We start from the raw sequence: 72,089 nt of genomic DNA on the forward strand, positions 1-72,089 counted from the left end.
TCGAGAACAAACTATTATCAAAATATTAACAAGCCAACTAGCTTAATGGCAAAATTAGCTAAACATAGACTATCAAAAAATAGACTCCCATTTCTAAACCCCACTGATCGCTCCTATAAAATATATCATCCGCAAAAATTAGCTGATAAAATTAGTGAATACTATAGCAACCTCTATAATCTAAATAACGATCATACTATACCCCAACCAGATGTAACACAGATACGCAACTATTTAAATTCCTGCAACTTAAAAACGATTTCCTCAGAGGATGCCAGCTTAATTTCTCAACCGATTACTATAGATGAAATTCGCAAAACCATAGACTCCCTTAAAAAGAATAAATCCCCCGGTCCTGACGGTTTCAATGCTGAATATTATAAACTCATGTCCCCAGTCCTCTTGCCCCATTTGGCATACACATTCAATGGTGTCCTTCAGGGTAAAGGTTTTCCTTCTGAAATGGTAAAAGCCACAATAGTTACTCTGCCTAAGGCAGGGAAGGTTCCCAATTGGCCCACTAATTTGAGGCCCATATCATTGTTGAAGGTGGACATCAAATTATATGCGAAGATTCTGGCCAATAGGCTTTCTCAGAATCTCCCGGAAGTCATCAACAAAGATCAGGTGGGCTTTGTGCGGGGGCGTCTGGCGGAGGATGGCATAAGAAGAGTGATAGATTTAATATCGGTTGCAGGTGGGAGTCGGATGCCTTCTCTGCTCCTCTCTTTAGATGCGGAGAAGGCGTTCGACCGGGTACACTGGCTTTTCGCCAGGGAGACTCTTCGCAGATTTAATATCCCCGAAACTTTCATTCATGCTGTGTGGGCTCTATATGGTGACCCTTCAGCTTCAGTATATGTTAATGATATAATGTCAGCTCCCTTTGAAATCACTAACGGAACAAGACAGGGGTGTCCACTATCCCCTCTGATTTTCATTATGGTAATCCCCAATTTAATGGCATATAGATCGGCTACTGTTATCAAACAATCCCTGAGATGGATTGAAGAGGCCTCCGCTAGGCCCATATGGGTAGATATAGAATCTTTATATTCTGGTATTACTGACTGGAGAGACCTTTGGCTTAATCCGGATAGGGTGGGTTCCTGGGTCAGACCCATATTGCCAGCTTCAAAGCACTCTTTACATGTTTGGTACGGTGCATTAAAGGTGAAAGACAAAAATCTAATATATGTCAAACAAAAGATTCCCTTCATATCTTTATGCTATTACATTAAAAATGTTTCTCTAGAAGAGTGGACTGGTCGGGGTGTGACATGCGTAGGAGATATCCTGGATGGTCCCTCTATTAGACCTTTTAAGCAATTACAGGACTGTTTCAACCTGCCTGAATCTGAAAGTAATACTCACGAAAAACTCACCTTACATTTAATATAAAACAGTAACTCCACATGTAAACTCCCACAATGTCTTTCAGATATAATCGGCTCACCATCCCTTGGTAATAAGCCGGGTCTGGGCTTGTTGTATCCATTCTTTAACAACGACCCATACCCAAAAAAAACTAAATATATGCTGAAATGGGAGGAGGAAATAGGTAGGATGTTCCCTATCTCAATGTGGTTGAAAACCCTTTCTGTAGGTAGACATTTTTCTAGATGTTCCAATCATGGCGAACAATTGGAGAAATTATATTATCGGTGGTACTTCACCCCGCAAAGGTTGGCCACTATATATTCTGACCAGGATCCTGTATGTTGGAGAGGATGCGGGATGATTGGATCCTTGTCTCATATATTCTGGAAATGCCCAAAATTGACCAAAATAAAAGATGACCTGTTATCTCTTTTACAAACCCTCTCCCCAACAATCCATATTATCCCTAATGAACTGTCATATTCTGCACAATTTCAGATTGCTAATTGCTAGAAAGTGGAGATCACCGGATATCCCCACCATTGCTGAGATTATACACATGGTAAATTATAACTTACTCTTTGAGGAGGTGATCGCTAGACAAGAACATAAATTGGATACTTTTAAGAAACATTGGGAATTATGGACTCGCCAATTTGATAATCCATAGGATTTCTCTTATCGTTGAGCTTCTATTTTTATTAACATATAAGTCTTTTAATGGGTCCCTTCTTGGTGCAATGTTTGACCACAATTGTTTATATTTGGAGTGTGGCGGGGTCCGAAGAGGTCCACGGCCTTAGACTGAGATGGGTAAGATTCCTTTTCATTTCATCTAATATTATCACATTGTGCCCGCTTCTGGGGCCGTTGTCGTCTCCACATTAATATTTCATTTAAGAGCGATAGGTTGATATAAGTGCTCCAAAGATGACTTGCTCCCTTTAGTTTTTAGTTTTATATAGTTGCTCTCTCCTGAGCTATTATAATTAATCCGTGTTTGAGTATTAACTGTCAATTACTTTATATTCAGATGTACATTTCACTCACATTTATGTACTGATGTATTTGCATGTTATTGCTTTTTGAAATTGGTTAATAAAAATCCATTGAAAAGAAAAAAGAAGGCTTAGGGGAGACCTAATAACTATGTATAAATATATCAGGGGGCAGTACAGAGATCTCTCCCATGATCTATTTATACCCAGGACTGTATCTATAACAAGGGGGCATCCTCTACGTCTAGAGGAAAGAAGGTTTCTACACCAGCACAGACGGGGTTCTTTACTGTAAGAGCAGTGAGACTGTGGAATTCTCTGCCAGAGGAGGTGGTCATGGGGAACTCGGTAAAAGAGTTCAAAAGAGGTCTGGATGCATTTTTGGAGAATAATAACATTACAGGTTATGGATTATAGATCTATATGGACAGAAGGTTGATCCAGGGATTTATTCTGATGCCATATTTGGGTCGGGAATTAATTTTTACCTCTAGAATGAGGGTTTTTTGTCTTCCTCTGCATCAACTCAGTAGGGACTCATTAGGGTTATTGGTTGAACTTGATGGACTCTGGTCTTTTTTCAACCTTATGAACTATGTTACTATGTTAATGAGGAATCCTAAATAAATGTGGACACAAGAGGATCAGCTCAGATGTTTCTGTCTGACGTATGTGATCTTACTTTCTTATGTTACCTTTCTTTCTGGAGTGAAGTTCTGGAAGAAATTATTATGACACTAAAGTATTTGCAAACAGTGGGATTCACTATTTGCAAATACTATTGCACTACATTCACTATTGCACTGTGAAGCTTCAAGCTCTGAAAATGTATTTTGCAGATCAATGCAATGAAATTGTGGAGCGGGCCATATATTATGCAAGTACCATTTGGGTCATTTCATTGTTAAATTGGATTTCTGCCAAACCTGTCACTGTGTTTAAGATTCTTTATGACTCTCTGTGTGGCCATTGCTTCATGTATAAGAAGTTTTTTCTAATTAAAATTGATAAAAGATCAACCATGTACATAGTAGGTCTTATAACTTTTTTGAACAGAAATGGCAGCCATTCAGACTTAATAATTAGGCAAACCACAAATATTATTTTACAGGTATATACATCATTAACATAAAAACATAACAATGATAGATAGATAGATAGATAGGCAGACATATGCTTTCTAATACACAAAAGTGAAAAAACAGTGCCACCTCATGGTGAGGGTAAGGAATAAGAGTAATCAGATGGGCCAAATCCAAACCTAGAAAGATCGCTGTTCAAATACAGAGGAATAGTCGAGTCCCTTAGCCAAGGATCTGTGGTGTCCTGGTACCGTATTGCATACCGTACCTTGTATGGTGGTCCCCAAAGTCAGAGTTACTACGTTCAGGTAGGGTCCCCCAGGTGAGACAACCCCTAGTCGCCTCCTCTTTTTCTAATTTCATAATGCTATTATGTATATATTTAATAATGTGTATATTTAATATAGTGTATATTAGTCTACTTACCTTGTTAGCGTCACAGGACCTTCGGTCATGTTACCATGTTGATTCCTCTATGGTATGTTGGAGGACCTTTGGAGGTCCTTGGGTCCCATGTTTACCCATAACTCTCTGTACAGAAGATTGACAGTTGTATGGACCAGTGATCTTAAGTCCAGCCCCTGCCCATATAAGGGAGCTGTAGCCAATTATCGCTCTCTTGGGTTGTTGCTCTCGTGGATGCCGGACTAGCAGGACGGATCTGCGCAACTTTCAAAGACAAGCTAGGCCAGAAAACCCGCCCGCCTCAGCCTAAACTTAACCGTGAGTTAAAGTCTCTATCCCCGCTAAAGCTAGCGTGATTACTGGACCGAATCTAAACCCCTAAATCCACGGATCACGGCAACAATCATCTTCCTAAGCTCAATAGACTCACGAGGTCCCAACCACTTGTCAAGCTCTAATAGACTCTGTTGTATGGACTGTTCCTGTTCATTATTGCCTAAAATCTTCAGTAAAAGTTCCGACAAGTTTCTGCAAATCTCCGGTTGTGGCCAATCAATTATTTCCTATCTCCCTATCGCTCTTGGGAAGGGTGGCGGTAGGACAAGCATACAGAGAATAGCCCTCACCCTGGCTTCACGAATAGAAAGGGTTAAGCAAGCACCCTTAGTAACCGCACAGCTACACTCCCCATATACCCTATTCCCCCAAGCTACCACAGATCAATATACACAGGATAGATCAAGCCCATTCTCTACGCCCCGATTGGCCTAGGCCAGTGGTCTCCAACCTGCGGACCTCCATATGTTGCAAAACTACAACTCCCAGCATGCTGGGAGTTGTAGTTTTGCAACATCTGGAGGTCCACAGGTTGGAGAGCACTGGCCTAGGCGTCACAGTAATGAAGGATGCATCAGGCAAACTCAAGAACCAGATCCAGGTAAAGTGTCACTAGTCCCTGTCCAGAAGAGATCTGCAGATATTTACTTTGGTTGTGTTAATACTTCTGTAGTTCTACTTTTCATTTGGATAAGTTCCTTCATTGCTGTATGCTTTAGTCTAAGAGGTAAGGTCTACCCCCGACATTATATAGTTCCTCAAGGAGTAGTCCGGCTTGTTCCTGCTCTATACCTGTAACTTGCTTGCTGAATTTTCACTTGGGCTTGTAAGTTGTACACTGCATTAGCTAAGTCCAATTTATTTAATTGAGCATGCCATCAGGGGTCTTCAAGAGGGCGGTCCATGGAAAATATTTGCAAATATTCCTTTCCACTTACTGTATTGGGCTTTACTGAGACACGCCGTCCTAAGCGTATCCAGAAGGCAATCCCCAAACAGTCGCTAACTAGACCAGGTCAGAAGGAATCAACGCACCTAGTTCTTCTTTGCAGTCAGGCCCATCAACTTTTTTTTCTCCTGAATGCTACCACTTCTTGTACCTCTGTAGCGGGACATGTTAGGGAGCATAACTTTGACTGGAAGAGTACTAGTGATGTAGGTAAACTCTCATAGGTGGTAAGAGAGCTGCAAAGCATCTCACACTTCTCTGGCCAAGGCTATTCTACTCTGACTGGAATCCTCCCCCTCTATGCTGGGAATATTGGTAAGGCATTCATTGGCAATGGAGTTGGACATGTGAGTGATATCCAATGCTCTTACATACTGCAACAGACTTATGGGTAGAAACAGTTAACCCCTTACACTCTGTATAAGACTCAATACATGCATGTAATACATAGAAACAGTGAATATACATTTATCTCTATAAACTCAGAGACATTGGCCTCAGCAGTTTAGAAACAGACTTTTGAGTGACCAGCGCACTTTATTAGACTACAGCCACCTGAACTAGGTTCAAAGTAGCAGCTGGTACTTCTGCTCTGGGCCACCACAATAGCAAGCAGAGATCTTGAAACAGTTGAAGAATTGACTTTGTGTGTGAACAGGATATTTTACTCCTTCCCTACAAAGGCATCTGTGATAGCCTGGGGGAGTAGGGTATGGGGAGTGTAGCTGTGCGGTGACTAAAGGGTGCTTGTTAACCCTTGCTATTCGTGACGCCAGGGTGAGGGCTCCTCAGTAATGCTTGTCCTACCGCCACCCTTCCCAAGAGCGATAGGCAGGTAGATAATTGGAATGTCCACAACCGGAGAGATTGCTGAAACAGGTGTAACTTTTACTGAAGATTTTATGCAAGCTTCATAACTGGAACAGTTGCTATACACGCAAGCTTTCTTTGGAGATTGACAAAGGTTGGGACTTTAGCAATTTAGGGGATTTAGTTGTGGTCCAGTAGTCACGCTAGCTTTAGTGGGGAGTAGTTTAGAACTCACGGTTTAGTTCCGCTGAGGCCGGTAGCTTTTCAGGCCTAGCGTGTCTTTGCAAGCAGAGGGTGGGACAGGGACTTGATGAGCAGAGGCTGCGGCTGACCGCCCCCGCCTGCAGCAGCTTTATGACCACCGGTGTCAACTAATCGGCTGATTATTCAATAAAGGGATTCGTCGACAACGGGATTCGTCAAATTTTATCGAATAATCGTTGCAGCCCTAAACATGACCTCGCATCTCAAATTGAGACCTGCTGGACACCTAGTGCCAAGGTGATATATCCAAAACACCTCCCTATCGAAGAGAAGACACAATATATATCCCTGACTATGGGAGGTTTTTTATCTTAACGAGTCCAATAACCTATCTTTTTTTTTTTCACAAAATGCCCTCTTGGTCGGGTTGCCTCTCAGCCTTTTGGCTAGGATTAATCGAGTATCTGTTCTTATCAGTGGCCTGGTTCAGCAATTGAAAAGTAATGGATCTACATGTTGGGGAATGGTGTACAGGGGCGTCTCTGGGCTGGAAATCAAACCAGCTCCACAGCTGCTCTAAGGACTTTGATCCCAAACCCTTGAAGGTTCATTTTGGCCCAGAGGGAAAGGGAATGGTTTGTTGGGGGCCTCTCTCCTTTCGCAGAAAAGCTGCCATTAGACTGCATCCTTGTGCACTTTTTGGATGAGATGTTTGCAGTTTTTTTGCACTTGAGTGATAGAGCACATTCCCTGGGCTCTATTTAAAATAAAAGAAAAAGCCCGGCTTTATGCCGTGTGACTGTGTCAGTCTACACACAGAGCAATGGGAACACCTCCTAGACCAGTGGTCGGCAACCCGTGGCTCCGGAGCCGCATGCTCCTTTGCCGCGGCTCTGCGAGTCTGTCCCGGTCACCCTCATTCCGGGACAATGCAGTGTCCCGGAATGATCTGAGCCCGTGAGCCGCCGTCACGGCATCGTCGGTTTACTTACCTGCCCTGGTGCCATCGGAGCGGAGTCTCTTCTTCCGGGGCCGCGCGGATCCTCACTGTCATGTGACAATGGAACGTCACATGACAGTGACGTCGCCGGCCTGCGCCTCAGTCGAGGAGCGCCGCCGGGAGAGGAAGATGCCACGCAAGGAGCTGGTGAGTATGTAAAGTACATTACTCACTTGACAGCGGGGCGTTAACCCCTCACCCCGCGGCAGTGTTAATGCTGCCGCGGGGTGAGAGGTTAACGCTGCCGCTGCCATGGGGTGAGGGGTAACTTAACTCCTCACCCCATGGCAGCGGCAGCGTTATCGCTGCCACAGGGTGAGAGGTTAACGCTACTGCTGCCATGGGGTGAGGGGTAACTGAACCCCTCACCCCATGGCAGCAGCAGCGTTATCGCTGCCGCGGGGTGAGAGGTTAACGCTGCCGCTGCCATGGGGTGAGGGGTTAAGTTACCCTTCACCCCATGGCAGCGGTAGCGTTAACCTCTCACCCCGCGGCAGCAATAACCCCCCTCTCCCCAGTGCATTAACCCCCCTTCTCCCCAGCCCACCCCAGGCCTGGGCCCCAAAAAAGCCCACCCCAGCAAAAATATATTTTACATTGTTAAGTGAAAGTCCTTCAGATTGACAGCTGACTGCACGATCCTGTATATATAGCATTAAGGTAAGAAACAATATATGCAGTGTTTTATTTGTTTTAAATGTCGCAATGGTTTTGCGGCTCCCAGTTTTTTGGGAAAAGGGTCCAAGTGGCTCTTTTTGTCTTAAAGGTTGCAGACCCCTGTCCTAGACCAATCAAAATTTTTACATGTCCCTAGGCCGCAAACAGGGTGGAGATGGCCAAGTGGCCATATTTTAGATTGTTGGGTTTCACAGACCCAGGGCTAGAAAATCATTGGAGCTCCAGACTCCTTGTTAAACTGAAATTGCTGCCTCTCAAGATCAGGTTTGGACACAGCCGCATGTCCTCCAAAAAAAGCAAGCTAAGGAGCGTAGCTAGAAATATGTGCCCAGGTGCAGGTAGGGGTGCCACTTTTCTTGCAAAAAAAATACCGGCCATGCTAATTTGCATGATTAATTATATATGCGTGACATCACAGGATACACACATGTGGGGGGAATTTTATCCTGTTCTGACCCCTATAACTTTTTTATTTCTCCTTATACGGGTCTGTATGAGGGCTCATTTTTTGCTCCCCGGTCTGCAGTTTTTAACAGGATTATTTTTGTTTTGATGGGACTTTATGATCGCTTTTTTTTATATAAAATTGGGAAGTTGCAGTTAGTTAGTAACTACAACTCCCAGCATGCGGATACAGCCTGTGGGTCAGCAGCTGCCCCAAACGAAAACTATAACTCCCAGCATGTTAGACTATATAGTATAGGCCAGTGTTTCCCAACCAGGGGTGCCTCCAGCTGTTGCAAAACTACAGCTCCCAGCATGTTGGACTATATAGTAGTATATAGTATAGGTCAATGTTTCCCAACCAGGGGCGCCTCCAGCTGTTGCAAAACTACAACTCCCAGCATGTTGGACTATATAGTAGTACATAGTATAGGTCAGTGTTTCCCAACCAGAGATGCCTCCAGCTGTTGCAAAACTACAACTCCCAGCATGCCCGGACAGCCGTTGGCTGTCCGGGCATGCTGGGAGTTGTAGATTTGCAACAGCTGGAGGCACCCCTGGTTGGGAAACACTGGTATAGGTTATGGTGTTGGATAAATACATTGAATGGCCGGCATTTTTGCAAAATACTTGCAGGGTGGCAACCCTAGGTGCTGGTAGAATCAGGGGGCCGCAAAAATGGTTGTTTTTAAGCAAAACAAGCCGTTTTTCCATTGAATTCAGTGGAAAAAAAACGTTTACGTCTTAAATTACACAACAAAAACTTAAGTGGGAACATAGTCAATCTTTTCATGCACAAAAACATTTTTGTTTCTTTAGGGTTTTTTACATTAAAATGTCTGTTAAAAAAGCAACTAAAAGTGCACCGAAAACCGCGCGCCAGACAGGCTCCACCAATCATCGCGAGTCGCGGATAACGCGACGTCATCCAAGCGGATGAATACACCGAGGAAGCTACGTATGTCTGTGTGAATGTAGGTCCAGCGGGAGGGGCGTGGCTTTGTCCTATGGGCTGATTTTTTTTTTTCTCTTGTTGGCGGATGGATTCGCGCGCATGACGCCTTGAGGCCTATTCACTACACGCCGTCGTGCGGCCTAGCAGTGCTGCCAGACAGGAGACGAGTGCGGGAGAGCGCTGAGGAGGAGAGTGGAGCTGTAGCGGCTGCACAGCGGACAGCGCCTCGGTAAGAGTTGGGAGGTGAGGAGGGGGCGCTGGTGTCTTGTATGGGCCGCAGTGCTGGGCGGGAGGATACCGTAGGCTGGAAGCGGGTGGACTGAGGCCTACTGTGCTGAGGTGATTGGCGCCTCATATCAACTCGAAGCAGGGCCTGGGCGGACACGCTGGGAGTTGTAGTTCCTTTAGACCTCCAGGGCCTGGGCGGACACGCTGGGAGTTGTAGTTCCTTTAGAGCTGCAGGGCCTGGCCGGACACGCTGGTAGTTGTAGTTCCTTTATAGCTGCAGGGACTGGACGGACACGCTGGGAATTGTAGTTCCTTTATAGCTGCAGGGACTGGATGGACACGCTGGGAGTTGTAGTTCCTTTATAGCTGCAGGGACTGGGTGGACATGCTGGGAGTTGTAGTTCCTTTAGAGCTCCAGGGCCTGGGCGGACACGCTGGGAGTTGTAGTTCCTTTAGACCTCCAGGGCCTGGGCGGACACGCTGGGAGTTGTAGTTCCTTTAGAGCTGTAGGGACTGGACGGACACGCTGGTAGTTGTAGTTCCTTTATAGCTGCAGGGACTGGACGGACACGCTGGGAGTTGTAGTTCCTTTATAGCTGCAGGGCCTGGCCGGACACGCTGGTAGTTGTAGTTCCTTTATAGCTGCAGGGACTGGGTGGACACGCTGGGAGTTGTAGTTCCTTTAGAGCTGCAGCACATGTGGTGGTGCTGCTGGACAATGTAGAGGGGGATGTGACGTGTAGGATTATATGTATGAGGTCTATAGGACCAACATGGAGGTTCCAGTCCTGTTGTATCTCGTCCACATGTGGGAGCAGATTCTCCATCCAGTGAAGGTCCCAACAATGTGGAGTGATGAACTGTCCCTTGTGGTCTGGAGGGCCTAAAAATCTATGGCCGCCTCCTCCAAAATAGGAAGTTTATCCATGTACTTCATCAGTAGCTCTCAGGCTTTGGCCTTAAAGGGGGTATCCCCCTATGTAAAACTGATTGTTGGGGGTCTGACCTCTGGGACCACCACCCATCCTAAGAACACAGGTCATGAAGCCATGCTGCTACAACAACTCTCATTATGCCCAGACAACCTTCACTTCTGGGGAAGATTGACCACCTTTGTCTTGGCGGCCCCTCGTCACTTAGTTGTGGAGGTGGAGGGTTCCTAATGTTGGGGGGGGGGGGTACTCAATTAAGAGCGAGGTCAGGAGGGATGTGAGTCTTCGATAAAGTATAGGAAATAACATGGTATTCTGGATAAATTCACATTCATTCTCTGTGGCAGTGTTTTCTAAAATGTTACTCCAGCTGTTGCAATACTACTATTCCCAGCATGCCCGAATGCCCTCTGGCTGGAGGCGCACAGCTTGGGGAAACACTGCTTTTATGATAGTCCCTCAATCTCTTTCTCTTTAATTAGAGCTCTCATGCATGATTGGAGTTGTAGTTTTGCAAAACCACAGACTGGGAAACACTATAGGGCCTCCAAACTTAGCCAAATGCTGGATTTTGTTCAGAAGTCCCATAGACCAGTGTTTCCCAACCAGGGTGCCTCCAGCTGTTGCAAAACTACAACTTCCTGCATGCCCGGACAGCCAAAATAGGGGATAACTTTTCATTCCATTTATTTTCAATGGCGGTGTTATCTTATCTGTGGCTTTCTATCTGTTGTAAACTACAACTCTTATCTTGCCTTTGACAAAGGTTTGTCTGCGCATGATGTAAGTTGTAGTCCCCGCTGGAGAGCCACAGCTTGGGGGGGGCAATGATTGATCTATGGGGCGCTTGACCATTTCTAAGCGGGAAGTTTGGTAGACAGTAAATGGTGCGCAGGCCGAACATGCACATGACCTCCATTCCCTCAGGGGGGAATTGATCTCCATTCTCGCCATCCCAGCAGTTGGAATCTGGATCACTTAACCCAGTATTTCCCAACCAGGGTGCCTCCAGCTGTTGCAAAACTACAACTCCCAGCATGCCCGGACAGCCGTTGGCTGTCCGGGCATGCTGGGAGTTGTAGTTTTGCAACAGCTGGAGGCACCCTGGTTGGTACACACTGCCAGACAGTGGAAGGACAAGTGGTCGAGCATGTTCCCTCCTCCATTTACCTCTGTTCTCGTCATCTCTTCAGTCAGAACCCCACCGATCTGCTAGATAAAACCCATCCTGTGGATAGGGGACAGCCATTTATTCTCTCTGGCAGTGTTCCCCAACCTGTGACTCTCCAGCAGTGGCAAAACTTTGACTCCCTTTGTAATTGGAGTGGTCGTTTTGGTACAGCTGGAACACATGGGGAGATTTAGCAAAGGAAAATTTGCGCAGTTGCCAATAGCAACCAATCAGATTGCTGCTTTCATTTTTAACAAGGTCTCTGCAAAATGAAAGAAGCGATCTGATTGGTTGTTATGGGCAACTCCCCCCCTCCCTGTACAGGTTTTGATAAATCTCCCCCACTGTTCTTTGTCCATAGAGCAGTGTTTCCCAACCTGTGGCTCTCAGGTTCGGTTTCCATTGCCTTTGTGCTCCGTCCCGTTCTGGGTCAGTTCGAGTTTGTTTTGCGCTGAGCAGTCCCAAAAATGGGTCTGAGCACAACTGACACAAACGGGACCGGAAGTTTAGCGAGGAAAAAAATAATAGTGCATGCAGGTGCCCCAAGTAAATGACGTGCAATTTGCACAATCGACTCCTTCATCGGTCTATGGGACATCTGAACAAAGTTCAGTGCTGAACGATGTTTATAAGTTCTATGGCCTTTAGTAAGTGGTGGCCGAGCATGCAATTTACCTCAATTGTTCTCCTCGGTGGGTCTGAAGGTCAGACCACCACCAATAAACTAGTTATAACCCGTCCTGTAGGTAGGAGATAACTTTTCATCCATTTATTTTCAATGGCGGTGTTCCCTAATCTGTGGCTTTCTGTCTGTTGCAAACTACAACTCTTATCTTGCCTTGAACAAAGGTTTGTCTGCACATGATGTAAGTTGTAGTCCTGCTGGAGAGCCACAGCTTGGGGGGGGGGGGGGGGGGGGCAATGATTGATCTATGGGGCGCTTGACCATTTCTAAGCCGGAATTTTGTTAGGAATATGCACGTGATCTCCATTCTCACCATCCCAGCAGTTGGAATTAGAGATGTCCCGATACCATTTTTTTAAGACCGAGTACAGATTTGGGGATCAACCGATTATCGGTTTGGCCGATATTATCGTCCGATAATCACGATTTAGGGCATAATCGGTATCGGCAATGACCTTGCCGATAATGCCCCGCCCCCACCGCGACCGAACCCCCCCACCACCAACCCGATGCACCGCTCCATGTCGCGCACCGCCCCGGCCCCATTGCCTCCCCCATCCCCGGTTTTATAATTACCTGTTCCCGGGGTCCACGCTACTTCTGGCTCCTGCTGCGTCCTGCGTTACGCTGTGCGCAATGACGAGTGACTCGACGTGACCTCACCGTCAGTGCGCACAGTGACAGCTCAGGAGGATGCCGCCGGAGCCAGATGTAGAGTGGACCCTGGGAACAGGTAATTATAAAACCGGGGATGGGGGGAGGTAATGGGGGCGGTCGCGGCGGCGGTGATAGGACTCAGGACCCCCGGGCAGGGAGAGAGAAGCGGGTGGCGGCGGCGGTCTCTGGCACCGCAAAAACCGCTGCAGTTCATTGATTTAAAGCGCCCGCTTTAAATCAATGATCTGTGCGGGGGTGGGGGGGTGGGGGTGGTAAATAGCCGATAACTTATACCGGAATATCGATATGTTATCGGCTATCGGCCCTAACCTCCACAGATTATGGTGTCCGCCCTAAAAAAACGATATCGGTCGATTCCTAATATCGATACTTTAATTCTAGTACTCGCAGATACCAAGTACGAGTACTTTTATATTAAAGGGAATATCACAGTAGGGTGACGCGGTTTCTGGCGCTGTTTACAGTATATGTAGGTTCCTTGTTGTGTACAATGGAGGCGGCTGCTGTAGTATGAGCCAAGATTTCTCTCTTCTCCATTGGACAGAACAGGGAATCTGCATTGGCATTGAGACCAATGTCTCCAGAGCGATTGCGCTGATGTTCTCATGGTGAGCAGCGGTAGAAAACGGGTCACCTACTGTAAGATTGCCCTTAATAGTATGTAGTAGACCCTTGTAGGTAGTATAGATAGTTGCAGCCCCCCCCTTGTAAACAGCAGCAGCCCCCCCTTTGTAGACAGTGCTCCCTTGTAAACAGCAGCCCCCTTGTAGACAGTGCCCTCTTGTAAACAGCAGCAGCAGACCCCTTTGTAGACAGTGCCCCCTTGTAAACAGCAGCCCCCCGCTTGTAGACAGTGCCCCCTTGTAAGCAGCAGCAGCCCCCCCCTGTACACAGTGCCCCTTGTAAACAGCAGCAGCCCCCCTCCCCCGTAGTTGCTCACTTGCAGTTGCCGCCCTGCTGCCCGCATCCCCGTTCTGCCGTCAGAATCATAGCCTCCTATGGAGGAGCATGTGACATACACGTCACTCCTCCTCCTTCCTCCGTAGCGTTACGCTGGGCGCAGGGGAGGAGGTGGAGTGACGTTTGTGTCACATGTTCCTCCATAGGACTCCATGATGTGGTTAGCAGAACGGGGATGCGGCCACAGTGCAGCAGGTATCGGCCTTGGTATCGGGGACATAAAACGAGTCCCCGATACCATGAAAATGCGGGGTATCGGCCCCGATACCGATACTAGTATCGGTATCGGGACATGCCTAGTTGGAATCCTAATCGATTATTTAACCCAGTATTTCCCAACCAGGTTTCCTCCAGCTTTTGCAAAACTACAACTCCCAGCATGCCCAGACAGCCTTTGGCTGTCTGGGCATGCTTGGAGTTGTAGTTTTGCAACAGCTGGAGGCGTACTAGTTGCAAAACTATCCTAGTGGAGCAAGTTAATGCTGGACATATAGAACAGTGTCCAGTTTAAGGCAGAGTTCACACGATGCTTGATGCATTGCAGTTCCTTGTACCACAAATACCCAACTATTGTAGATGCTACAAACAATGTTTTATAGTAAACTTTTGTGAGTCAGTTGTTAATGTATGTCCACGTAACAACAACACAACGGAGTTCCTTGATATAGAGTTCATCAAACATTTAGGCTCTCGGAGCTCCACTTTACTCCACAAGGCAATCTGAGTAATACACAATATGTAGGGCAAAGATATACTGACTGCTCGCCAATTGTATTAAATCACAGCAAGTGAGTTGAAATTCAAGACATAACTCAGGATTTCATTGGAAAAATTCTTCCGGCTTTAATTCATTTTTTCATTTTTCATATTGCACAACAGCTTGTATCACAGGACCTTTATAACAGCATTTTTACAGCAGAAAATAGCAGCAAATTCTGTATTTTCATCAGTCATGGCACAGCATTTCCGGGGCGGACCCCCTTATTCATGCGCATGGGGTTAAAAAAAAGGGTTAAAAAAGTCATCTTTACAATACAGAAGTGACATGTCCCTTTTCATAGCGGTTTTCACTTGGAAGGGAAGCTTGCATGTAGAGATGAGCGAACTTACAGTAAATTCGATTCGTCACGAACTTCTCGGCTCGGCAGTTGATAACTTATCCTGCATAAATTAGTTCAGCTTTCCGGTGGGCTGGAAAAGGTGGATACAGTCCTAGGAAAAATTCTCCTAGGACTGTATCCACCTTTTCCAGCCCACCGGAGCACCTGAAAGCTGAACACATTTATGCAGGATAAGTCATCAACTGCCGAGCCGAGAAGTTCGTGACGAATCGAATTTACTGTAAGTTCGCTCATCTCTACTTGCATTGAAATTAATTGGATCTTGAAACAAATGCACTAAAATCTGTTTAACAAATGCCACACAGGTTTGCAATGTTTTTTTTTGTGTTTTTTTTTCAGACCATTTTTTTTGCCTGTGTAAACATAGTCTTAGTGTCTGTAAGATTTGGTTCTATTCTATGCCAGCTGCAGGATGGATATTTTAGCCTCTTTGCAGTTAATGATTGTCTAGTCTTAGTCATGAGCTTTTCCTGACCTAGCATAAATCCTAATGTGTGTTATATAAGGGCTTTGCAGTGCTGTACCACTGTTTACATTGCTTAACCATACCCCTTTATAGTCTTTGAAGTGATTTGAACATTTTTTTTTTCTTCTTTCTTCACAGGGTAATCTAATTCAAACTGAGGTTTTTTTTTTTTATTATACATGAGGTTCTTTCTGTTCATGTCTCCATAGTGGATTCTGTTGATATTGTGTGACATAACTCTGTCCCAGATGCATTGTGTAGATCAGGGTTTCTCATGTACCCCAACAGGTCATGTTTTCAGGATTTCCTTAGTCTTTCACAGGTGATATAATTGTGGTCAGTGAATCAGACATCACCCCAGTTATATCACCTGTGAAAGAGTAAGGAAATCCTGAAAACATGACCTGTTGGGGGCGCTTGAGGACCGTGCTTGAGAAAAAGGTGTAGACAGACCCAGACAGTGCAGCTTGCTGTGACCAATGTAATAGCGAAAATATGTTGGTTAATTTTTTTCCGTAGGAGCTTGTCACGTGTTCTTAAATCGTTTAGTTCTGTGGAAGTATTGTAAATACCAGATAGAACATTACTGTGCAGAGATCGAGTAGGGTTACTGTCTTTTATTTATTATGCCCTGGTCGTTGTTAGAATTGTTGGACTAACACAAATTTTTGTTTCTCCAGGTCAAAATGACGCAGTTTTTGCCCCCAAACTTGTTGGCTTTGTTTGCTCCAAGAGATCCAGTTCCATACTTGCCACCTTTGGAAAAACTGCCTCATGAAAAGCACCACAACCAACCATACTGTGGAATAGCTCCTTACATTAGAGAATTTGAGGTGAGAAAAATATTTAATATTGATGCACTGGCTATATATGTATAATTTCTCTTAGAAAGAGGTGCTACGTCTGGAGATTTAGAATGGCCATTAGCACTCCACAGGCTATTTACTATATTCCTATTTACCTTTCATATTAATTTATTTTATTCCCAGGACCCTAGAGATGCCCCACCACCAACAAGAGCAGAGACCCGTGATGAGCGGATGGAAAGAAAGGTAAAGACTTCACTTTACTATATTGCTGTAATGTTCAGTAGATGATTCCACTCTTTATGCCTTGCTTTTGTACAGCTCTTTTAGAGCATTCTTGGACATCTAATGTGTCACACTTAAAAAGATTGTCTGATGTGGTCCCTGGCAAAATTACATTTTTAACATTTAAGGCTAGGTTCAGACTATGGAATTTCCGCCTGCAATTCCGCTTTGAAATTCCGCTTGCTAAAATATATAGTGTAGTGAATGGGTTTCCGTTCACAAATTCACACTTTGGAATTTGTGAACTGAAAATCCGATTGGAAATTTCCGCCTGAAGAATGCTGTTGCTCATTCTTCAGGCGGAAATACTCGCAGAACACATTGCAGTCTATTGGAGACTGCAGTGTCCGCGTGGTCCTAGTGCCGACTGATTCAGTTGGCGCTGGCCGCACTCGGAATCTCTGGGCAGAAATTTTCTGCCCGGAGATTCCGTAGTCTGAACCTAGCCTAACAAGTAGAACTAGATGGTTGAAATTCATTAAATGGCTGATGTAATCAAATGACAGCTAAATTTGTTGTCTGAGCCAGAAAATGAATCATGAGCAGGCATAGATTTGTGCCATAATTTTTATCATAAATCTTATCATAAATTATGATAAATCCGTTCCAAAGGGTTGCAAATGTCTCGTCCAATAACCCTTTTTGGATTGCAGAGAGAAGTGCAAATTGGCAAAACGTTGCAAATGCAGCTTTTATGTGCCTGAAGACTGGCATAAATGTTAATAAATTCCGACCATTGGCCCATATTGATCACTCTGCCTGAAACCAAAACAGTCTTTGGTTGTTATGGGTAAAACAGGAGAGGTTTGGTTTCAGGCAGATTGATAAATCGGAGTCATTGTCTTCATTAGGAAACCTCCTTAAAGGAGTACCCCGGTGGAAAACAAATGTTTTCAAATCAACTGGTGCTAGAATGTTATACAGACTTGTAAATTACTATAGAAAAATCTTAATCCTTCCAGAACTTATCAGTTGCTGTATGCTCCAGAGGATGTTGTGTAGTTCTTTTCGGTCTGACCACAGTGCTCTCTGCTGACACCTCTGTCCATGTCAGGAACTGTCCAAAGTAGAAGCAGATCCCCATAGCAAACCTCTCCTGTTCCAGACAGTTCCTGACTCGAACAGAGGTGGGAGTGAAGAGCACTGTGGTCAGATTGGAAAGAACTACACAACCTCCTCTGTAGTATACAGCAGCTAAGTACTTGAAGACTAAAGATTTTTAAATAGAAGTAATTTACAAATCTGTATAACTTTCTGGCACCAGTCGATTTGAAAACATTTCCACTGCAGTAGCCCTTTAAAGTTGTGGCAATATAAACAGGTAATAGTGACACCCATTCATTGACTATCAGTTTTATAGCTCTGTGAATGAGTGATCTTACTGACTGGTTTTTATCTTTTGTGTGTATAGTTTTTTGCAGCATGATCTTGTTCAATGTTGGGCAATGCTATATTTCAAACTATTTTTCCCTTAACAGAGAAGAGAGAAGATTGAGAGAAGACAACAAGAAGTGGAAAATGAGCTTAAAGTCTGTAAGTGTTGTTGCCTGTGTGAGCCACCAGTGTTATGCCTGCAAATGCCTCTTGTGCTGTCTGCACTGTGAGTTTAACATCCATGTTAACCTGTGACATTAAAACAAATTAATATCAAATGTTTCTTCTTTTGCAACCAGGGGATCCTCACAATGATACAAATGCTCAAGGGGATGCCTTCAAAACGCTGTTTGTTGCAAGAGTGGTAGGTGTCCTTGTTTGCCTCCCTGATAAGTATTCATGTGATAATTGTCTGTTACAGACTGATTAGTCTTTTTTTATACATTGTTTCTTTTGTCAGGACATTGTTAATTTTCTTGTATTAATTAGCATTTTAATGTTGTAGTTTGTAATGTATATTAAGAGCACACCCAATGGCTGTTATATAGTTGCTAAACTTTATTTGGCGAGTTGCTTCTTAAATAAGATGTCCTATGAATATGAATTTGACCACTTAATTTTAAGCTTGCATTCAATATCCTGTTTCAGAACTACGACACCACAGAATCTAAGCTGCGAAGAGAGTTTGAAGTATATGGACCTATCAAAAGGGTATGTTTTTTATCTTCTCACTCACTTGTCTTGTGAATCTATAGTCATCTAAAAGTTGATGTAAAAACTTCAAAACATCAAACTTAGTCTTAAACCTGTGTTTTTATAAATCGTTGTATTAATTAATTATATAGAATGGGGCAGTCACATAATGGAGCAGCAGGACTGGCTTAGCATTGTGTTGGGGAGTACAGTGGTCCCTCAACATACGATGGTAATCCGTTCCAAACGGACCAAAGTTTGTTGAAACCATCGCATGCTGAGGGATCCGTGCAATGTAAAGTATAGGACAGTGGTCTACAACCTGCGGACCTCCAGATGTTGCAAAACCCCCAGCATGCCCGGACAGCCAACGGCTGGGTGTTGTAGTTTTGCAACATCTGGAGGTCCGCAGGTTGTAGACCACTGGTATAGGAAGTTGTACTAGCCTGTCCCCGCCGCTCCGGACCGTCACCGCTGCCCGAGATGTCGCCTTTCATCGCTGTCACCGTGTCCCCGACGCTGCGGTAAGGCCTCTTCTTCCCCCACATCCTCGCTCACAGTCGCCGCCATCACGTCGCTACGCACGCCGCTTCTATTGGATGATGGGACGGCGTGCGGAGCGGCGTGATGACGTCGATGGGGAGCGCCGATGATGCAGAGGATCCCGAAGAGGACGTGCAGGAGCCCCTAGGACAGGTAAGTGATCGTCAGCAAAGGGCACGGGGCACTGTAAACGGCTATCCGGCAGCAGCTGAAGCAGTCAGCGCTGCCCGATAGCCGTTTATGCGATGGCCCCGACATACAAAAGCATCGTATGTTGATGCTGCCTCTGAGAGGCCATCGCATGTCGAAATTATCGTATGTCGGGGCCATCATAGGTCGAGGGGTCACTGTTTAGCCTCCCTTCCATTAAGAGAAATGTTAGCTTACGGCAGTGTTTCCCAACCCAGCCTCCAGCTGTCTGGGCATGCTGGGAGTTGTAGTTTTGCAACAGCTGGAGGCACCCTGGTTGGGAAACACTGGCTTACGGGATCATGTTATTGGTAGGGCCTAATAAACCTGTTCTTGTGGCTTGTTCTTCAGGGCTTTCTAAACTTGCATTTATTTTTAAAAAATACAGATTCACATGGTTTATAACAAGCAGTCTGGAAAGCCTCGTGGATATGCCTTCATAGAATATGAGCATGAACGAGACATGCACTGTAAGTTTCTTCTAATAATTTATATTGTATTATATGTTTGTCAGTATAAATAATTAAAACGCCCTTAACAATTAAGGGCTTTTTCCAGAAGGTAAGTTTGCTGCATTATGTGGGTACCCGAATTCCACTAATCCCACTGCTGCACTCAACATGTGAGGCAACACCTTGTACGTGGTTCGTTTTTTATTTTTTTATTGATGCATTGTGTATTTCAAACTTACCCATGAAGAAACAGGTTACAGTAGTTAGCTTTTATGAGATGAAGCCTGATGTAGGATATTTTGTTGAATTTGGGGTATGAACATTATAAAGAACAGAAATTTGGGATTACTGTAACACGGGTCCTACTGTTATCTGACAGATTATGATGGGCAACAGTGTTCTAGTTATTAATGCCATGGATTAAAATAAACTTTCAAAGCAGTAAATCCACTTAGTTTAATGGATTCTGTTCCCCACTGTATGTAATCTTAAAGAACAAGTTGGAGTTCACAATAGACTAATAATTTACAAGTTTGTTCCCCACCTTCTGACTCCACTTGATGACCATAGTTTTAAGACATTTAGTAGCTAATCTTGTTGCCCATCTACTGTATAATGTATTCTACATAAACTATCTGTACAACGTCCATTGTGAGTGGGGTGTATTAATTTTGTGTTCTTATTGTCACTGCAGCCACCATTGTGATGGCAATTGCCACTGCTGGCTTGCAGCTGATGCTAATGCTCCCCTTTACAACATCTCATTGTATGGTTGGTATAAGGGTTTGTATGATGGGTAAGACTTTGCAGCATTTACACACAAGACACAGGGAGGCAGACAAAACATCAGCCTAGTTGTTAGTCCAGTTCAAGACCCATAGACACTTACTACACAAGCATTATCACCATGTCTGGTAGGGGAGTGTGTAGGCAGACACATCAGTAATAAGAATAGTGAAACCTTAGAACAAATGTTATTTTTATAGGAATTGTACAGAACCCAGTGCGTATGACACTGTTAAAGAGTAACTCCACCCAAAATATAATTCAGCTATTACATGTTTAGGGTATCTTGTGCTCATTTGTGCAGATACTTTGAATAACCATAGTAACATATAACCCTAATATGTAGATATGAAATTTTATATATATATATATATATATATATATATATATATATATATATATATATAATATAACATTTATAAGGTATGTATTAGAATAGGGGACGGGGGATACACAAGGTAATATCTTTCTGGGTTTAATTTTTGTTTAATTTTGATGTCGCAGGCTTTGTTTTGGGTGGAATTACTCTTTAGGTAGCTCTGTTCGGTCTCCTATCCTCAGTATTTTTGTGTTTTAATGCTGCTAGGACTAAGGGAGAGACTATTGCTGCTGCTTCCTCCACCTGCCTGTAGTTATAGCTTTTAAGTTTGCATACTTGAAAAGCTGTCAATCACGTGTGGGCAGAGGAAGCAGAACTCCAGAGGTCTTGAACATGTTAAGCAGCTTTCTTCATAAAAATACTAAATTGCATCACCCATCAATCCACCCTATACTGCCCTCAGATAAAGATTGGAGACCAGACAGATCTGCTTATGGGGTTTTGCAACTATCCACAGGATATATGGTAAATGTCTGATTGCTGGGGGCCCCTGGTACAGAATTGCTGGGGGCCCCTGGTACAGAGACCACACCCCCCCCCCCCCCGCTGATCCTAATCTCAGGGACCCTGTGTGCCCAGTTCTTGCTTAGTGCAGGAACACAGTGAATGGAGCAGTGGTCTGGTATACCGACACTACCGCTTCATTCAAAGTCTGTGGGTTAGATAAAGATGGCTTTCTCCCCACAGAAGTCGTGTAGTGGGGAGGTTCCAGTGGGACATGGAACGCCAGTTTTCATAATTTGTGGGACCCCCGGCAATCAGAAGTATCCTGTGGTTGGGTTACAAATTTAGATTCTGGTAGGACACCTTTTAAGATTTCAGATTCTCTAATATACCATGTGATTGGGGTATGGGTTCCTCTGAACCCTGTCACATCCCATAGAGACTGGTAGTTTTAGTATAAGCTACTGCAAGCCGAATGTTTTTTTTTTTTTTTTTTTTTTTTGTAGACACACACAATTTCACAAGTTATGGATACGATATTAAGGTACATCTACATAGTCTCCACTGCATTTCTTATTTTAAATGCTTAACCAATTGAATTAGCTAAATTGAACACTGTTATAACTAGACTTAATAGTCTTAAATTTGCTTGCAGTAAACATTTTTACATCTAAAGCTAGAACATGGAATAGACATATATATATATATATATATATATATATATATATATATATATATATATATATATATATATATAATTTTTTTTATACTAACAGCCTTAGACTGTTAGTTTGGTCAATAGACCATTAGGGTGTATTCACACAAACTATATCCACTGCGGATCTGAAATTTCGGGCCGCAGTTGCAAAAGCAGACAAATATACAGTAAAAATTCCTTGTGAAGTCTATCGGTTTTACAACTTCAGATCCACAGCGGATCCTGTATGTGTGAATATACCCTTAACTTTTTTGCTCAGATTTTTTATTTTTGTGGGTGACCAACCCATAATTCATAACCAGCAATACTATCTGGAAAGGTAAGATTTGTAAGTAAAAATAATTCTGTCCTATCGCTTAAAGCTCTATCTCCTATCTTATAAAATCTTGGTATATCACTAGGATATGCCATTACTTTATGATCTTCGTATTCTGACCTTTGGAGGAGCCCCACTGATTCGGAAAGAGAGGTCCTGCAGTGCTGATTTAGTTTTTTCCTTGACATATCAGTGTTCCTGGCAACCCATCTGTGCAAGTGCAGCAGCTTATTCACTTCAATAGAGCGGTGCTGCTGTTTACTGATAACCAGGCCATGCTTTGCAGGGAAATACTAAAGGGACTGTCATGCCTAGATTTCCAGGGCAGTGGGGGTCCCAGATGTCAGACTTACACAGACCATTAAGTAACCATACCTCTTTTAAATTCCTTTCCTTTAGAAGCACCAAAAACTGTGCTTTTAGAGCAGATAATGATCCAAAATACAGCTGCCAATGGAAAATGCTGAGGTTTCATATAAAAACAAATCTGTGCACATAGCCATATCAAAATGAGGTATACACACCTGATTTGGTATCTATGTGACATGGATTCCAAATACTTTTTTAGAGTTTAGTGACAATCCTCATGATCCTGACTAGTAGTAGTTAGTTGTCCCTACTTTATGTCCTGTGCTATTATATCCATTGGTAGTTGCTAAAAGTAAAGCTAAGCATTTCTATTAGATTTGTTTTTATGTAGAAGGTTTTATGGATGAGGTTGTTATCTTAGGCTAGAATAGCTCAGAAAAACAGTACCCAGTTTAATTACCCCAAGTTGTAACATTCCACTATTCTGGCCTCTCAATGAAATCGGTGTGCCAGCATTGTGGTTTCACACTATTTCCATTGTCTTTGTGGGAAGTATTAGGGAGCAACTCTTGTGACGACGTCCAAATGTCAGCAACAGTTGCATAACCTATAAGGATAGAGCCAGTCTAGGTGGCGTTTAGATGTTGTTTTTGCTGTATGAAGCTAGTCTTCCATGCCCTTCCATGTTAAGATTTAGTGCCTAGCACTGTACTTGAGAATATATCTTAAGGTAGGTTATGGTTACAATAATGCATGCGTAGGTAGGCCCAGACCAAGCAGAGTAAGGCCCAGGTAAGCCACAGCAAGTGGGTGGATCCATCCCTTCACCTCATTGGCGCTTGATGCTTCAATCAAATAGAGGCAATAACGAATCGGCAGACAACCAGCAATGGTAAATCTTCGCTTTTTTTAAAGGATGAAGCTGAAGACTGCTTGGAAGGAGAGGGGTAGGTTTGGGAAGTAGGTTTGTGTCAATGTTAAGGCCTTGTCCCAAGCTCATCTTGACGTTACAATCACAACAACCTGATCAGATTTCTGGTACTCGGTTTGTAACTTTCTGAGCCTTTTCCCCATCCTTGACCTTTAATACAAATTAAACCAGTGCACATTATTCCCTCCTCTTTTACCTATATCCACTGTCCCTCTTTTTTTTCCAACCTGTTCATATTAGAAGCAATCTGTCTCCAGTGCTGCTTTTGAGCCATGACCAGTTTGTCATATTTTAAGACCCTTTTATAAGGTAATAATACAGTTTGGAGCCTTTTCTGATTACAAAATATCTTAAGGTGAACATTCCCCTTTGGTAAGTGTACACCTGTATGCTAGGGAATTGTAATATGAGCAGTTTCCTTATACTATTACCCAAGTCATTCCCTCTACAAGTGGGGGTCATTTGGGTAATAAGCTGAGAATAGACTTCTGCACAGCTGCTTTTATTATGTGGTTCATTGCACCTACATTCTATCAGTAGAGAAGCTGAGTAATCTCTGGTTTACACTAAGGATTGGTGCTTATTGTAAACACTGGTAATAGCAGCTGCACGAAATTTAAAGGGGTACTCCGCTACCCCAACATTCAGAACACTTTGTTCCGAAAGCTTGGAGTAGGGGTCGTGACGTCACGGCCACGCCCCCTCAATGCAAGACTATGGTAGGGGTGTGGCGTCCGTCACGCCCCTACCATAGTCTTGCATTGAGGGGGCATGGCTGTGACGTCACGACGCCCGTGCCCTGCGTTCTAAACAGACGCCGGGTGCCCTGCAATCAGATATCTTATCCCCTATCCTTTTAATAGGCGATAAGATGTCTAGGGGCAGAGTACCCCTTTAAAGGAAATGTCTCTTTGAGGAAAAAGTGGAGACTGGCAGAGCGGCTTTGAAACCCTTTCATGCCCATATACCCTTCAAGAGACAATCCCTTTAATTTCCTTCCCACTATATACTCTAGTACCTGAATTTGCTCCAATCTTTAAAGGGAACGGTTCGCATTGTAAGGAATTGTTTATAATGCAATTCTGTAATGTAAAGATATATTTACACATTTCCCTGTGGACCTCCCATTGCAGTGTGTTATGGCGTTTTTCTAAGCTTGCATTTAAAATGTTCACACTAATGTACCAGCTTCCTAGATTAGACTTCCGAAGTTTTGTCCATATGGTATGTTAATAAAACAGGAAAGGGTATCTCATGCCTCTGACGTTACTTTCTACCAAGCTTGGTAATCTTGGTAGAAGATAATAAATTGTATGTTAACATTACGCTGTTGAGAACATTTTGGTGTTGTCGATGTGCATACATGCAAGTTTTAGTTTGGCATCCTCTGAATGGTAAGCAGTGCGTTTGGCTAGTATGTACGTTCATTCCTGCCAAACAAAATCCTTCCGGCTGAAATTGAGCTATTCAATCCGAGGAAAGGACAATATATGGACTTTATGCAATGACTTGGCAGATATTGCCAGTTTTCGAAGCAATGAAAGGCCTTTAAAGACTTAAACCGGAGCCTATACATCAATTAGCTGTCGGGTGTCGATCCTGTTCTGCAGCCGTCAACTCTTGATCATTATACTTATTACTTGGTTATACCGGATTTTAGTAGAGCAGCTGAGACAGGTAAGCTTTTCTCAGCTTTAGAAAAAAAAACATCAGATCACAAAAAAGTTAATATATAAAGGACCTTCCAAGATTCAATCCTACTTTCCCAAGATATCGTCATGAAATTCGTTGAATTTGAGGCGGTAATTTGAAAGTTTTTGTAAGTAGTTTCATCAGGTAACTTTTTTTTTTATTACTTTAGTGGTCTTGTCTAGTGCTCCTTGCTGTATATTATTGTAGCTCTTCACTACTAGCGTATGTGTGTAATTCATTAGGGACCAAACACTGAGGGTAAATCTCTAGCTGCTTTACACATACAAATCATTGTAAAGTTAAGGCTTGTATATTTTCTTTAGTAGTGCAAAAAAGTGCATACAGTAGTGGGTGTCATTAGTACATAAAGATATACATTTTTATAGGGAGAATAGGAAACCTATGAATTTTATAACCTGTACTTTCTCTTTTTCAGCTGGGTCCAAGCAAATGGGGGGGGGGGGGGGGGGCAAGGAATGTTAATTGATTTAGGGTTCAGGAAGTGGGATCAATGAGTCTTTGAAATGCTTTTTTAAACTTACTCTTTAGTTGTAGTCGGGGGAATCCCTGCAGACCACTCACTGATTAGGGTTTTTATTTTTTTTCTATAAAACTCAAAAACCTTTACACACTGGGCTTGGTTTGTATGAGGTTGGTGAAATAGGACTTTCACAATATAGTGCCACTACTGTCCATAGACTTTTTATAGCAGCTGTATGAGCAGGAGTGGTCTAATTTCTGTGTGTATAATTGATTGAAGCAGATATCTTCATTGGAACAAGTCCCGTGTGCAGGGCGTTTTGTGTATGTGTTGGGTATATGGGCCAGAAGTGATACTGCTGGCTCCAGATCGTTCCTTGATCAAAAAAGAAGAGCAACTGCTTGATGTCCTGCATTTAGTATTCTGTTCTGGTTATGTCACTTTTGTAAAGTTTAAGCTACTGGGAGGGGGAGATGGGTTGTGTATCTGGGCTAATTTCTCTCGTTCTGCCCTTGTGGAAACAATGTGTTACAGCGGCATACAAGCATGCAGATGGAAAGAAAATTGATGGAAGGCGAGTTTTGGTTGATGTTGAGAGAGGACGTACTGTGAAAGGCTGGCGCCCACGCAGACTTGGTAAGAACATCGTTGTCAGTCACTGCCTGGTCCCTTGATGGAGCTGCAGTTTTTAACAGATGGCATCAGTTATGCTGGAAAAAATCATGTAAAATACTTTAAAATTGGTATAAATTGTGCAGCACCTCAACTTTGGTCATTATTTACATAATTGCTCTTTAACTCTAGTAACAAAATAAGAGAAATTGCTTTTTGATCCTAATCTGGCTCTTCTGAGAGCTTTAGATTGTCTGCATGAAGTATTTTTCACTGTTTGAATATTTATTCCAGCGCCAGTTTTACACAAGGTGCAGTTTGCTTTCAGTACCAAAAATAACCCAAGTTTAAATTAAGGATTGGTTACATATTCTGCAATGCTTAATTTACTTAATATGTTAGGTGGTGGTCTTGGAGGAACCAGACGTGGGGGAGCAGATGTTAACATACGTCACTCTGGCAGAGATGATACATCTAGATATGATGAGAGGTGAGTATTGTAGACGTTATGTTGGTAAATCCTGTTTTGAAGGCTAGAAACACATTTAAAAAGCATTTTGGAGGGAAAAAAAAATTTGTATGTATTATGGTGCAAAAACACTCTCCATAGGTCTTTAACATTTTTGATTAGTTTCTCGTCTATAGAGTATGTACTGTGGGAGCTCTATTTTCTCTCTCTACTTTAAACAGCCCCATATGATTTTGTCCCCTAGTAACTGCCTTTTGTGCGCTTTTCTCTATATATAATCTGTGTGATCTGTCCTCCAAGGATTCCCTTGGTGTGTTGCCCCCTCCCGGCAGATATTTCTAACACTTAGAGAGCACAAAATCTGACTGGCATATTTATCTTATCTTTCTATAAGCCATTTAGAAAGTTATGGTGGTTTGCATTCAGGAAACTAAAGTAAACTTAGTGCGAGTGATCCTTAAGTGTTCCTGTCGTTTGATTAAACTCGCACATGTTTAGTTTTGTTTGGCCGTGGTTTGAGTATTCAGACCCCACTTGTCATTTTAATAAGTGTGTAGAAGCACGGGGCTGTGCACTTCACTCCCTGGTACGCTGTGATCTCCATCCATTTAGACTAAGTGAACTTCATAGACCTATAAAGGAATCTCTGCTGCTGTAAATAAACTCCACCACTGACAACAATGTACTTGGTCACAGCCTACTGCTCCCATACAATGTTTATTTCCTGCGCTGTAGCTGCACTGATCAGCTATTGATTGCCTGTCCTGTGTATAGGTCTTCACTGAGTTTTGCCCATAAAACCCCTTTATTGAAAAGAATGGTTTAAGGATGACCAAAGGTCTTTAGATACCAGTCTCGCCCACTTTAGAATGTTGTTATAGCGCCCTTTGTTCCAGAGTGCTTTACATAAGAGTTAAAATATATAACGTAAGCGTGACAGAGTAAATGACGGACTGATATATAGAGGAAGAAAGTGCCCTGCCTACAAGGGCTTACAATCTACGATGGGGGGGAATCAGTAGGTGAGGGAGACAGATGGTCATACATAAGAAAAGCAGAACTCCTCTGTGCACCGGCAGCAGGTAATTGTAGGCTGTTCGTAAGAAATGGTTTTGCAGGTTGCTTTTGAAGGTCTCAATGGTGGGCGAGAGCCAGGTCATGCCTTGGTAGCAAGGTAGTGTATGGGGGAAGCGCAGGAGAAATCTTGGAGACTGATTTGTGAGGTGCGGGTAAGAGGAACACAGATGGAAGTTGAGGATCAGAGACTCTGTGGGGTGGTATCAGGAGATGAATGGAGGGGGCAGGTTGTTGATAGCCTGGTATGTTGTGGTGAACAGTTTAAAGGAAATCGGTCACCTGTGCTAACCTGTCGGTACCGACACAGTGCAGGTAACACTGATGAAATGGTACTTACCTTGTCCCATTCCGTGGCGGGGATCTCCAGTAATCTTGGCCGTTAGCTCTGCTCCGGGCAACCGGCTTGGGGCACGGGCGGAGCTTAGTGAAGTCACCGCTGCTGTACTCTAGCAGCGGGACCCAGCAGGGAGCAGCAACAGTGACGTCACTACGCTCCACCCATGCCCAATCCGCTGCTGTGCTCTTCTGGGTCTCGCAGCAGCAGTGACATCACTAAGCTCCGCCCGTGCCCCAAGTCTGATGCCCGAAGCTGGACCTAACTGCCAAGATTACCGAAGATCCCCGCCATGGATCGGGACATGGTGAGTACCGTTGTCATCAGTGTCACCTACACTACCTGTCGCTACAAACAGGTTAGAGCAGGTGACACTGGTGACAATTTCCTTTAAACTGAATTTGTTGGGCAATGGGTAGCTAGTGAAGGGATTGGCAGAGGAGGTGAGAGGTGTATAAGACGGGCAGAGTTGATATTGGTTTGGAGGGTTGTAAGCGTTTGATGGAAAGCTACAGAGGAGGATGTTGCAGTAAACAAGGCAGAGGATATGTGGAAGGAACCAGTGGAGACCTAGATGAGGAATGTGCAGATTCTGGAAAAAAGTAGAGGTGGGAGGGTCTGCATGTGTGGTTAGAAAGACAGCAGAGAACTGTAGTTTATTTCAAAGCAGCGGATTTATGGGACTTGAAAGAGTTGAGTCATTGACTGTGATTGGGGGGGGGGGGGGGGGCAGAACGAGACTGGGGGGCTAGTGAATAATTACCAAACCCCTGGGCTGTAGCATGGGGTGAAACACACCCCTAATTTCTCAACTCCCCTAAAATGTAACTTTTATTGCATGTGATTAAAATAAAATGGCAAATGAAACAAAGAGCAAATGAAAAGTGAACAGTGATACTTTCTTTGTATCAGATTTAAACTTTTATGTTTCTGGGGTTGTGTTGTTACAACTATGGGTGTGTTTTACCCTCTGCTACGGCCCTCGGGGTTGGTAATTGTATATTGAGGGCCCCTATCAGCCTGTTGAATAATTGTAATTGTGTTTGGAAAGATAATGAATTGTGTTTTTTCCATGTTAAGTTTTAGAAAGCGTGAGGAGAAAAAGGATGATGTAGCTGACAGACACTCTGGGAACCTGGATAGAAGGGAGGTGACATCTGGACCAGAGAGGTAGTTTTGAGTGTCATCAGCATAGAAGTGGTACTCTATGTCCCATGAAGTGGGATTCTATGATATGTCCCAGCCCAAAAGTATAAATGGAGTATATGCAGCAGTGAGAGGTGGGCAAGGTGGGGAGGTAGAATGTGAGAGGGAGACATTAAATTTATGGATGTTGAGGTATGAGGAGATCCAGGAGTGGGCAACATTGGTTACTCCTAGAGATGTTTGCTCCTTTTTTTACTTTCCCTCGGCCTTTGACAGCAGACTACTCCCTCCTGGTACAGAGTGTGTTAGCTTTATGCTCTGGCAGGCAGCAGATCTTTGGCCACCTTGGTTTTTGTCAGCTTCAAAGAAATGTTAGAGAACTCCAGAATATAAAAATCGTCCCCCAAACTGCCGGCAGTAAAAAAAATAAAGATGTACATACCTTCCTCCGCTCCCCCCGGGGCCTCTGGTAACCGGCTCGGGTCTCCACCGCAATCCTCTTCCTGGTTGCTGGTGGTCGGTGAGTCATACTGCGCTCAGCCAATCACCGGCTGCAGTGAAGTCCCGGCTCGGCGGCAGTGTGTCGTTTTCGGCTCCGCCAGCAGGTGTCGGGTGTAGTGAAGAATTTTGTGTCTTGACGCGTTCACACTGCCGCTCAGCCTATCGCCGGCCGAGTCGGGACTTCGCTGCGGCCGGTGATTGGCTGAGCTCCGTATGACTCTCCAACCACCGGCAACCAGGAAGAGGATCGTGGCGGAGACCAGAGCCGTTCACCGGAGGCCCCGGGGGAGCGAAGGGAAGGTATGTACATCTTTATTTTCTGTCGGCAGTATGGAGGACAATTTTTATATTCTGGAGTACTCCTTTAAAGTGGGTTAGGATTAGATCATTAGATGTCAAAACCTGTTTTCAGTCCACACAAATGTTCAGTGTTGTATAGAAGTCTGAATGATAATATCAAAATTTATGTGTGCGCTTTAAAATTCAGTTTTCTGTATGCATGTCTGCATTATATGCTCTATACTAATTGGAAACTTTTCTGATTCTAACAGGGATCGTGACAGAGAAAGGGAAAGAGACCGCCGAGAGAGGACCAGCCGGGATCGTGATAATAAAGATCGTGAGAGGCGTCGGAGTCGTTCCAGAGAACGTCGGAGGAGGACCCGCAGCCGTGAAAAGGAAGAAAGGAAACGTAGCAGAGAAAAGAGTAGGGATAAGGATAAAGACAAAGACAAGGACAGAGACCGCAAGCGTAGGAGTCGTAGTAGGGACCGTAAGAGGGATAGAGACCGTGACAGAGAAAAGAAAGATGAGCGCATTGAAGGGGATACTCAAGAAGCTGCAGAGCCTGCTACTGAAGATTTGCAACCAGGTGATGAAGACTTGGATGGCTTTGAGATAAAGCCTGAGCCAGAAGAGAAAGGTAGGGATCGTGACAGAGACAGGGACAGAGAAAAGGACAGGGATAAAGATAGAGACCGGGATCGAGACAGGAGACGCAGCCATAGAGATCGAGATAGAGATAAGGACCGGGATAGAGACAGAGATCGCAGACGGGACAGGGATAGAGACAGGGACCGGGAACACAAACGGGATAGAGACCGGGGCGACCGCAGTGAGAAGAGGGAGGAGAGAGTTCCAGATAACGGAATGATTCAAGAACCAGTTGAGGAGACCAGCCAAGATATGTACTTAGACCAAGAGTCCATGCAGTCTGGAGATGGCTATTTATCCACAGAGAATGGCTATATGATGGAGCCTCCTATGGAGTGACCTTGTTTAATCTGAAGAACACTCCATCATTAAGTGAACTTTTCTTCCATAGCCAGACTTGTTAGTATATGTTCAAGAGCCACAGCCTCTGTCCTCACTTGTGAATACAACTTGGATCCCTTCAACCGTTATTAATGTGCAGTTACTAAACAGTAATGCTATTCACCATGAATTTCCGACAATGCCATTTGGATTTTTTTTTGACTCGTAGGTGGGTATGTTTTACGTGTTTATGTAACAGAATCATCCCTGAACTTGTGTAAAGTTGCATTTATTTTATTTTCCTTTTATACGGCCTCTCAAATAAAATCATTTTAATGTTATTCTTTTCGATGTGTGCTTTCATGTGTTTAGAAATAGTTGTTTCTCAGGCATCAGGTATCCTTTTATAGAATTTACAGTCTTTTAGCAACTTGACCAAAGCGCTTGCTTCAATAAGGTAAGTGTGTTCTTGCCTTTCAGCATAATTTAATATGGATTAATTCTAGATTTTAACTTTTAATACTCATAAATGCTGGGACCCTCACCTGTGTGAAGAACATGGATCTAGTGACCCTCTCACCAATTTACAGCTGCCTTATGTAAGTTTTATAGAAATTATGGAAAGAAAGCTACAATGGTTGTTGTATAGACTACATAGAAAAGCTTTAGAGTACCTGTCACCAAACTAAACATGTAATATATTGTTCCTTATGTTTTTATAAAACACTTTGCTATTTACTTGCTGTTAAAATTTTTAATGTGATTGGAAAAAACGGCCACTGGCTCTATTCTGTTCCCAAACAGTTAGTTAGGACCTGCAGAAGTCCAAACTTGGGAAGTGCGTGCGGGGCACTCCGCCCCTAGACATCTTATCCTCTCTTTAAAGGATAGAATCTCGGCTGTGGCACCCCAGACATCCTGTGCACAGAACTAAATTCGCTCCGTGCCGGATGACTGGCGATGACGTCATGAGCCTCCAGCATTGCACCCGACTCTACAAACGAATGATGCGTGCAACAGGGAGATTATCGGGGTCCCCAGCGGCCGGACCTCTGTGATCAGACTTCTTATCCCCTATCCTTTGGGTAGGGGATAAGTTGTCTAGGGGCAGAGAACCCCGTTAAATAGTCACTCATTTTAAACTACTTCTCTCCACATAATTTCCAGTGTGATTCATAACATTCTACTGAACAGTCTTTAGAACCCAGGAATCTGAGACTATACTTTACAGTATACACAGAGCCACTCTACAGTAAGAGATACAGCATCAGTAAATAGACTTTCCGGTGTTATAAATTTGACCTAAATCCTCACCTAGGGGACATTTTCTGCTTCTGTAGGGCCTATTTATGCCCCCAAAGGATTGTAGTACGGATTACTTCGTTAGCTGGGATCTTCTTGATTTTATCTAGCTTTGTCCTCGGGGTCTGCGTCCTTTATACCTTAATCCCCCTAAAATGTACTTTGAAACATTTGCAACCCAGGATTTAAGCCAGATATCGTTTAGCTCTAATAGACAAGGCAATAATTCTAGCTGACGACTTTACTTGTTGGATGCTATCATTGCTGTGAAGATATCCTCCAGAACTTCGCCATCTACATATTTTTGGAACCTGAAGGTAGCAGAGTAGGCTTGTCTAAGTGTACAATCAGTGTGGCAGTCCATACGATCTCGAAGATTTGACCAATGCTCAGCAGGTACATCTGGACAATTTATCGATTGCCACACAGATTGTACACTTGAGGGAAGCTACCTATCTGGGCTGTCAGCTTTCTAAGGGAAACTACATACTGGCAACACATTCATACAGGGGTCACCTACCAGGTCCACAGTACTCTGGATCCGGTTGTCATTAAAACATATCTCAGTACTTTGCTCTATTCAGCTTTCCCTTAACCCTGATTGGTCTTCCTGTCCCAGCTGCTAGAGGACACACCCATGGCATGATACTGCCACCACCATGCTTCACTGTACGTTTAGAGTTGAGGCCAAGCAGTTCCATTTTGATTTCACCAGATCAGAAAATCTAGTTTATCATTGTCCGAGTGCTTTTATGCAAACCCCAGGCTAGGCTTCTTTCTGGACACTATGCCATAAAGCTGAAATCTATAACTGACCATCTCATAGAAGCCGATCAGATTTGTCTGACAGGGCCAATCCTATTAACACAGCACCAACATGGGTTCATGCAGGATCTTTTCGTAATGATATTCCAGACTAGCATCTTAGAAATCACTCAAAGTTTACCCACAACAGATGTTAGTGGTACTCTGCTCCTAGACATCTTATCCCCTATACATAGGATAGGGGATAAGATGTCTGATTAGAATGCCGGTGATTTTGGGGGGGGACCCCGCGATCAATATCTACCTCCTATCCATTGGATAGGAGAACATGTCTAGGGCAGAGTACTCCCTTAAACTTACAGGCCTATAGTTTCCAGGATCTCTTTTTGAATGTTGGCACAACATTTGCTAGGGGTAGTCCTGTTGAACAATCCCGGTCATTATAGAATCTTTAAATATAATAAGGGTCTGCGAAACCCTGGGATGGATACTATCAAGGCCCGGTGATTTGTGTGTTTTAACGTTAAAGCGGCACAGATTTTCTGTCCATTGGGTCAGGTAATAGAGAGGATGGAAATTTTTTTTTGTATTGGGGGTGCTACTGCCAAACTCGATTTTTGTTGGTAGCTTCAACTCCTCAAAGAATCAGGGCTTAATTTATAGACAGATTTAAAGTATGCTTCCATATTTTACATACTAGGTCATGTTGATATGCTTTAAATGTTTTGTGTCTAGCTTCTGTACAGGTCTGCACTGCAATGGGCGGGGTAGCTGCTGTGTGGCAGTTAGAAAAGTAACCACACAATGAATCCTGGGACTTGTAGTTGGAGGGAGAGAGCTCCAACAGGAAATAGCAATTCACAAAGTAGCAGCATGATGGTGGACTCACAACAGCCATTTAGCCCCAAAACAAGCAGGGATACTTCCTAAGCATGTTTATTACTGGACAGTCTGCAGCGTAAGTACTAAAGTCACCTTAGGTTAGGGCCACATGTAGTGAATTTTCTGCAGCTTATTTCACTACTCATTGACTTCAATGGATAGAAAAACATGCAGCAGCAAAATATGGCACATGTGACCCTACACTTATGGTGGATATCCTCTTTAAATCTCTGGTTTAAACTAGTCCCTTTTTAAACCATTATTTGAGTGTGGGATGAGAGGGAAACATTTTAGTGGTACAAGTAAAGCTGATCCCTGGCAGCTTTTAGACATTTTTTGTTTTTAACTGTTTTACTGCAATGACAAGCAAAGAAATCTTGTCTTTTTTTTTTAAACAGATAACAATCCCTTCTGTGTCAGAGTCCGAAGCAGACGAGTCAGAAGATAAAGGGCTAGGAGTGGCTAGATGTGTGTTTAGAGCTATACTGTTTGCTGCTTTGAGGTGTGAAGGCTGAAGTAACTTAGGAGAAGGTATCTGTCATTTGATCCTTGAACCATTTCAGGAACTCCTGAGGGCTTAGATCAGTGTTTCCCAACCAGGGTGCCTCCAGCTATTGCAAAACTACAACTTCCAACGGCATGCAGGTAGTTGTACTTTTGCAACAGCTGGAGGTATCCAGGATAAACATGCACATAGCTTTTGATTCTAGTCTTAAGCAACTGGTTGGAGACAGCCTTTGCAGACATTGCTTTGGTTTTTCCCTTTCTCTTCCCAGAAGATTAGACATCTGAGAAAGAAAGAAAATAAAAACACAATCAGGATGTACCCAAAGAAAACCTAAAGGAACAATGAAGAAGCCTAGGGATAAGCCACAATACATGAACCATATATGCCAGAAGGTTCTGCAGTCATTCTGACAAATACTGGGTTTTATGGAAAAGCCGCAAGAAGCCGTAAGCCCCTCACATGCGCAGAACATCATCCTTACTAAACACAGTAGGCAGAGCATTGTGCAGATTGTAAGTGACCATGGCGACCATGATAACTGAGAACAATTCTTAGGTACAAAAATAACCAACTAACCAGCAAGGGAAGAGGGAGAACTAATCAGAAAGGAAAGAGGGAGAACTTACCCTGGGAAGAGGGAACAAAGTTAACCCCCTCCCTACTACCACAGGTGATCTTGAAACTGCACTCATCGCACTTAAAACCAAACTCAGGCCAAGGCCGCCTTTAATTATGATTAGACCCATCCTAGCCCACCAGAGATCCTTAAAGGGGTACTCTGCCCCTAGGCATGTTACCCCCTATTCAAAGGATAGGGGATAACATGTCCGATCACGGGGGCCTGGCCATTGGGCCATTTTGGGGTATTTGTAGAATGTCTATTTTAAGCCAAGAATTCCGTACTTTATTCCCCCCACCCCCATATGTGTCACAGATTATAACAGCACAAATAAGAAAGAAATATGATACCGCATGCTTTGGTATGTGTGCTGTAACATATTAATTTCAATTTAAGCTTACTATTATATTTCTAGTATTGTGGTTGATACTTTATGTTGCGACTGCAATTTAATGTTGCGACAGCAAAAATATCACTATACTGTTATTAAATAAAAACCCCAATATATAGACCAACATCCACTATACAAGGGTCAAATATTACCACCACTTTAGTGACTGGATAATACCACCATACTGATAATGAATAAAAATCACTGTACACAGCCCAATAAAACCCATACAGTGACCATATAGTGGTGACCCCCTGCTATGTAGACCATGTAAGTGGTTATAGTGCAGTTACATCCAGTGGCTCACGGGGGTGTCCACTTGGAGACGTACTTATTTCTTTCCTTTTCTTCTTTATCTGGCTTAAACAGCCTTGATTTCTTCCAACCATGACTTGTCTTAGCAGAATCTACAAGACAAATATCTGAGGCCTCACACTTTTCCAGCACATTTCCCACCTTTTGGCTACTTACCTTTAGTTTCCCCAAATAATGCCTCATTAGCTGCCCTGCATAGTATAAGTGAGTAGGTATCAGGACTGGGCAGGGAAGGAGTGCACACTATTCTCGCCCACTCCCCTATCCCGGCCTACTTACGTACTCGCCCTAGGCAATGGGTCCATAACCACGCTGACTGTTCCTCCCTAGACAAGTGAGGGGAGTCAACTGTCAAAATAATAAAATACAATAATACAGACACAGGTCAAGGTACAGTAGGGAGCAGACAGATTAACAGAAAAAAAACTAACACTCACACAATAAGTCAAAATCCACTATCTGCGTCAAAAACCAGGAGTTGTCAAAGTACAAAATCACTAATACCAGAGAAAAGTCAGAGAGCGCAGCCAAAGGGTCAAAATGCCAGATATTACAGAAACAGTAGAAAGCTAGCTAGGAGTACAAACTGAGCTCTTTACCAGGCAAAGACTGGGAGTAGACTGCCAGCTTATATGGAGCCAGAGCAGGTGCTCCAATCAAGGTCAGCTGACCCATCAAGACAGCCGGGCGTTACCCAGCAACAAAAAACAACAAAGAACCTGTCAGAACCTTTTAACCCTATAGGTTCTGACAGTAGGTAAGTGGGTTAAGAGGTAATGGGATTGGGTGGGGGCTGGTAGGTAGGTTTTGAGCTATTGATGTAATGTGCCACTGACTTCCTACAGGAGCAAGGACTCCTGTTCACTGCCAGACTGCCTGCACCTGTACAATACTATGTGGTGAAGTGTACATTGTATGCATCGTCACTCACTTTACATTCTATGGGGCACTATACTTGATGATCACTGATCATCAGACTTTGCGCCCATGAGAGTTTTGCCCATAGGCATCTTTTCCACCTGCACCCCCCACCCTACACCACTGGGAGGAATTGTCCAAATGCTAGACAGGAGGAGGACTTAGATTGGCAATCAAACCATGATACTCTCTTTCCTTTAAATAAAAGCAATGGTGAAATACTTCTTTACATTTAGAAAGTTAAGTAATAGTTTCTCCATATGTTGTATATTATTAAAAGGTTATTCCAGGATTTTTGTTATTATAGACATTATGGCTGACATTTATCATTGTCTTTAGACTGTTTTTTGTGTCTAGAAAAGGCGCCAAAAAGGCACAAGCAGGGTTTATTTGCGCCTTTTTTGCGCTTTTTGGTTTATACATTTCTGCTGATTTTGAGTTGCAATCCACTGATTTTGGCAATACACATGATATGGACGGGTTTTATGAACTGCAAAGGCGCAAATCCACTGAAAAGTCTCTAAAACTACACCAGCCCAGACTTAGCTTAGCTTTTTGTTTTATGTAAAGAGAGAAATGTAAGAAAATGTGACCTGCTCAAAATTTATCAAATGCTCTGCTAATATTTAATAAATTTGGTGCACATACACATTACCAGCACACAAAATAAAGGTGTATAAAAATGCTTCACTTACACCTACAATAATAAATGCTTCACTTACACCTACAATAATAAATGCTGGCCTATATCATCAGAGGGAGTCTCTCTTTGCTTTCTTGGGTGGAGTGACGACTGGGTGGGAGGTAGATCATTCTGCAGTGAATTGTAGGTTTGCAACAGCTGGAGGCACCCTGGTTAAAAAAAAAACACTGGTCTATTGCATTAAAGGGAGCACAGGTGTGTTTCAAAAATCTTCTCACACTTATAAAAAAAAATAAAAGGAATCATAGGACTTGTAGTTCGAGGGAGGGAACTCCAACAGGAAATAGCCAGTTCACAAAAAGATAGCCACAGCATTATTGTTTACTCAGAATATATCTGTTTAGCTCCAAGACATGCACGGATCCTTCCCAAGCATGTCCATTACTGTCTGGCAGGTAAGTACTAAAAGCCCCTTTATGGTGGTGACTAGGGATGAGCGAATCGAATCTGACAAATCCGAATTTGTTACGAATTTCAGGGAAAATTCGCTTTGCAACAAATGCAAATATCATCGCGATTCAGTCGCACAAATCGCTTCATTAAACTCCATTTAGTGCGGTCCAGGCTCCAGGGCATCTAAGATGGAGGCTCCACATGTCAGGACATGGGGCAAGGAATGCTTGGAAAGTGGGAACAGCCCTATATAATCGGCAGCCATCTTGCTGCCACTCACATCATAGTTCTATTGCAGAGAGAGAGGGACAGAGAGCAGTGTTTGTTGCACAGAAAAGCATTTTTTACAACAGCGATTCACCTCAAGCCCAAATCCAGCCTAGAAGCACTGATAGGGAAGGGAGAGAGATTGAGAGAGTGCAATTTTGGGTGTAGTACAGTACTGTGTGTGCTGCAGCACTGGTGTGTACAACAACTGAAAAGCTAATAGTAGCCAGCCAGTTAGGGTGAGCAGAGCACTAAAAGCCATAATCACCTGCTATTAGTTCCTAATACTCGTTGAGTAGCAGAGCGTATTGTCCTCTATTAAGTGTAACCTGTGCGTAAATAGGGGGTGTACCATTTTGTTCCTGTTAAAGTCTTAAGGGCCTAGTTACTGTGAAAGGCTAGCCAAAAGTACACACCTGCTGCTGTTCTAGACAAATACTGTTTTAAGCGTAGTGGAGTGCATTGTACTCCCCTCACAAGTGCATACCACGTACGTACATATATACGTGGTGTACAATTTTGTTCCTGTTAAACTCCTAAGGGCCTAGTTACTTTGAAAGGCCAGCCAAAAGTAAACACCTGCTGCTGTTCTAAACAAATACTGTTTTAGGGCACGTTCCCACGTGCCGTATTTTGCTGCGTATTTGCTGCTGCGTATTTTCTTTCCCATTGAACTTCAATGGGAAAGAAAATACGCAGCAAAATACGGCATGTGGGAACGTGCCCTTTAGCGTACTGAAGCGTATTGTACTCCCCTCCTAAGCGCACTAAGAATGTCAGGCAGAGACGTGCCAGGATGTGCACAGAGGAGTGGCAGAGGCCTAAATTCATCAGGCTCAGGCAGAGGTCACAGCAGGGGCGAGTGGCAGCAGGAGTCGCAGTGAGAGACCTGAGCTCCCGGTATCATCTAGCGGTCGTGTCTCTTGATCAGCAACCCATCTGCTGTCATTCACTGGTTAACTCGGTCATCCACTTAATCACAAGTGACATCTGACACCCCCAGTCAACAGTTGGTGGGTTCCTCAGACACGACCATCAGTTGCCATGGCTCGGGAGCAGTCCCTGTGCTCCAATTGCCTCTGTCCTATGCTGTTCCCTATGTTGAAGTATCCTATGCTTTGGGTTTAGCTCTAATTTTTAGTCAGGACGATCTACTAAAGGACAGTCAGCATCTACTGCCCAGCCAAGAAGTGGAGGAGACATCCCCCGCTTCCTTCTCTAGGCGGGCAAGTAGTGATGAGAGTGGTGTGGTAGGTGGTGCTGGGAGTGTTTAGGCTCCTGAAGCAGACACTGCTGAGGAACCTGAGATGGACATCAGTGACATGCAGACACAACTCGATGATGATGAATCCGATCGCACTTGGGAGCCGGGTGCAGAAGGGGCTTCATCATCATCATGAGAAGAGGGTGGCAGGTTGCCCATGAGGCAGCAGCTGAGTCAGCAAGGTGGCAGCAGTGGGAAGTCTGGAGTCAAACGTGCCCGGGGTAGACCACCTGCTGCGCAGCAGCCTACCTGGCTGGGAGGTAGTGGAACAGGAGTTCCTGGAGTCGGTGGCAATAGCAGTCAGTCAGTGCGGACTGTTGGGGGGGAAATCAGCTACTCGTGGTGTGGCAGTTTTTCATCAAGTATCCGGAGGATGTTAACATGGCCAAATGCAATTTAAAAAAAAATATCTTTAATCTTTTCAGTTGTCATTCTGTCACCATTTGGTCTCTTGCTGCTGCCACCTCCAGGCTTGGTCATTCTGCTACATTTTGGTCTCCACATGCTGGTGCCACCTCCAGGCTGTGTCATTGTGCCACCATGTGGTCTCCTCATGCTGCTGGCACATTACATAAAAAGGTTTTTGTTAATTATTTAAAATCTTCAATTTAAATTTGAAAATATATCTTTAATCTTTTCAATTGTGAGGCCCTATGGTCTCCTCATGCTGATGTGAGAAGGGTATGTAAAATAGAAAATGCAGAGGTGGTGCCTTAATAGTGAAGTTATCTTTGTAAAACGAACGTAATTGCAAAAACAATGAATTGCCGCTCAGCTTTTGGAGTTGTGCTACAGTACAGGCACAACTCTGGGATGCACTCAAAACTGGTGTGCGGCAAGGCTCCAGGGGCCGCTTGCTATTCGGGAGCCGCTGGATGTTAGCACCTCTGGCAGGCAGTCAGGATGCAGGCAGATGCAGCGAGGTTCTGGGAGCTGCTGATTGTCGGCATCGCTGGCAGGCGGTCAGGATCCAGGTTGGAGCGGGTTGCGGGCGTCCATGGCAGGGGACAGACCCAAATTCCGACTGGTTGTGCAGCGCTTCACCGGGATGAAAAATGAGGAATACTGTTAATTTTTTATTTCCAATGTACCAGTAATATACATGGGCAAGAAGAGAGTAATCCCCTCTGGAAACACGTTGTCCTGCACATCCCGAATCTGTGTAACTAATATTGCCCTTGTATATTACTGCTGCATTGGAAATAAAAAGTTAACACAGTATTCCTGCGAAAATTGCCTTTTTCATCCCGGTGAAGCACTGCACAACCAGTTAGATTTTGGGTCTGTCCCCTGCCATGGACCCCGCAACCCACTCCAACCTGCCTCCTCATGCTGATGGCACATTACATAAAATTTTTTATAGTAATCTATTTAAAATCTTCAATTTAAATTTTAAAATATAGTTTTAATATTTTCAATTGTGAGGCCCTATGGTCTTTTCTTGCTCCTGACACCTCAAGGCTTGGTCATTCTGCCACTACATGGTCTCCCTATGCTCCTGCCACCTCCAGGCTGTGTCATTGTGCCACCATGTGGTCTCCTCATGCTGCTGGCACATTACATAAAAACTTTAAATAATAAATAATTTGAATTAATTGTAATAAATTAACTTGAATTCTTTTTAATTAATAATTTTAATAAAAATGCCCTCCAGCATACCAAGTGTGCAGAGCATGGCGGTGTCACTGTTTTTCACATGGTTTGCCTTGGCGAATTGAGTCACACAGGGGAGGAACTGCTAAAAGTCATTCATTAAGAAATCGAATCATGTTTTACTCCACGAAAACTGGAAATGGGAACCATGGTGACTGGCAATGGGAAGAACATCTTGTCTGTGCTGCGACAAGGAAGGCTAAGCCATGCTCCCTGCATGGCACACGTGTTCAATCTGGTTGAAAAGCCCCCCCACCCCCTCCCCTCATCTGCAAGACATCCTAACATTGGGAAGGAAACTTTGCATGCACTTCAGACACTCGTACACCGCAAAGCACACCCTCCTTGAGCTGCAGCTTCAGAACAGCATCCCCCAACATAGTCTGATTTACGATGTTTCCACGCATTAGAATTCCACCCTTCATATGTTGGACCGACTATACAAACAGAGAAAAGCCATCACCGATTTCTTGATGATCCAAGCGGATAGGGGGACTCCCCTGTGTAACTTCAATATCAACCAGTGGCAGCTCATACTTGACACCTGGCATTTGCTCAGGCCTTTTGCAGAAGCCACATTATTAGTCAGTCCGTCAGGATTATGGGATGAATGACGTCATTCCACTGCTTCAAATCCTGCAACATGTGTTGGAAACAATGGCTGCTCAGGGCGCTGGAGACGTGGCACTTATATCTCGAGGCCACATGAGACCTGTGGGGGCTGAACTGGAGGGGGAGAGTGGAGTACAGGCAAGGTTTTGCAAAATGGGTGGTTTTTATAGTCATCTGACAGGAGAGGAGGAGTAGGCTGTGGACCTACAGGGTGATGAGGAAGACAAGACAGAGGACCCAGACACACCGTGGCCATGTGGTCTTTTCATGCTGCTGGCACATTACATAAAAAATGTTTATGTTAATCTATTTGAAATCTTCAATTTAAATTTAAAAAAATATCTAAAATCTTTTTGATTATGAGGCCCTATGGTCTCGTGAGGCTGTTGCAACCTCCAGGCTGGGTCGTTCTGCCAAATTATGGTCTCCTCATGCTGCTGCCACCTCCAGGCTGTGTCATTATGCCACCATATGGTCTCCTCATGCTGTTGGCACCTGAAATTAAACTTTTAAAATTTTAATGTATCTAAAATCTTCAACTAAAATTTTACTAAATATCTTTAATCTTTTCTATTGTGAGGCCCTATGGTCTTGTCATGCTGCTGCCACCTCTAGTCTCTTTCATTGTACCGCCATGTGACTCCTTGTGGCTCCCGGGACATTAAACTTGTGAATCTAATGAAAATCTTAAATTTTAAAAAATCAATGTAATCTTTTCAAGACTGAGGCCCTATGGTCATCAACGTCATATATTACCTGTGGAATTACCACAAGAATCCAATTAAACAGGTTGGAGCGATAACAATGAACCATAACTGATTAAATGAAACATTGGCACTTTCACAGTCGGGGGGCTGCTGAGAGGCAGGGGCTGGTAGCTCGCCTCGCGGAGGACCGCCAGCTTGATTTTAAGATACAAGTACGTGCTTTTCCACTGCAGCCACTTCTAGCTTTATGTGCCCACTTATTCAACGGCGCAAAAGCTGAATGTGCTCCTGTCCAAGTTGCTGGTACTGCAGTCCCTCCCTTTTCAAGTGGACACTCAGAGCATGGGGGTGCACTGAGAAGCAGGGACTGGGACAGGCGGTAACTGGCCTCGCAGTGGACCGCCAGCTCGATTTTAAGATACAACTAGATATAGTTTACACTGCAGCAGTTCAGCAATTATACACTATTGGAGCTGGAATTACCGCAGCTGCTGGCACCAGACTTGCCCTCCAATGGGTCCTCAATATAGATGAGCAAATCAAATCGGACAATTCAAATTTATTAAAAATTCACTCCTCTTTAGTCGTCATATATTACCAGAGTAAGACAGTTGGTCACCAGAATGGGTCCTCAAAAAAGGATTTTAACATTTTTTAATATATTCAAATTAGATTAAATAAAAATTACATAAAAATATCTCTTTAATCTCTTCAATTGTGATGCCATATGGTCTCCCGGCCCTGCTGCCACATCCAGATCTCTGCGTCAGTGATTATAATAGCAATGCCTGTGATCTGCATGTCATACTGAATAACAGTATTATTTCACTAACACAGCACACGTCCTATGCGTGTTACGACAAGGCAAAGTGTTCTACACCCCTATTGATGCTCTCTGTAGGCCAGAAATACCCTTTTTTAATAGAGATTTGCCTTGAACAAATTCGGACCGATACAAATTTTGGGGGAAAATTCGGCAAATCGGCCTAATCGAATTTTTAAAACATTTGCTCATCTCTAGTGGTAACCTCTTTAAATTCAGGTATTATATAGTCTCACTTTCAAAAGGAGGAACCTTAAGACCCCTTTCTTTTGTGCTGATGTTACATCTGGAAAAATAGAAAGAACCAACTGTTTGTTGGCCAAAGAGTCCTGTTACCAGTAACCTGTGTGCCCACTAAATGTGAAGTTGAGTACCTTCCTGCTCCCTACATGTCCATCAGATACCTGAGCTCTGAGGAAACATCTAGACCTAGAGGAGGAGATAAAGGTAGCTTGATATACATTATACACAGGGGTTATAGGTTAATATCTACTACCCCTATAAGGTTAACACTTTAATAATACATATTTTATAAATAATGTTATTTTAACCTCTTCAGGACACAGAGCATATGGATACGCCCTGCATTCCGAGTCCTTAAGGACCGAGAGCGTATCGATACGCCCGTGGGAAATCCGGTCCCCACTGCTAGCCGGTTGGGGAGCGGAGCCGGATGCCTGCTGAAATCATTCAGCAGGCACCCCGGCACATTGCCCAGTGGGGTCCTGAGACCCCCCCATGTCGGCGATCGGAGAAAATCGCATGTCAAATAAGACATGCGATTTTCTCCAATTCCAGGCTGATCGGTTCTCTGGTGACCCGATCACCCGGAAAATAGGGCTGATCGAAGCTGTCAGCAACAGCCCCGAGCAGCCTAAAGGATAGGCGTGAGGTCGCAAAGCTGCGATCTCCTCCTATCCCCTGCCATTTGTCAGAACGGAGTTCTGACCAATGGCAGCGCAGGACAGGGGGTTGCCATGGCAACCCCCCATTCTGCCCACCCCTGGATGTCGAGGGGATCTGGGAAGAAGATGAAGGCCGTACCTGCAGGAGAAGATGCCTGGGGACCTGGGATCTTTGCTGGAGCCTGCTGGATCTTTGCTCAGGTAGGGAATCGACAGTCGGGGGGGGGGGGGGGGGGAAATTGAAAGTGAAAGTAAAACTATATTTACTGTGGCAACCACTAGGGGGGCCAAACTGCAACTCCCAGCATGCCCAGACATCCATAGGCTGTCTGGGCATGCTGGGAGTTGTAGTTTTGCAACATCTGGAGGGTCACAGTTTGGAGAGCACTGTTACAGTGGTGCCCAAACAGTAGCCCTCCAAATGTTGCCAAACTACAACTCTCAGCATGCCTCGACTGCCCAGGCATGCTGGGAGTTGTAGTTCTGTAACATGTGTCCCTTCAGATTTAGCAATTTTCATGAAATTTTTTAAAATTGCTGCTCTATTTTGAAGCCCTCTAATTTTTTCAAAAAGCAAAAATATGTCCCTTTTATAATGCCAACATAGAGTGGACATATTGTATTTGTGAATAAAAATAACATTTATTGGGAATATCCATTTCCCTTACAAGCAGAGAGCTTCAAAGTTAGAAAAATGCTAAATTTTCATGAAATTTTGGGATTTTTTACCAAAAAAGGATGCAATTAACGTCGAAAATTTACCACCAAAATAAAGTAGAAAATGTCACAAAAAAACAATCTCAGAATCAGAATATTCGGTAAAAGCGTTTTTGCTTTATTAATTCGTAAAGTGACGGTGGTCATAATTGCGAAAAAGGGCTCAGTCCTTAAGGTGAAAAAGGGCTGCGTCCTTAAGGGGTTAAAGGATGGTGCAGGGATTTGGAAAGCATACCTATGATTTACCATTTTTTTTTTATATATGTTCAGAATTCTTATAATTGTCAAGGCTCTGCTGTAATTCACCAGCTGCCACTAGGGGGAACATACTACATGAAGATATTTACAGCTTTTATTGAATATAATAATAAAATCATATGCAGTCTGCTCCCTCTTGTGGTGGTAAAAAGACTTACAGTCTTTAAAGGGAAGCTATGTCTATTTTCATGCTTTCCTGTGCCCAGCGACTTCACTGGAATTACATCAGTAATAAGAGGTTGTGCCCCGTATTATTATCAATTTTTATTGTTGTTAAAAATTATAATTCATTAATTTTCTACACTAGTCTTGTTAACCATTTCCAGACCAGGCTGGTTACCTCCCTTCCAGACTTATCTTTGGTTATGCAAATATAATGTAAAAAATATATTTAAAAAATCTAATTTTTTTGTACTTAAATCTACAGTATACACGTGATGGCCCACTCACGACAATGTTCATCATTCACTTCTTTTATCATGTTCTGAGGGATTATCTCTTGTATACTATTTTGTGTTGCAGTTGGGTTATTGAAAAAAAGAATTATAATAAATAAATAAATAAACAAACAACATGGACATAAGTTTCTGTTTTAAATTTTTATTTCCATGTTTAAGATTTTGTCCCCTCTCTGTTACTGACCCAACAACAAAAGAAAAAGCTCCAACGCATATCAAATGATATTATGAAAATATATTATTGAATGAAAAACCTGCACACACAAAAAAAAAAACACACAAGACATTTAAAATCACTTAAAAACATGTAATATGTAAGTGGAGGCACAAAATAAAGGCCTGCTACCAGAGATGAGCGAACTTACAGTAAATTCGATTCGTCACGAACTTCTCGGCTCGGCGGTTGATGACTTTTCCTGCATAAATTAGTTCAGTTTCCGGTGCTCCGGTGGTCTGGAAAAGGTGGATACAGTCCTAGGAGACTCTTTCCTAGGACTGTATCCACCTTTTCCAGCCCACCGGAGCACCTGAAAGCTGAACTAATTTATGCAGGAAAAGTCATCAACTGCCGAGCCGAGAAGTTCGTGACGAATGGAATTTACTGTAAGTTCCCTCATCTCTACCTGCAACACTAAGCCCTCTGGTGGACACAAAACTAGGATCCTGGTGACAGAATAATATGCAATGTCCAGAGTGTCTCCCCCACAAATGAATAAAACAACATCCTCAAACACATAATATGTGGCCCTCAAACTAAAAATCTACGTAAAATTCCCAATAAGTTAATGATATAAAAGATGCAAAAATAATCTATATACCAATATGCATGTAAAGTGCAATAGTGATTGTGCAAAAGAGTGTGTAACACCTTCATAGCAGGAAGCAAACAATAACACTTGCAAAGACCAATGATTGATGTACCACCTACTAAAATATTGTTGAAAACTAAGTCCCCCCTTCATGGCAGTGGTATTTCCTAATGGCAGTGGCCGCTTGTAGCAGGATAATGCCCCAGTCACACTGCGAAAAGGATTCAGGAATGGTTTGAGTATGAGGAACACGAAAAGAGTTCAAGGTGTTGACTTAGTCTCCATATTTCTCAGATTTTGATTTAAAGGGGTACTCCACCCCTGGCATCTTATCCCCTATCCAAAGGATAGGGGATAAGATGTCAGATCGCCGCGGTCCCGCTGCTGGGGAGCCCCGGGATCGCCGCTGCGGCACCCCGCCATCATTACTGCGCAGAGCGAGTTCGCTCTGTGCGTAATGACGGGCGATACAGGGGCCGGAGCAGCGTGACGCCATGGTTCCGCCCCCATGACATCACGGCCCGTCCCCTTAAGGCAAGTCTATGGCAAGTGGCGTGACGACCGCCACGCCACCTCCCATAGACTTGTATTGACGGGGGCGGGCCGTGACATCACGAGGGGCGGAGCCATGATGTAACGATGCTCCGGCCCCTGTATTGCCCATCATTACGTGCAGAGCGATCTCGCTCTGCGCAGTAATGATAGCGGGGTGCTGCAGCAGCGATCCCCGGGGTCCCCAGTAGCGGGAACGCAGCGATCTTACATCTTATCCCCTATCCTTTGGATAGGGGATAAGATGTCTAGGGGCGGAGTACCCCTTTAAAGGGATACTCCGCCCCTAGGCATCTTATCCTCTAATCAAAGGATAGGGGATAAGATGTCTGATCGTGGGGGTCCCGAAACTGGGGACCCCCGCGATCTTCCTGCTGCACCCAGCGTTCGTTTAGAGCCCCCTTCAGGCCCCCTCCCATAGACTTGCATTGAGGGGGTGTGGCCGTGATGTCATGATCCTACGCTCAGCATCGCCAGTCATCTGGCAAGGAGCGAAGTTCGCTCCGTGCACCGGATATCTGGGGTGCCGCAGCCGAGATCGCGGGGATACAGCGGCGGGACCCCTGCGATCAGACATCTTATACCCTATCCTTTGCATAGGGGATAAGATGTCTAAGGGCGGAGTACCCCTTTAACATCTCTGGGATGTTCTGGAAAAACATCCACAAAGGCCAAACCTCACAACTTAAAGGGGTTCTCTGCCTCTAGACATCTTATCCCCTATCCAGAAGATAGGGGATAAGATGTCTGATCACGGCGGGGGTACGACCGGTGAGACCCTCCCACAATCTTTGGGCCGATTATGTTCAGAACGGCGGCTTGAGGGCCTCCTCTATTCATGACTGTGGGAGGGGGCCAGACGGCTGTGGTTGCCCATCATCCAGCATGAAGTGGAATTTGCTCCATGCATCAAATGACTGGGGTGCCGTGGCAGAGATCATGGGGGTTGTCCCCCCCCGCCGCAATCAGACATCTATGTCTAGGGGTGGAGAACCCCTTTAAAGTACTGGAAGGATGTTCTGCTAACCAGATGCCAGACACCACAGGACACTGCCAGAGGTCTTGTACAGTCAATGGGATCTGACATGCACTAGATCAGTGGTCTTCAACCTGCAGACCTCCAGATGTTGCAAAACTACAACTCCCAGCATGCCTGGACAGACCACTGCACTAGATCATCTAACGTTCTGTATTACTGGAAGGCTATAGAGAAGGGACTATATGATACTTCCTGAGTATTCTTTGTACCCTTTGTCATCCACATCCAGTAAAGTATAGTACTTCAGTAAGTTATTGTTGGCACCATCAGGGATCTCCAACCTGCTGCAGGCTGTCGGCGCAGGTTGGGAGTTGTAGTTTGACAACAGCTGGAGATAGATTTACAGGAACGCTCATGACTGGGGCAAGGATTTTTGCCACCCTAGATGATAGCTAATTTTACAGCCCCTTGACCCCGCCCATTGGCTCCTCCCTTTGACATGCCCTACCTTACTACTGGGGTGACACACTGTAACAAACCTCCTCCTCATGTAATCACCTTACTACTGGGGTGACACACTGTAACAAACCTCCTCCTCATGTAATCACCTTACTACTGGGGTGACACACTGTAACAAACCTCCTCCTCATGTAATCACCTTACTACTGGGGTGACACACTGTAACAAACCTCCTCCTCATGTTATCACCTTACTACTAGGGTGACACACTGTAACAAACCCCCTCCTCATGTAATCTCCTTACTACTGGGGTGACACATTGTAACAAACCCCCTCCTCACACGACAGTGGTTCTGGCTGAGCGGGTGGTTCGGATAAGCGGCAGGTGCTTCAGATGCTGGCTAGTTACTAACTTTCTTGCAGCGGGCAGGGCAGCGCCCCCATAAATAGGGCACTCTAGGCATCTGCCTATTACGCCTATAGGCATAACCGGCCCTGGGAACACTATATTGTTGCCATGGCCGGTTCTGACGATATGCAAAATAGGCAGCCGACTAGTGTGCCCACTTGATGGGGGCGCCGCTCTGCATGCGGCAAGAAAGTTAGTAACCAGCCAGCATCCGAAGCACCTGCCAAACCAGCACCACTGTGTCACCCCAGTAGTAACAAGATTATATAAGGAGGAGGTTTGTTACAGTGTGTCACCCCAATAGTAAGGAGATTATATGATGAGGAGGTTTGTTACAGTGTGTCACCCCAATAGTAAGGAGATTATATGAGGAGGAGGTTTGTTACAGTGTGTCACCCCAATAGTAAGGAGATTATATGAGGAGGAAGTTTTTTACAGTGTGTCACCCCAGTAGTAAGGAGATTATATGAGGAGGAGGTTTGTTACAGTGTGTCACCCCAGTAAGGTGATTACATGAGGAGGTGGTTTGTTACAGTGTGTCACTACAGTAAGGTGATTACATGAGGAGGAGGTTTGTTACAGTGTGTCACCCTAGTAAGGGGATTACATGAGGAGGAGGTTTGTTACAGTGTGTCACCCCAGTAAGGTGATTACATGAGGAGGAGGTTTGTTACAGTGTATCACCCCAGTAAGGTGATTACATGAGGAGGAGGTTTGTTACAGTGTGTCACCCCAGTAAGGTGATTACATGAGGAGGAGGTTTGTTACAGTGTGTCACCCCAGTAAGGTGATTAAATGAGGAGGAGGTTTGTTACAGTGTGTCACCCCAGTAAAGTGATTACATGAGGAGGAGGTTTGTTACAGTGTGTCACCCCAGTAAGGTGATTACATGAGGAGGAGGTTTGTTATAGTGTACGGTGTCCATTTTAGGACATCGTCAGTCACCAGCCGCAACACCGTCCTGCATCATGTGAAACGGCGTCCAGCCTCTTCCCTCGCTGTCATCCTTCAGCCACAACTCCATCCTCCCTCGTCCGAAACTCCCTCGTCCAAAACGCCGTCATGCCTCAGACGATTCTCCCTCAGACACAACTACCTGCCACATAGCAGAGCCGACGCTGCACACTATATATATATATAGCAGAGCCGACGCTGCACAGTATATATATATAGCAGAGCCGACGCTGCACAGTATATATATATATATATAGCAGAATAGAAACTGTGAAACTTGCACGTGTACTACAGACACTACATGTGCTACAGACTCTGTATAGCAGAGCCGACACTGAATAACGTGTACAGCAGAATCTGTATAGCAGAGAGACGACAGAGGCTTTAGGATGATAAAGGAGGGAGTTGCAACTGATGCCTGATGGAGACTGGCCCGAGGGAGGAGGCGGGACGTCGTTTCACCTGACGGAGGACGGAGGTACGTCTGACGACTGACGATGTCCTAAAATGGACTCCGTAATAGTGTGTTACCCCAGTAGTAAGATGATTACACAGGCAGGAGATTTGTTACAGTGTGTCACCCCAGTAGTAAGAGGATTACATAGGCAGGAGATTTGTTACAGTGTGTCACCCCAGTAGTAAGGCAGTTATATAAGAAGGACATATGTTACAGTGTGTCACCCCAGTAGTAAGGAGATTACATGAGGAGGAGGTTTGTTACAGTGTGTCACCCCAGTAGTAAGGAGATTACATGAGGAGTGGGTTTGTTACAGTGTGTCACCCCAGTAGTAAGAGGATTACATAGGCAGGAGATTTGTTACAGTGTGTCACCCCAGTAGTAAGATGATTACATAGGCAGGAGGTTTGTTACAGTGTGTCACCTTAGTAAGGTGATTACATGATGAGGAGGTTTGTTACAGTGTGTCACCCCAGTAGTAAGGCAGTTATATAAGAAGGACATATGTTACAGTGTGTCACCCCAGTAGTAATGAGATTACATGAGGAGGAGGTTTGTTACAGTGTGTCACCCCAGTAGTAAATAGATTACATGAGGAGGGGGTTTGTTACAGTGTGTCACCCCAGTAGTAAGGTGATTACATGAGGGGGAGGTTTGTTACAGTGTGTCACCCCAGTAGTAAGGTGATTACATGAGGAGGAGGTTTGTTACAGTGTGTCACCCCAGTAGTAAGGTGATTACATGAGGAGGAGGTTTGTTGCAGTGTGTCACTCCAGTAGTAAGGAGATTACAGGATGAGGAGGTTTGTTACAGTTTATAACCCTAGTAAGGTGATAACATGAGGAGGAGGTTTGTTACAGTGTGTCACCCCAGTAGTAAGGTGATTGATTACATGAGGAGGAGGTTTGTTACAGTGTGTCACCCCAGTAGTAAGGAGATTACATGAGAAGGAGGTTTGTTACAGTGTGTCACCCCAGTAGTAAGGTGATAACATAATGAGGAGGTTTGTTACAGTGTTTCACCCTAGTAGTAAGGTGATTACATGAGGAGGAGGTTTGTTACAGTGTGTCATCCCATTAGTAAGGAGATTACATGAAGAGGAGGTTTGTTACAGTGTGTCACCCCAGTAGTAAGGTGATTACATGAGGAGGAGGTTTGTTACAGTGTGTCACCCCAGTAGTAAGGTGATTACATGAGGAGGAGGTTTGTTGCAGTGTGTCACCCCAGTAGTAAGGTGATTACATGAGGAGTGGGTTTGTTACAGTGTGTCACCCCAGTAGTAAATAGATTACATGAGGAGGAGGTTTGTTACAGTGTGTCACCCCAGTAGTAAGGTGATTACACGAGGAGTGGGTTTGTTACAGTGTGTCACCCCAGTAGTAAGGTGATTAAATGAGGAGGAGGTTTGTTGCAGTGTGTCACTCCAGCAGTAAGGAGATTACAGGATGAGGAGGTTTGTTACAGTTTATAACCCTAGTAAGGTGATAACATGAGGAGGAGGTTTGTTACAGTGTGTCACCCCAGTAGTAAGGTGATTGATTACATGAGGAGGAGGTTTGTTACAGTGTGTCACCCCAGTAGTAAGATGATAACATAATGAGGAGGTTTGTTACAGTGTTTCACCCTAGTAGTAAGGTGATTACATGAGGAGGAGGTTTGTTACAGTGTGTCACCCTAGTAGTAAGGAGATTACATGAGGAGGAGGTTTGTTACAGTGTGTCACCCCAGTAGTAAGGTGATAACATAATGAGGAGGTTTGTTACAGTGTGTCACCTTAGTAGTAAGGTGATTACATGAGGAGGAGGTTTGTTACAGTGTGTCACCCTAGTAGTAAGGTGATAACATGAGGAGGAGGTTTGTTACAGTGTGTCACCCCAGTAGTAAGGTGATTACATGAGGAGGAGGTTTGTTACAGTGTGTCACCCCAGTAGTAAGGAGATTACATGAGGAGGAGGTTTGTTACAGTGTGTCACCCCAGTAGTAAGGTGATAACATAATGAGGAGGTTTGTTACAGTGTGTCACCCTAGTAGTAAGGTGATAACATGAGGAGGAGGTTTGTTACAGTGTGTCACCCCAGTAGTAAGGTGATTACATGAGGAGGAGGTTTATTACAGTGTGTCACCCCAGTAGTAAGGCAATAACATGAGGAGGAGGTTTGTTAGTGTGTCACCCTAGTAGTAAGGTGATTACATGAGGAGGAGGTTTGTTACAGTGTGTCACCCCAGTAGTAAGGTGATTACATGAGAAGGAGGTTTATTACAGTGTGTCACCCTAGTAGTAAGGTGATTACATGAGGAGGAGGTTTATTACAGTGTGTCACCCCAGTAGTAAGGTGATTACATGAGGAGGAGGTTTATTACAGTGTGTCACCCCAGTAGTAAGGCAATAACATGAGGAGGAGGTTTGTTACAGTGTGTCACCCTAGTAGTAAGGAGATTACATGAGGAGGAGGTTTGTTACAGTGTGTCACCCCAGTAGTAAGGTGATTACATGAGGAGGAGGTTTATTACAGTGTGTCACCCCAGTAGTAAGGAGATTACATGAGGAGGAGGTTTGTTACAGTGTGTCACTCTAGTAGTAAGGAGATTACATGAGGAGGAGGTTTGTTACAGTGTGTCACCCTAGTGGTAAGGTGGGGCATATGAAGGCTGGAGCCAATGGGAAGGGTCAAGGGTCGGCAAAACTAGCTTTCGCCTAGTGTGGCAAAAATCCTCTCATCAGCCCTGATTGTTGCATCTATGGCTACTTATAGATTGGATGCACCAAAATAAAACGAAATCAGCGGTCTCCAACTGTGGCCCTCCAGATGTTGCAAAACTACAACTCCCAGCATGCCCGGACAGCCAACGGCTGTCCGGGCATGCTGGGAGTTGAAGTTTTGCAACATCTGGAGGGCCACAGTTGGAGACCACTGCTCTAAATGACTAATTTCCTTATCTGTTACTGTAGTCAGTGTAATGTGTTGCACCCCAGAGGGGGCATATTGCGGGCATATCAGATGGCATGTGATGACCAGGTACACCATACGTTTGCTCATAGCCGTGACACTATAGTCAGTACATGTGTGGAGGAGGATGATCCAGTGGCTGTCAGGATGTACACAGCATCTCGAAGGCTTGTGGGTTGAGCAGCCGCCTCCTCCTCCTCCACAGTGGGGAACTCCTGGGCATGTGACTGCTGGAGTTAAGATGGCAGCTCTGTCTGAACCCTTAGGTCTGGAGAGAGGTAATAGACACAAGGCATGTTGCATTGCAGGGGTTGGGATGATGCCTGTAGTCAGGAGGAGGAGGGGGAGTGGGGAATGGTTTAGCTTTACCTATTATTTTCCCACTAGCACCAACCTGCTAGTCAGGGAAATGACTGATCTGAGGAATAACCTTGCACTTACCTTCCCCGGTTTCCTATTGCTACGATGCTGCTTCTTATTATGGAGTCAGAACGTATAGTAAGCGTGGCCTTATAACCTCCTCCCTGAGTATTTAGTCTTTACTTGCTAAAATTTGTCTTTTTCAGCCTGTATCCACTTCTTTCTTCGTATCCGGCAGTGCATGTGTCGGCGGGGTTCCAACAATTCTCTATGCCGTAGCCCGGCTGCAGCAGACACAATTGGTTACAATTCATTTTTTTCCATTTTATCCAATTCATTTTGCATGTTCTACGTTGCAGAGTGTAGGGTGACGCAACGTCGTAACGCGCTGCCTGGACTATGCCATTTCTCTTACGCACTCAATGTCAGAAGTGTCTTAGAAAAAGGACAAGGTGGCTTTTGACCTTTGACTTATGATACGTGAACATGCGATAGATATGGGATTGATATACGAGCTGATGAATCCTAAAAAAAAAAAAGGCTTAAATAATCCAGGCATTACATCTAATTCTAAATACTCGATTTTATTTTAGAACACACATGCGACATCTCAAATCTTATTTTGCTTATTCTGCATTTTTTTACTGCATTTTTTTTTTACTGCATTTTGTAAGGAAATCTCTTTATTAAAACATCCTGCTTGTCCAGAATATAACATCTGTATATGGCAGTTTGGGTGTCTTTTTATAGAACGCCATGCTGTGCCCCCATACAGGCTGTGCTGATGTAGTTGTACATCTGGGTGATTGTGCCCCAAGATATAATAGAGTGGGGGGGGGGGGGACTACAGCTGGCAGTGACCGTATTGTAGCAGAAAAACAATGAAATACAAATTGCTGTCTACAATGAGAATAGGAAAGACATTTGTGGTAAGCCACGGGGTGTGAAGGTGAGGTGTATGGGGCAGATGTTGTAGCCCATGGTGTTATTAACCCCTAAATGTTCGTGACGCCAGGGTGTGGTTTTCCTAAGTAACCACCCGAAGGTAGCTCCGCTATCCCAAGGTTAGGCAGGGCAATAATAGTCCAAGACCAGGTTAGGGTTAATGGTAGCTTTACTGAGGTAGACAGATGGGAATAGTCTTTACAGCTAGGCCAGGATCCCAGAGAGATGGCCAGTAACACAGAGGGGACCTCGCAGCTGGCTGGGACTTGTAGTGACTTTGACAGACTTTAGGACAGCCACACTGACTATAATAGACTTGACTATAGACTTGACTTTACTGTAGGTAGTGACAGCAGACATAGACGACTTGACTTACTGACATGTGGCTATAGGTGGCTTGAGGCCTCCAGATATCCTGGACACTGGCTCTGAGACATCTGGTCTGGAAGTGTAGTAGAAGAGAGAGATTGTAATGGCTGCCCCTCTTATAATGGGGGGCTGAGCCAGAAGCCCATAGGTCAAGCTGCAAGTCGCCTTGTTAGCTGGTGCTCTCTGAGTAACAAACACACCAGGTGAACACATTATCATGTGACTAACTCAAAGGTCCTTAAAAGTTCTTTATACATAACACACATAAAACTATACACTATATATATATATATATATATATATATATATATATATATATAGATATATATATATATGCTAGCTGAGTACCCGACGTTGCCTGGTTTTTCCTTCCTTATCCTTGTTGGGGAGGAAAATAAACAGAGGAGGAAGCTTTTGACTTCATATCCCATCCTCATATATTGTTGTCATATCCCGACCTCCTATCCCGTCATCGTATCCCGACCTCCTATCCCGACCTCCTATCCCGTCCTCCTTTCCCGTCCTCATATCTTGACCTCCTTTCCCGTTCTCCTATCTCGACCTCCTTTCCCGTCCTCCTTTCCCGTCCTCCTTTCCCGTCCATCTATCCCGTCCTCCTATCCCATCCTCCTATCCCGTCCTCCTATCCCGTCCATCTATCCCGTCCTCCTATCCCGTCCTCCTATCCCATCCTCTTTTCCCATCCTCCTATCCCGTCCTCCTTTCCCGTCCTCCTTTACCGTCTTCTTTTTCCATCCTCCTATTCCGTCCTCCTATCGCGTCCTCCTATCCCGTCCTGTAATATGTGACCAGTTATTGAAATATCTCCAGCCGTACGGAAGTTATGTGGGAACATACATTTCCCATTGATTTACATGGGACTTTAAACAAAAACCCTGACCCTCACAAATGGGGGTAGTTAAAGGTTAAATTAACTATCCTATATTTTAAGTGGACATATAAGTAACATGTGACCAAGTATTATCGAAATATCTCCAGCCGTTTGGAAGTTATGCAGTAACATATATTTCCCATTCACTTGTATGGGACTTTAAATATAAACCCCGCCCCTGGCAAATGGGGGTGAGTAAGAGTTAAATCACCTATCCTATGTTTGTTGCTGACATATAAGTAACATGTGTGCCAAGTTTCATGTTAATATCTTTAGCCGTTTGGACTTGATGCTGGAACATACACACATACATACACACATACATACACATGTTGAGTTTTATATATATATACTAGCTGAGTACCCGGCGTTGCCCGGTTTTTCCTTCCTAATCCTTGTTGGGGAGGAAAATAAACAAAGGAGGAAGCTTTTGACTTTATATCCCGTCCTCATATATTGTTGTCATATCCTATCCTGTCATCGTATCCCGACCTCCTATCCAGACCTCCTATCCCGACCTCCTATCCAGACCTCCTATCCCTACCTCCTATCCCGTCCTCCTATCCCGTCCTCCTATCCCGTCCCCCTTTCCCGTCCTCCTATCTCGACCTCCTTTCCTGTCCTCCTTTCCCGTCCTCCTATCCCGTCCTCCTTTCCCGTCCTCCTATCTCGACCTCCTTTCCTGTCCTCCTATCCCGTCCTCCTATCCCGTCCTCCTATCCCGTCCTCCTTTCCCGTCCTCCTTTCCCGTCCTCCTTTCCTGTCCTCCTTTCCCGTCCTCCTATCCCGACCTCCTTTCCCGTCCTCCTTTCCCGTCCTCCTTTCCCGTCCTCCTTTCCTGTCCTCCTTTCCCGTCCTCCTATCCCGTCCTCCTTTCTTGTCCTCCTTTCCCATCCTCCTTTCCCATTCTCCTATCCCGTCCTACTATCCCGTCCTCCTATCCAGTCCATCTATCCCGTCCTCCTATCCCGACCTCCTATCCTGTCCTCCTATCCTGTCCTCCTGTCCTGTCCTCCTATCACGACCTCCTATCCCGTCCTCCTATCTTGACCTCCTATCCCGTCCTCTTATCTCGACCTCCTATCCCGTCCTCCTATCCCGACCTCCTATCCCGACCTCCTATCCCGTCGTCCTATCCCGTCCTCCTATCCCGTCCTCCTATCCCGTCCTCCTATCCCGACCTCATATCCCGTCCTCCTATCCCGACCTCATATCCCGACCTCCTATCCCATCGTCCTATCCCGTCCTCCTATCCCGACCTCCTATCCCGTCCTCCTATCCCGACCTCCTATCCCGTCGTCCTATCCCGTCCACCTATCCCGACCTCCCATCCCCTCCTCATATCCCGACCTGTAATATGTGCACCAGTTATTGAAATATCTCCAGCCGTACGGAAGTTATGTTGGCTGTCCGGGCATGCTGGGAGTTGTAGTTTTGCAACATCTGGAGGTCCGCAGGTTGGAAACCACTGCTTTAGTGCTTTACCTTTCCTGAACCTGTGCGGCCATGTCCAATGTTGGCTCAACGGAGGGTGAAGGTCCCTCAGAGACAACTATGTCGCAGGATAGTATTGAGCAGCCCTGGAGGCGTCGCTGCTTTCACAAAAAACATTTTTTTTTAATGTATTTTGACGCGAGGAGAAGATGCGCCAAACTTTGGCGCAAAAAGACACTGTGTCAAAGTATTGCGCCAAAGTTACGTGAAAAAAACAAACCATAAATCCTTTGATAAATACCCCCCCCCCCCCATAGTTATCCATGGAGCGGAGTTATTGCATCACATTTCGGTTTTGTTGTAACTGCACTTCAATGTGGGGACCATGTAAGGGGGCTGAATGGACACAGTGGGGGAGATTTATCAAAACCTGTCCAGAGGAAAAGTTGCTGAATTGCCCATAGCAACCAATCAGATCGCTTCTTTCATTTTTGAAAAGACTGCCAAAAAATGAAAGAAGCGATCTGATTGGTTGCTGAAATCACGGAAAGGATCGTACCAGCAGAAGACGAGTGTGCTGACCTTGTGGAAGGCAGTGACCCTTCCTGTTAGGCTATGTTCAGACGGTGGAATGGCCGCATGGAAAATTTCCATCTGGAGCCCCAGAAGAACATGCCGGCGCTAGGACCGCTCAGAAATGTGCCCTCTCATAGACGGTAATGCATGTCAATGCAGACTCCGCAGAAAAAAATCGACATGTCTGACCTTGTGCACTCCGGAATCGGGATCTCAACAGCAGAAACATCTGCCGCGAAAATTCCGCCATGTGCACAGTGCAGCACAATCCCACTGAAATCAATGGGACTCTGCTGCTGCAGAATTCTGCATAAGAATTCTGCACGGAAATTCTGCCGTGTGAACATAGCCTTATGCCTTTTGTATTAGTAAATGAAGACCAGGACAGGGCAGGTTCATGAAGTGGGCAAGTCTACAACAACCTGTAGGCATTTACATGATGAAGTTACTTACCTTAGTAGAAGATTTCATTTTTTGGGGCAAAAATGAGTTTGTTTTGTGCAAAATTGAGAGTGTGGTGCAAAAATCGGTGAATTTTTCAGGCCAGTTTTCTGGTGTCAAGCATTGATAAATTCCCCCCATGTCCTTCACTTGAGCTGTCTCTTTAAATAGACCACAGCCACCAGTCGTAGCAGAACTGTGTTTTGTTTTTTTTGCACTGTAGTGGCGGTATGGTTTTCTGCAGGACGGGTACTGGTACATGTGAATCTACCCATAGGTTATGAAAGGGGCAGTGTTATTAGTAACGTAGAATGTTATGATCCTTTTATGTTTTGTAGATGTATCCCGCGCAATTGAGCTGCTGGAGAGATTGCAACGAAGCGGAGAAATGCCGCCGCAGAAACTGCAAGCACTGCAACGTGTTCTCCAGAGCAAGTTTTGTTCCGCCATAAGAGAGGTCAGTGTTTAAAGGGTACCTTTCATCAAAAAAACTTTTGATATATTATAGATTAATGTATGCAGAATAACTTTCCAATAGCATGTTATTAAATAATATGCTTCTTTCTATTTCATTTTCCACTTTGAAAAAGTGACCACTAGGGGTCTCCCTACCAGTCCTTTTTTTAAAAACATTTCAGACTCATGCAGGAGTCCTAAATCTCAGACTGTATCCGGAACACACACAAACTCACCACTGCTCACTGCCAGGGAGCAATGTTGCGCTTGTCTGTGTCCCAGATGCAGTCTGAGATTTAGGACTCCTGCATGAGTCTGAAATGTTTTAAAAAAAAAGGACTGGTAGGGAGACCCCTAGTGGTCACTTTTTCAAAGTGGAAAATTAAATAGAAAGAAGCATATTTTTTAATAACATGCAATTGGAAAGTTATTCTGCATACATTAATCTATAATATATCAAAAGTTTTTTTGATGAAAGGTACCCTTTAAGCTATTTTATAGGCATGCTCATTGTTACATCTTAAGGGTGCGTTCACACTGAGCAAATCAAGAGGAATTCACGCTGAAAAATTTTCGTGCGGAAAAAAGAATTTTCTATTCGCGTGTACTTTGCGCGGAAATGAGGGAGAAAGAAGTGAAGGGTTTTTCAGTCATTTCTGCGGGAATTCTGTGCAAATTCCGCGCAAAAACAATGTCGGACTTCTATTGATTTCTGCTAGAGGATTCTGCTTGGAGAATGAACATGTTCTTTCTTCAAGCGGAAAAGAATTTAGCGTCGGAATTATACTAGCAGAATTTCCACAGTGTGAACAGGACAGCAGAAAAAACATTAAATTCAATGGGCAGAGGGGATGTGAATTATTTTGGAGCGGAGAATTCAAGAGGAATTACTCAAGTAAATTCCTCTTGAATTACTCAGTGTGAACGCACCCTTAAGCAGAATGCTACAAAACAACATATCTGATTGCTCCACCAAGTTGTCTGGGAAACTCTTAAAGGGGTACTCCGATGGAAAACTATTTTTTTTTTAAATCAATAGGTGCCGGAAAGTTAAACAGATTTGTAATTTACTTCTGTTTAAAAATCTTAATCCTTACAGTTCTTAGCAGTTGCTGTATGCTTCAGAGGAAGTTCTTTTCTTTATGAAGTTCATTCCAGTCTGACCACAGTGCTCTCTGCTGACACCTCTGTCCATGTCAGGAACTTTCCAGAGCAGGAGAGGTTTGCTATGGGGATTTGCTCCTACTCTGGACAGTTCCTGACATGGACAGAGGTGTCAGCAGAGAGCACTGTGGTCACACAGAAAATAAATTAAAAAAAAGAAAAGAACTCCCGATCTGGAGCATACAGCAGCTGATAAGTACTGGAAGGAATACGATTTTTAAATAGAAGTATTTTAACTGTTTAACTTTCTGGCACCAGTTGATTTAAAAATATATATATATTTTTTTTTTCAGTGGAGTACCCTCTTAATTTGAGGCGAAATTCCACAAGCGGAAATTCTGCCATGTGAATAGATACTAAGGTTGTTACAGAAAGGGAAGGCACTAAGGCAAACATTAGGGGGATTGGTCACAAATTGTTATTTTCTCATTCTTGACAACACTTCTTATCTGCAGTTATGCTTTGACATTATAGTACATCTTATATTGTCTTTTATTCTCTCTCTGTATTCTCTCTTTGCAGGTGTATGAGCAGTTGTACGATACCTTAGATATAACTGGTAATGCAGAAATAAGGGCACATGCCACTGCCAAGGTGAGTTGTGATATGCTATATACTACTATGTATTTTTTTGTTCTCTTGTCTAGCACCAGTAATGAATACTAGAACATATTGTGGGAGATTTATTAATCAGCCTGAAACCCTCGTTGTCTTTTTTTGCCCATAACAACCAATCACAGCTCAGCTTTTATATCTTAACAAGCTCTGGTACAGTGAAAGCTTTGATTGGTCGCTATGGGAAAAAACAAACAATTAGGGTTTCCGCCTGATTGATAAATTAGGGCCATTGTCATCTTTTTTGCTGTGTTATTTGGTTGTCCTAAAAGCATTGTTACCAACCATATAAGTGTTATAGCTTTCAATATAAAGTTGGTGGCTGTAACAACTTCTACTGAACAACAGGAGATACTATTAAAGGGGTACTCCGGTGGAAAACAATTTTTTTACAAATCAACTGGTGCCAGAAAGTCAAACAGATTTGTTAATGACTTCTATTTAAAAAAAAAAAAATCTTAATCCTTCCAGTACTTATCAGCTGCTATATACTACAGAGGAAGTTGCAAATTTCTTTTCAGTCTGACCACAGTGCTCTCTGCTGACACCTCTGTCCATGTCAGGAACTGTCCAGAGCAGGACCAAAGCCCCGTAGCAAACCTATCCTGCTCTGGACAGTTCCTGACATGGACAGAGGTGTCAGCAAAGAGCACTGTGGTCAGGCAGAAAAGAACTTTACAACTTCTTTACAGCAGCTGATAAGTACTGGAAGGATTAAGATTTTTAAATAGAAATCATTTACAAATCTGTTTAACTTTCTGGCACCAGTTGATTTGCAAAAAAAATAATTATGTTTTCCAACCCTTAATTTTTCACGAAATCATTCTAAGCCATCTATGTAAAAAAAAAAAGATGGAAATCCTGCACCATGAGTAATATTTTTCATAGGCAGACAGCGTTCTGTCTATTAGTATTTATGTCAATTGCATCCATGTTTAATTACATTTTGGGTGGACTATGAAATCCTTTCAGTTGTGTCCAATACAGTGGTGCCTATAGGATGAGGATAATAGTTGTACCTAGGGATGTCCAAAGACCAGGGTTCGGACTGGCAAGCATGAGTATCGGGGATCTTCTGGTGGTTTACGCTAATGTCCCCAAATATCCAACATATAACAGCCCCATACAGATAAACAACAGTACTATAAATAGTTAATGAAGATTGTGGAGCTGTAATATAGAGTTCTAGGGGTTTCAAGCTACTCCTATGGTAGAAAAATCCGAATTTTCTGTATACGATCTGCATGCTGAATATAAACAATGTTGCTATGCATGAGCCTTAGGAGACAGCCATAGCAACCACTACAGAAACTATGGAGCCCAGAGGTGGTGGCTTTTTGGGACATTGCTGTGGGTTCTCCATAGTGTAGACGATCAGGTACCTGACACTGATATTTATTCCTTGGTGCCGTTCCATTAAAAGATCGCTACTGAATATTTCTTTTTGCATAACTTCTGTTTAAAGGGGTATTCTGTCTTTAGAAATCTTATCCCCTATCCAAAGGATAGACGCCCCCTCATGACATCACAGCCACACCCCTCTTGACTTCACCCAACTCCCCCTCCATTCATGTCTATGGGAGGGGGCGTGACGACCGTCACGCCCCCTCCCATAGACATGAATGGAGGGGGCATAGTGTGACATCACACGGGGACACTCGTTCTCGAAAGCAGCACCCGGCACAGAATGGGGACCCCTGCGATCAGACATATTGGGAAAGATTTATCGAAACCTGTGCAGAGGAAAAGTTGCCCAGTTGCCCATAGCAACCAATCAGATCGCTTCTTTCAATTTTCACAGGCCTTCATGAAAATGAAAAAAGCAAGCTGATTGGTTGCTATGGGCAACTGGGCAAGTTTTCCTCTGCACAGGTTTTGATAAATCTCCCCCATTATCTTTGGATAGGGGATAAGATGTCTAAGGCCAGAATACCCCTTTAATTTACTGGTATTGGTTATGGGGTCCCATGCCTGACTGATAACGAACCTTTTTATAGGCCACAGTTGCGGCCTTTGCTGCCAGTGAAGGTCATGCCCACCCAAGAGTCGTGGAACTCCCAAAAACAGATGAAGGTCTAGGCTTCAATATAATGGGAGGCAAAGAGCAAAACTCCCCTATTTACATCTCACGTATTATTCCTGGTGGGGTGGCAGATCGCCATGGAGGACTGAAACGCGGAGACCAGCTTCTGTCTGTCAATGGAGTGGTAAGTGAGATATGACCTTGTATTGCTGCAGATAATGTTCATAGCTCATACCACCAGCTCTGTAGGGATAAATCTGGGTCTTTTCCCAAAAGGAATACAAGATGGTAAATCTGCTCTTGTGACAGCTTAAAGGGGTACTCCAGTGAAAACCTTTTTTCTTTTAAATCAACTGGTGGCAGAAAGTTAAACATATTTGTAAATGACTTCTATTAAAAAATCTTAATCCTTCCAGTACTTATTAGCTGCTGAATGCTACAGAGGAAATTCCTTTCTTTTTGGAACACTGATGACATCACGAGCACAGTGCTCTCTGCTGACATCTCTATTTATTTTAGCAACCATGCATAGCAGATGTATGCTAAGGGCAGCATGGTGGCTCAGTGGTTAGCACTGCTGCCTTGCAGTGCTGGGGACTTGGGTTCAAATCCCACTAAGGACAACAATAAATAATGCGTTATTATTATTATTATTATAATAATGTCAGCAGAAAGAACTGTGCTCGTGATGTCATCAGAGAGCATTCCAAAAAGAAAAGAATTTCCTCCGTAGTATTCAGCAGCTAATAAGTAGAGGAAGGATTAAGATTTTTTTTATAGAAGTAATTTACAAATATGTTTAACTTTCTGCCACCAGTTGATTTTTTTAAAAGAAAAAAGGTTTTCACTGGAGTACCCCTTTAATAGCTAAAGAGTTTTCGGACCCTAAAAGCATCCTCAGGGCAGCAGAAGTGAACACCTTTTCCACCATATTGATCATTGGGTTACTTTGATATATTCATATGTAACACACACAGTGTAATACAGTGATCCCTCAACTTACAATGGCCTCAACATACAATATTTTCAACATACAATGGTCTTTTCTGGACCATCGTAATTTGAAACCAGACTCAACATACAATGTACGGACAGTCCAGATCTGTGAAACGTGTCAATGGCTGGAAGAACCGACCAATCAAAATGGGCATTCACTGGTAAAACCCCTGTATTACTGAAGCATGTGTTGTCTGGTAGCGCCCCCTACAGTACAGGGAGGTATTACATGTTCTGTACACTTTACCTGTACCAGGGTTACCTGCTCCTCTGGACACCAGGTGAGGGCGACTCCATTACTTTTTTAGGACATTTCGTGTACTGTACAGGACCCTGAAGAAGCTTCTGTCCTCTACATAAAAGTAAGAAAGATCTGCTGGGAGCTGTAAATCACTGTCTATGTCAGTGTTTCCCAAGCAGGGTGTCCCCACCTGTTGCAAAACTACAACTCCCTGCATGCCCGGACAGCCTTTTGGCTGTCCGGGCATGCTGGGAGTTGTACTTTTGCAACAGCTTGAGGCTCCCTGCTTGCGAAACACTGACATAGACAGTGATTTACAGCTCCCAGCAGATCTTTCTTACTTTTATATGTAAGGATTTGCTTTATCTATATTAGTTATCTACTTATTTTTCTTTAATTATCACTTTTTTCCTATTTTTGGATGACATTTTGGTGCCTTTAGAACTAATTACCAGGTTTCCATAGAGTTCTGGTCTCAACATACAATGGTTTCAACATACAATGGTCGTCCTGGAACCAATTAATATTGTAACTTGAGGGACCACTGTACAGTAACCTTTAAACATGAAAAAGAGAAGACCTTGTGCTTTAAGATGAGAGGGGAGATTTCTTAGCTTCATACAGAACTGGATGAACTTTGGGGGAGGCCTCAATACAACAAAAATGTTAGGGGCCACATGGTATTCCATCCCTGTCCCTAGCTCTAGGTAAATGTGCTTGGATTTTCCATCCTTACTGTATGTTCACACGGGTGGATTTATTTGCGGGTTTCCCGCTGCGTATTTGAAAGGGGGCGGGCTCTTCTCGGCTGTCCACAGCAGACTTTCAGCGGCGGAATTTACGCTGCGGAAAATCCGCCGCAAGCCCCATTGAAGTCTGTAGGGTCTGCGGCGGGTTTTCCGCAGCGGAAATTCCACCTTGGAAAATCTGCTGCGGACAGCCGAGAAGAGCCCGCCCCCTTTCAAATATGCAGCGGGAAACCCGCAAATAAATCCGCCCGTGTGAACGTACCCTTAGGGTTTATTCACACGTACAGTATTCTGCGCAGATTTGATGCACAGGATTTGAAGCTGTGTTCAGTCATTTAGTTTCCATTGAAATCTGCAGCCGAAAATCCTGTGCGTCAAATCTGCGCAGAATACTGTACGTGTGAATAAACCATTAATCTCTCTTGGAATCTTTTAGTTAAATGGGCACTATCAGGTATAAAACTTTTTATATGTTGTACTTTTTTTTTTTATTTAAAATGTTCACATTTTATGAAAGAAAACTGCCTTTGAATATCCCACCACTAGGGGTCCCCATACCTCCTGGGACACTGATGAGTCCCACAGCAGCATGAGCGTGTCCAAGGGTCATGGACACCAGATGGCTGATTGACAAGGCTGTAGAAGGAACACAACTTGCACCAACACTGCTGTAACACAGAGTTTTACCAAACATGTGCCCCCAGCTGTTGCAAAACTACAACTCCAAGCATGCATAGACAGTCAAATGGGCATGTCTGGGCATGCTGGGAGTTGTAGTTTTGCAAAAGCTGTAGGCACACAGCTAAAGGCAACACTGCTGTAAAAAAGAGTTATCCAAACACTGTACCCTCAACTATTCCAAAACTACAAGTCCCAGCATTACAAGACTGGCAAAGGATGATACACATGAACGATATAGGAACTTATAGAAAATGTATGCATAGAAAAAAACACTGTACTTTTAGCAATAAACCTTTGCATTAATTTAGGAAGATGTAAGTTATTGGTAGAGTACAGGCAATCTCCAATAATCATTGTGTGTGTGTGTGTGTGTGTGTGTGTACAGCTTAAATCCAGAGAGGAAAGGGTTACAGAGAAGGGCTGCCAGACTCCTGAGAGAAGTGAGTCAGCAGAGTGAGGGAGGGGGAGGAGTCATCACAGTGCAGGCACGAGAGGACACGCTTTGACAACATGGAAAAGACATTGAGCAGCTATAATATGCTATTGTTTAGTGAAATATGGGTGAAAGAGACATAAAATTACATGTACATGATCAGGATTAGGTACTGAGTAACAGGTTTTTTTTGTGTGGGATCTGACGGGTACGCTTTAAGACACAGTCTTTCCACTTACTGTTAAGATTTATCACATTAACAGGTTACAGATATAAGGTCATTGATATTTGCTCCTTTGCAGAGTGTGGAGGGAGAGCAGCATGAGAAGGCGGTGGAGCTCCTGAAGGCAGCACAGGGAACAGTGAAGCTGGTTGTACGTTATACACCAAAAGTGCTGGAGGAAATGGAGGCCAGATTCGAAAAAATGAGGACGGCTCGACGTCGGCAGCAGCAGACTAGTTACACGTAAGAGAACTCTGTTTGTACCTCCCAAGTTGTTTAAATAGCTCTAGGGTGCAGCATATCACCTCTCTTGGCTAAAAGTTAGGAAGGTAGAGAGACCTACAGCATTCACTTGGGATCCCATTTTGGACTTTGATATTCTTTTACTTAAATGCCATTGACCATGCGGTTTAATCAACATTAAATTTTTATAGTTCGGACATTTACGCACGCGGCGATACCACATATGTTTATTTTTTTTTTACATTTTTTTTATGGGAAAGGGGGGATTCAAACTTTTATTAGGGAAGGGGTTAATTCCCATTTATCAACTTTTTAAAACTTTTTTTTACACCATTTTATACACTGGTAGCATTGATCAGTGTTATTGGTGCTCAACTGCTCCAGCCTGCTGTGGCATCCTGGAGCAATCTAGCAATGATTGGACAGCGAGGAGGCAGGTAAGTGCCCTCCCGCTGTCCTCTAAGCTGATCAGGATAGACCTGATCAGGATAGGATTGACCTGATCAGGATAGGATAGACCTGATCAGGATAGGATAGACCTGATCAGGATAGGATAGACCTGATCAGCTCAGCTGAGCTGCTGGGACTGTTTTCTTAAAATTTTAGATGCTGCGATTAACTTTGATTGCAGCGTCTAAGGAGTTAATGTCGGGCATCTCCACGATCGGTGATGTTCGGCATTAGACACGGGTCCCGGCTGCTGATGACGCGCGCTTAGCTCCTGAACCCGCATCATAAAAGGGTCCCCCAGAGGTTAAAGGGGTACTCCAGCGCTAAGACATCTTATCCCCTATCCAAAGGATAGGGGATAAGATGCCTGATCGCGGGGGTCCCGCTGCTGGGGACCCCCGTGATCTTCCACGCCGCACCCCGTTAGAATCAGCCCCCGGAGCGTGCTCGCTCCGGGTTTGATTACTGGTGATCAAGGGGACGGAGCATAGTGATGTCACGGCTCCGCCCACGTGTGACGTCAAGCTCCGCCCCCTCAGTGCAAGCCTATGGAGGGGGTGTGACAGCTTTCACGGCTTGCATTGAGGGGGCGGAGCGTGACGTCACACAGGGGCAGAGCCGTGACGTCACTATGCTGCGTCCCCGTGATCGCCAGTAATCAAACCCGGAGCGAGCACGTTCCGGGGGCTGATTCTAATGGGATCCCTTGCATACAATATACAAGAAACAAAGATTACAGATAACTACCAAAAAATTTCCTGCAACAACAATAATAATACAACACTTGTGTATGCTCAAATAAATCTTTATTGAATCATAAATTACATACCTATAATATCCATAAAAAACACATACGCAAAAGACATATTTAAAAACATGAAGCGATGGGGGAAACACGAGGAACCCAAAAATTCATGCTATTTACACCATGTAATTGCACTAGACCCTTAGATATAGATGGAAGTACGCTAGTGTTTCCCAACCAGGGTGCCTCCAGCTGTTGCAAAACTACAACTCCCAGCAGTTGCAAAACTACAACTCCCAGCATGCCCGAACAGTGGTCAGATGTTCAAAAAATGCCCAGGTCCTGAAGGTGAAAATGGGCTGGGTCATGAAGGGGTTAAAGGGGTACTCCGGTGGAATTTTATTTGTTTTTTAAATAAACTGGTGCTTGAAAGTTAAACAGATTTGTAAATGACTTCTATTTAAAAATCTTAATCCTTCCAGTACTTATCAGCTGCTGTATACTGCAGAGGAAGTTGTGTAGTTATTTTCTATCTGACCACAGTGCTCTCTGCTGACACCTCTGTCCATGTCAGGAACTGTCCAGAGCATGACCAAAGCCCCATAGCAAACCTATCCTGATCTGGACAGTTCCTGACTTGGACAGAGGTGTCAGCAGAGAGCACTATGGTCAGACACCTGATTTCTTTAACCCCTCAACGACCACAGACGTAAATGTACATCCTGGTTTGGCGGTACTTTGTGCACCAGGACGTACATTTACGTCCTGTGTATGACCGCGAGCATCGGAGTGGTGCTCGCATCATACATGGCAGGTTCCGGCTGCTATGAGCGATCATGCAGATGTCCGCCATTAACCCGTCAGATGCCGTGATCAGTACAGATTACGGCATCTGCAGCAATGCGCATGATAAAATAGATGAAATTTTTTTTTTATAAACATATTTAGTATCGCTGCATGTGTAAATGTCCGATCTATCAAAATATAATGTTAATGATACCGTACGGTGAACGGCGTAAACATAAAAAAAAAGAAAGTCCAAAAATGATGCTTTTTTTGTTACATTTTATTCCCAAAAAATTAATAAAAAATAATATAGAAATTTTATACATGCAAATGTGGTATCAATAAAAAGTAAAGATGACGGCGCAAAAAAATGAGCCCTCATACCACCCTATATACGGAAAAATGAAAAAGTTAGAGGTGGTAAAAATAGGGCGATTTTAGATTACTGATTGTGTACAAAAAGTTTTCGATTTTTTTTAAGCGGTACAAAAAATATAAAAGTATCTAGCCATGGGTATCATTTTAATCGTATTGACCCACAGAATAAAGAACACATGTCATTTTTACCGTAAATTGTACAGTGTGAAAATGAAATCCTCCAAAATGTGCAAAATTGTGGTTTTCATAAAAATTTCCTCCCTAAAAAAAAATTTTTTGGGGTTCGCCGTGCATTTTATGGTAAAATGAGAGGTTTCATTACAAAGTATAATTGGTCATGCAAAAAACAAGCCCTTATATGGGTCTGTAGATTGAAATATAAAAGAGTTATGGATTTTAGAAGGCGAGGAGGAAAAAACTAAAATGCAAAAATTAAATTGGCCTGGTCCTTAACCCCTTAACGACGCAGGACGTATATTTACGTCCTGCGCCGTCTCCCGCGATATGAAGCGGGATCGCGCCGCGATCCCGCATCATATCGCGTGGGTCCCGGCGCTAATCAATGGCCGGGACCCGCGGCTAATACCACACATCGCCGATCGCGGCGATGTGCGGTATTAACCCTTTAGAAGCGGCGGTCAAAGCTGACCGCCGCTTCTAAAGTGAAACTGAAAGTATCCCGGCTGCTCAGTCGGGCTGTTCGGGACCGCCGCGGTGAAATCGCGGCGTCCAGAACAGCTGATCGGACACCGGGAGAGCTCTTACCTGCCTCCTCGGTGTCCGATCGACGAATGACTGCTCCGTGCCTGAGATCCAGGCAGGAGCAGTCAAGCGCCGATAATGCTGATCACAGGCGTGTTAATACACGCCAGTGATCAGCATAGGAGATCAGTGTGTGCAGTGTTATAGGCCCCTATGGGACCTATAACACTGCAAAAAAAAAGTAAAAAAAAAGTGTTAATAAAGGTCATTTAACCCCTTCCCTAATAAAAGTTTGAATCACCCCCCTTTTCCCATAAAAAAAATAAAACAGTGTAAAAAAAAATAAAAATAAACATATGTGGTATCGCCGCGTGCGTAAATGTCCGAACTATAAAAATATATCATTAATTAAGCCATACGGTCAATGGCGTACGCGCAAAAAAATTCCAAAGTCCAAAAAAGCGTATTTTGGTAACTTTTTATAACATTAAAAAATGAATAAAAAGTGATCAAAAAGTCAGATGAAAACAAAAATCATACCGATAAAAACTTCAGATCACGGCGCAAAAAATGAGTCCTCATACCGCCCCGTACGTGGAAAAATAAAAAAGTTATAGGGGTCAGAATATGACATTTTTAAACGTATACATTTTCCTGCATGTAGTTATGATTTTTTCCAGAAGTGCGACAAAATCAAACCTATATAAGTAGGGGATCATTTTAACCGTATGGACCTACAGAATAATGATAAGGTGTAATTTTTACCGAAATATGCACTGCGTAGAAACGGAAGCCCCCAAAAGTTACAAAATGGCGTTTTTTTTTCGATTTTGTCGCACAATGATTTTTTTTTCCGTTTCGCCGTGCATTTTTGGGTAAAATGACTAATGTCACTGCAAAGTAGAATTGGTGATGCAAAAAATAAGCCATAATATGGATTTTTAGGTGGAAAATTGAAAGGGTTATGATTTTTAAAAGGTATCGGGTCACACCCGTCCCCTCAACCAAAGTCTATGGGAAGGGGGCGTGACGTCACAAGGGGGCGGCCGCGAACACAGAAGCCCGCACACAGCGTTCGGAGTAATGAACTTCCGGACACTGCGAGCGGAGCTCCGAAAGGCAGGACAGTGCACAACCCCTTTAAGGTGAAAATGGGTGTTGTCCTTAAAGGGGTACTCCGGTGAAAACCTTTTTTCTTTTAAATCAACTGGTGGCAGAAAGTTAAACATATTTGTAAATTACTTCTATTAAAAAAATCTTAATCCTTCCTGTACTTATTAGCTGCTGAATACTACAGAGGAAATTCTTTTCTTTTTGGAATGCTCTCTGATGACATCACGAGCACAGTTCTCTCTGCTGATGTTATTATAATAATAATAATGCTTTATTTATTCTTGTCCTTAGTGGTATTTGAACCCAAGTCCCCAGCACTGCAAGGCAGCAGTGCTAACCACTAAGCCACCATGCTGCCCTTAGCATATATCTGCTATGCATCTACTATGCATCTTCTATGCATGGTTGCTTAAATGGACAGAGATGTCAGCAGAGAGCACTGTGCATGTGATGTCATCAGTGTTCCAAAAAGAAAGGAATTTCCTCTGTAGCATTCAGCAGCTAATAAGTACTGGAAGGATTAAGATTTTTTAATAGAAGTAATTTACAAATATGTTTAGCTTTCTGCCACCAGTTGATTTAAAAAAAAAAAAAAAGGTTTTCACCGGAGTACCCCTTTAAGGGGTTAAAAAGAAAAGAACTTCCTGTGGAGCATACAGCAGCTGATAAGTACTGGAAGGGTTAAGATTTTTAAATAGAAGTCATTTACAAATCTGTTTAACTCTCTTGCACCAGTTGATTTAAAAAAAAAATTATAATATTTTTAAACCGGAGTACCCCTTTAAGCTCCTAGTACTGTTTTTATGTATATTAATAGTTCTTTGCATGGCATCTCATAGTAAGATGTGCTTTGTTCTTGCTGACCAACATCTCCTCTTTCCTTCCAGGTCTCTTGAGTCTCGAGGATAATTATTCCTTCTAATGTTCCGGAGAATTCATGAGCTTCGGACCCTCCACTATGTATTTATTGACACAACTCATCACTGACCCGTGTACAGTATTTATTTCAGTTGTGTTTGTATGAGAGTTCAGGGGGAGTGTAATGGTTTGGGGAGAATGTTGCAAAGAGCTTGGGGAGAAATGGGAACATGTGGTGCTGTTGATTATTATCTCCTCATGGTCTTTAAATTCGGATCATTGAACTGGGGAATTGTAAGTCTGTATCTCTGAACATATTCAATGGGGGGAGATTTATCAAAACCTGTCCAGGGGGGAAGTTGCCGAGTTGCCCATAGCAACCAATCAGATCGCTTCTTTCATTTTTAAAAAGGCCTCTGGGAAACGAAAGAAGCGATCTGATTGGTTGCTATGGGCAACTCAGCAACTTTCTCCCTGGACAGGTTTTGATAAATCTTCCCCATTGCCTTTGCAAACCTGGGGCAGCCATTGTTCCTTTATACGGCGTGTTACCTTCTGAAAGTCCTAATTTATCATCGTTTATCATCAGCTTTGAGAAGGAATCCTGTTCTCTTCCGGCTGAGATAGTGCTAACATGGTACCTTATATTATATATGGTGGGCATATTGGGATACACAGTGCCATCAGCATTTGATCCTTGGCTCCCATATCCTTAAAATGTAATACTTAAAGGGGTTATCCAGGAAAAAACTTTTTTTTATATATCAACTGGCTCCAGAAAGTTAAACAGATTTGTAAATTACTTCTATTAAAAAATCTTAATCCTTTCAGTACTTATGAGCTTCTGAAGTTTAGGATGTTCTTTTCTGTCTTAGTAATCTCTAATGACACGTGTCTCGGGAACCGCCCATTTTAG

General features: G+C 43.8%; 2 protein-coding genes across 6 annotated transcripts; both read left to right on the plus strand.

Moving 5' to 3' along the window:
* Window positions 1-9,311: 9,311 nt before the first annotated feature.
* SNRNP70 (small nuclear ribonucleoprotein U1 subunit 70) lies at window positions 9,312-31,619 on the plus strand. Of its 3 annotated transcripts, none has more exons than XM_056541963.1 (11): window positions 9,312-9,484; window positions 16,163-16,315; window positions 16,472-16,534; window positions 18,052-18,106; window positions 18,247-18,311; window positions 18,596-18,658; window positions 19,761-19,842; window positions 26,415-26,516; window positions 26,895-26,982; window positions 29,453-29,542; window positions 30,571-31,619. In XM_056541963.1, the coding sequence occupies exons 2-11, from the start codon at window positions 16,169-16,171 to the stop codon at window positions 31,289-31,291; spliced, it is 1,476 nt and encodes a 491-aa protein (XP_056397938.1). In that variant the 5' UTR covers window positions 9,312-9,484; window positions 16,163-16,168; the 3' UTR covers window positions 31,292-31,619. The 3 variants fall into 3 exon arrangements, with proteins under 3 accessions (XP_056397938.1, XP_056397937.1, XP_056397939.1); XM_056541962.1 differs by having other exon boundaries at window positions 9,314-9,470; XM_056541964.1 differs by lacking the exon at window positions 29,453-29,542 and having other exon boundaries at window positions 9,314-9,470.
* An 18,675-nt stretch (window positions 31,620-50,294) lies between these two features.
* LIN7B (lin-7 homolog B, crumbs cell polarity complex component) lies at window positions 50,295-71,946 on the plus strand. 3 transcript variants are annotated; one of them, XM_056542377.1, is made up of 6 exons: window positions 50,295-50,373; window positions 58,656-58,774; window positions 60,460-60,531; window positions 62,550-62,759; window positions 65,978-66,141; window positions 71,203-71,946. In XM_056542377.1, the coding sequence occupies exons 1-6, from the start codon at window positions 50,310-50,312 to the stop codon at window positions 71,222-71,224; spliced, it is 651 nt and encodes a 216-aa protein (XP_056398352.1). In that variant the 5' UTR covers window positions 50,295-50,309; the 3' UTR covers window positions 71,225-71,946. The 3 variants fall into 3 exon arrangements, with proteins under 3 accessions (XP_056398352.1, XP_056398354.1, XP_056398353.1); XM_056542378.1 differs by lacking the exon at window positions 50,295-50,373 and adding an exon at window positions 53,429-53,578; XM_056542379.1 differs by lacking the exons at window positions 50,295-50,373; window positions 58,656-58,774 and adding an exon at window positions 53,260-53,369.
* The last annotated feature ends 143 nt before the right edge of the window (window positions 71,947-72,089 follow it).

The sequence above is a fragment of the Hyla sarda genome, chromosome 10 (genome assembly GCF_029499605.1).
Source record: "Hyla sarda isolate aHylSar1 chromosome 10, aHylSar1.hap1, whole genome shotgun sequence".
NCBI lineage: Eukaryota > Metazoa > Chordata > Amphibia > Anura > Hylidae > Hyla > Hyla sarda.

Coding starts and splice junctions, on each gene's coding strand:
- SNRNP70 (XM_056541963.1), top strand. CDS start 16,169: ATGACGCAGTTTTTGCCCCCAAACTTGTTGGCTTTGTTTGCTCCAAGA. Junction 16,535..18,051: donor ATGAGCGGATGGAAAGAAAG/GTAAAGACTTCA, acceptor TTCCCTTAACAG/AGAAGAGAGAAGATTGAGAG. Junction 19,843..26,414: donor GCATGAACGAGACATGCACT/GTAAGTTTCTTC, acceptor AATGTGTTACAG/CGGCATACAAGCATGCAGAT.
- LIN7B (XM_056542377.1), top strand. CDS start 50,310: ATGCCTGATGGAGACTGGCCCGAGGGAGGAGGCGGGACGTCGTTTCAC. Junction 58,775..60,459: donor TTTGTTCCGCCATAAGAGAG/GTCAGTGTTTAA, acceptor CTCTCTTTGCAG/GTGTATGAGCAGTTGTACGA. Junction 66,142..71,202: donor CAGCAGCAGACTAGTTACAC/GTAAGAGAACTC, acceptor CTTTCCTTCCAG/GTCTCTTGAGTCTCGAGGAT.